This window comes from Nuphar pumila, chromosome 10 (assembly GCF_984573655.1).
Source record: "Nuphar pumila chromosome 10, dmNupPumi1.hap1.1, whole genome shotgun sequence".
NCBI classification, from domain to species: Eukaryota; Viridiplantae; Streptophyta; class Magnoliopsida; order Nymphaeales; family Nymphaeaceae; genus Nuphar; species Nuphar pumila.
This window is the reverse complement of record NC_143258.1, coordinates 36,664,588-36,736,676: the sequence shown is the minus strand read 5'-3', so window position 1 is coordinate 36,736,676 and position 72,089 is coordinate 36,664,588. Positions and strand designations below refer to the sequence as shown.

At 36.4% G+C, this 72,089-nt stretch overlaps 1 protein-coding gene across 2 annotated transcripts; it reads left to right on the top strand.

Moving 5' to 3' along the window:
- Positions 1-25,948: 25,948 nt before the first annotated feature.
- LOC149826664 (nuclear envelope-associated protein 2-like) lies at positions 25,949-60,877 on the top strand. 2 transcript variants are annotated; one of them, XM_090020091.1, is made up of 7 exons: positions 25,949-26,215; positions 26,875-26,991; positions 27,503-27,894; positions 27,980-28,087; positions 41,144-41,605; positions 41,732-41,833; positions 60,457-60,877. In XM_090020091.1, the coding sequence occupies exons 3-7, from the start codon at positions 27,709-27,711 to the stop codon at positions 60,622-60,624; spliced, it is 1,026 nt and encodes a 341-aa protein (XP_089876217.1). In that variant the 5' UTR covers positions 25,949-26,215; positions 26,875-26,991; positions 27,503-27,708; the 3' UTR covers positions 60,625-60,877. The 2 variants fall into 2 exon arrangements, with proteins under 2 accessions (XP_089876217.1, XP_089876218.1); XM_090020092.1 differs by lacking the exon at positions 25,949-26,215 and adding an exon at positions 26,396-26,467.
- The last annotated feature ends 11,212 nt before the right edge of the window (positions 60,878-72,089 follow it).

The window sequence follows — 72,089 nt, the reverse complement described above, 5'->3', positions numbered from 1 at the left end:
GAGAGCGAACAACGAAGGTGAAAATCATGCTTCCCCTGACTCGCATAAGAAGTTGCGCCAAAGCATAAACATCATATTCAACAAGTCAGGAATCAACATTGTAGATTATGATCGAAAATTTAACCTAGCAAAGGGTATCAAAAAAAATCTTGCCTCTAATCGCAGTCATTGAAGGACAAATGGTGTATTAGAATTGGTTGGCAAGAAAAGGTCTAAGAAACAACCAACCCCTAAGCAAAAACAACCAAACTCTTCGCATGAACATGTATGTAATACATTATATTGTTTCTCATATAAATTGTATTACGTGCAGATTAACAATGTCTAACTTATGTAATTTCCAACATGCAGCAATACCCTACAGACGTGCACTACAATGTTGAAACCTTCAATCCTCCTGACCAGTTCCAGTGGAACGATGACATCTGTTTTACAAATCTTTTGGTATGTAATCAATATTAGAAAGTTGTTTGTATTTCTTATTAAATTTAATGTAGTGTCTTATATTATTCTGTTTCATGATAAACTCAGTTCAATTCAAAAGTGAGCAATGAAACATATGAATTGTGTGTAAATTCTTCAGCTACATAATTGTATTTAATTGTAACATAACATTGTATTAACATAATGCAACATAATAAACCTGTGTGATTTATGAATTATGTAATTTGATATAACTTAATAAATCTTTGTGATGATTGACTTGTGTAATTGAAATTGCACTATAAAAATTGCATTGTAAAAATCATTGTAAATAGTGATCATTTCAAGATCGGTCGTTGTAATATGTATCTTTCACATGTATAAATCATTGTCTCATCTAGCCTACAGAGCTACAATTTTGATATCATTGATAAATACCATTGGTAAAATCACTATTGTTCAGTGCTTATACCATTAGTAAAAATCATTGTCTCATGTAGCCTTCACATGTACAAATCATTGTGGGTACGTAACACTTTTTTCCTTTCAGTGCGATTTTTTTTATGAATGCTAAACGTGTGATGACAATTTGTATAATGGGTGCTAATTAATATAGCATTTACCGACTTCCCCTATTTGGTAAATCGCTATCGTTGACATGTTTGTGGTTTACGTTTACTACCTGTGCATGATCGTTGTTAAATTGTTGTAGTTTAATTTTTATACCATTAGTAAATTGCCTTTGTAGTTTCTTATCGCGATTTACTAATGGTATAAAAATGACGTCTATGTTATATAAATTGTTATACCATATAGTGTCCTATGCCGATTTACTTATTATATAAATTGTTATACCATGTAGTGTCATATCGCGATTTACATAATGACGTCTATGTCGACCACAACTGGATGAAAATCATACTGTACATGAGTACAAATCACTGTAAAAGTTAGCCTTTTAAACACAACTTATATGAGTACAATTAGAAGTACAATGTATAGAATTTGTATTTGAATCAAGATAGATGTACATATTTTGTATTTGATTAAACAGGAATGTTGCGCAAAAAGTTGTTCTATAAATAAACTGCATTAAATGTAAAAATTATTGTCTCATCTAGCCTTCACATGTACAAATCGTTGTAAATACAAAACACTTTTTTTCTTCCAACATGTTATATAAATCGTAATACCATAGAGTGTCCTATAGCGATTTACACAATGACGTTTATGTCGAAGACAACGATTTGCCTTTACTAAAAATAACAGTCTAACTTATTGACATGTATAGTAAAAGCGATTTATCATGTAGCCCATAGGTGCGATTTACAACCACATCAATTTATAAAGTGTCCTATGTAAAAGGATGGAAAACACAAATCTTTCCATTCTAGAAGTATATATCAGCATTCATCTTGATATCAGCATTTATCAACATTCCTCTTGAAATCATGGTAATTGTTGAATTTTTATTTCAACCCAGAGAGATTTACATAATTTGTATACGCAGTCTTACAAAATTTGTATACACAGTCCACAAAATCTGTTACAAATCTATGCACATCATATTACTCCTAGAGGGCTCATGTTGTTCATTGCCTTCTAAGTAATCTTGTCGTCTGAGATTTTTTCTCTTTTGTAATTAGAAACTTCATTAATTTTTCACATAGTTCTGTGCGGAATCTAGGTATATTATCTTATAACAAAAAGGTAATGTGAGACCAATATAGAAATTGAGTCCCCAATAATATAGGATAATAAAACATGTTTAAGTATAGAGCATACAACGTCGAAATCAGGTTCGTGTCTATTGTATATGGCTTCAATATACTTCAATAAAAATATGCCACAATCAACGCCATTATTTTGTAAAGGAGCATCGAGTGCACAGTGAAACCTCCACTCACTAATATCGACACCAAGACGTCTTTGAGGAATCCCACCTTTGGTTAATGCAGAAACTAGTAAATTTTGGGCCACCGTATAAGATGCAATACACTTATAGATAGAAACTTACTAAATGCATAATGTCACGTTTTATACCAGTGTAAAGGTCCAATGAGTTGTAGCACCATAGTTATTGTTTTCGTAAATCCATCACGTATAAGACCTAATGCTTACACGATCGCCAAAATGTAGGAATCAATATTTGCAAATCGAAGATAAAATATCTTACAAAAATCAATATAGAAATTCTTATTGATAGCTTAGAAATCGATATTAAGAATCAACATACAAATCGATATTAAGAATCAAAACAATATCTTAAATCGATATAATATCTTACAAATCGATAATAGAAATCGTATTAGGACTGTTATGCCTCATAAACCTTAGACAATAGGTTTCTTCACTTACCTTTTCACTTGACTAAAAATCTCTGCAGTGTTTATCGTTACCCCAACATTATAGTCTATCTAGAAATCCAATGGCGGATGACAGTCGACAGATGAAAATCTGTTAAATGAAACTGTGATAATAGTAAGGTTAAAACAAGAAGCAGCAAGAGTAAATCAAAAAAGAAAATAAACATATAAGAGAACTGATATACCATGAAATAAGCGTTGACGATGCGTCTAGTATTCGTTGTTGCCTTGCTTTGAATGAAATTGCTGAAATCGTATATAGTTTGTTTGCAATAAATATGCATGTGTTAATATAGATGCCCATGACATACGTAAATGTATAACTGATAGTGGTTTCATACGTATGAAATTATTGATAGTGTTTCCTTATGCAAATTCATCTCGCAATTTGTTGATGTATTGTTAGAGCACTTTGCTGAGTTTTCAGGCACTTTTTTTTTGTAGATGTTTCATTGATATTAGCAGAATATTCAATAAACGATCTGTCGCATTATATTATAATTTCTTTCTATAGTACACAAAACAAATTGAATATACGACATAAAAGAGATAAATTTTGAAGATACTCATCATGAGGTTTATAAAATACACCGTTGATTGACTGTCGTTGTCTGTGTATCTGTCGTCGTCTCCTTCCTTGCCATCGATACCCCCTTTGTGATGAAGCAGGTTATATGTTTGGTCCCCGAACACGTTGTTTATAAAAGAAACATTAGTTCGTTTGTTCCTTACTCATGAAGCAAAGTGAAGCAACACCCTCCTGAACTTCTACGATGTGTCATTCATTTATAAAAGAAACGTTATTTCAAATCCCGCTCATTTTCAAAAATTATGCACAAAGTATATAATAAATGAATACATTATATTACGCATAAATTAAAAAATATCGTTTCATTTGCAAATCTCTATAGAAAATAGAATATCATGATAAGATCTTCATAATACAAATCGTTTCATGGCCAAACCATTGGTCATGATGTATTATAACTAAATACTCATATTTTTTATAAATAAATGTGGTTGTAAATCATGTTGATTTATATTTATGAAGTTATCGCGACAACGATATGTCTTTGTTTGTCTTTATGAACGATATCGGTATGTAATATTGTGATTTACTCATATCGATTTGCAATTGTTACTAAAATATTATTTTAATACAAAACTTCAATCGATATCAAGTTATATATCGATTTGTATTTATGAAGTTACCTCAATTTATATCATTGAAGTTACCTCTATTTGTACTTTAATAAGTCTAAACATTGTGTCGATTTGTTTATTGTTTTCTTTTCTGCCTTTTATGAATCAGTCATTGTGTAAATCGAGATAGAACATATCGTTCACATAGACAAAGCTCGTAAAAGTAAATCGCGATATGATAAATTATTTCCACTCTATGTCTGTGGTTGTACAAATCATGATAGAACACTTTCTCTATAAAAAATAAATTGCAGTCTGTTATAGAAAGAATTATATAATTATAGAATGTTACGTTATAACAAAGAATTATAAATGATTGCAAGCCAATCAGTAACAAGCAAATTACGATAGCACGTAGACTTCATACGTATAAATTGTTTTAGCCTTTTATCAATCATGCATTTTATCAATCATTGTGTAAATCGTGATAGAAAGACAAAGCTCGTAAAAGCAAATCATAATTTTCACAGTACACAACGCTAAACGCTTTTTCAATTTTATTTATGAAGGTCAAACATTATAATGATTTATTCAGTGGCACTTGTGTGTTACACTTATTATAAAAAGTCATCGAGTAACATGCCAACTTGTGCCTTCAGATCTAGGTAGCATTTATTGATCCAAGCTAGTTGTGAGATATAGATCTTAGGAAATTGATCCAATTATGCATGGAGGTCTGCTATAAAGTCATCGCGTAACATGCCAACTTCTGCTTTCATATTTAAGTAGCATGTATTGATCCAAGCTAGTGATGAGATATAGATCTTGGGAAATTGATCCAATTATGCCTGGAGATATGCTATAAAGTCATCAAGTAACATGTCAACTTCTGCATTCAGATCCAAGTATCATGTATTGATCCAAGCTAGTGGTGAGATATAGATCTTGGAAAATTGATCCAATTATGCCTAGAGATCTACTATAAAGTTATCGAGTGACATGCCAACTTATGCTTTCAGATCTAGGTAGCATGTATTGATCCAAGCTAGTTGTGAGATATAGAGCTTGAGAAATTGATCTATTTATGCCTGGAGATCTGCTATAAAGTCATCAAGTAACATGCCACCTTCTGATTTCAAATCCAGGTAGCATGTATTGATTCAAGCTAGTTATGAGACATAGATCTTGGAAAATTGATCCAATTATGCCTGGAAATCTGCTATAAAGTCATCGAGTAACATGTCAACTTGTGCTTTCAGATCTATTTAGCATGTATTGATTCAAGCTAGTTGTGAGATATAAAAGTTGCAACAAATATCTTGATTTATGTAATAACGTCTATGTCCACCACAACGATTTCCTTTTGTTACTAAAATATTGTTATAGTATAAAACTTAAATCGATGTGGTTGTAAGTCAATTTGTATTTATAAAGTTACATTGATTTATACTTTACCAATAAATATCATGTCGATTTATTTTTTCTTTCTCTTTTCGCCTTTTATCAGTCATTATGTAAATCGCGATAGGACAAATCGTTTTCGACTTGTACGTAAAAGTCATCAAGTAACATATCAACTTGTGCTTTCAGATCTAGGTAGCATGTATTGATCCAAGCTAGTTGTGAGATATAGATGTTGCAACAAATATCGTGATTTATGCAATGACACCTATGCCACCACAATGATTTGCCTTTGTTACTAAAATATTATTATAGTATAAAACTTAAATCAATGTGGTTATAAGTCGATTTGTATTTATCAAGATATCTCAATTTGTACTTTACCAATAAACATTGTGTCGATTTATTTTTTCTTTCTCTTTTTTGCCTTTCATTAGTCATAGCGATAGGAGAAATCATTTTTGACCTGTACTTTAAAGTCATCAACTAACAAGCCAACTTGTGCTTTCAAATCCAAGTAGCATGTATTGATCAAAGCTAGTTGTGAGATATAGATATTGCAACAAATATTGCGATTTATGCAATGACGTCTATGCCACTACAACGATTTGCCTTTGTTACTAAAATATTGTTATAGTATAAAACTGAAATAGATGTGGTTGTAAGTCGATTTGTACTTTTCCAATAAACATCATGTTGATTTGTTTTTTCTTTCTCTTTTTCACCTTTTATCAGTCATTGTGTAAATTGCGATTGGACAAATCATTTTTGTCTTATACTTTAAAGTCATCAAGTAGCATGCCAACTTGTGCTTTCAGATCCAAGTAGCATGTATTGATCCAAGCTAGTTGTGAGATATAGATGTTGCTACAAATATCATAATTTACGCAATGACGTCTATGTCTGCCACAACGATTTGCCTTTGTGACCAATGGTTTGACTTAGATACAATACATGACCATTATCATCAAAGTTAAAACATCATCATCAAAGAAAACACATATGGTTTGGCTTAAATACTCCATCGCTTTACAGTTACAATACATCATGACTAATGGTTTGACTTAGATATAATACATGACCATCATCATCGAAGTTTACACAGAAGATGGCATCATCATCATCTTGAAGAAAACATAGATGTTTTTATCCTCAAAGTATATATCAGCATTTCACCATACACATATTTAGAATGGATCCAATAGTCAAACATATATCAGCATTTATCAGCATCATGACCAAGGCAACAAAGAGGTAACAAATGTGGCGTATTTGTCATGAAGTATATTGAAGTAGACATAACAGATCTATCATCGGTTATCAGCATCACCCCCCATCTATCATGCAGAGGTAAAGAGAACAAAGAAGAAGAAGAAGAAAAAGAAAAAGATAAGAAAAAAAGAACAACATAAGAAGAAGAATAAAGAAGAAAAAAAAAGAATGACATAAGAAGAAGAACAAAGAAGAAGATGTACATGTGTGTAAAAGCCTAATATATGTAAAACCCTAATATATATCTGTATAAAACCCTATTCTATGTAAAACCCTACCCGACCCGACCCGTTATCCAGGTCTAAAACCGTAATTTATTTAACCTCTTTTCTGCGGCAGCGCAACTTCTTTTTCTTTTTTTTCTCCTCCGCCTTTTTTGTTCTCCTGTGTTCCTTCTATCTGCGCTTGATAGATGGAGTTTGATGTTGATAACCTAGTTGTTTCACGCTATGAGAAAAGATCTATATAATTTTTTATTATAATTATGGTGGTTATCTTCCGTGTATACATCGATATATTCATGACACATACGCCATAGTCATCGTCCCTAAATTGATGCCCGCATGCATAAACGAAGGGCTTTGTTGCCTGTTGGCCATGCGAAGCCTTATATGTGCTCGATCTAAAACAAACGAGGAGACCATGATTGTAGCATATTTGTCGTGAAGTATATCGAAGTTTACGCAGAATATAAAGACCATAATCATCCTCAATCGTTGCTGTCATACCGAAGCAAGCACAAATATTCTGCATGATAGACAGAGGATGATGTTGATGACTATCTATTTGATCTATTCTTACTGTCGGGCTCTCCATCGTTCATAAACCATCATTCGCAGTTAGAAAAATATATGTCTAATCTTCGATATACTTCATGACAAATATGCTACAGTCATGCGGTTCCATCTTCTCTGCTCGCAGAAACATATCAATGATGATGAGATCTCATACATTCTGCAGCTTCGTCAGCTCTGCATCAAAACTTTCTGCACTAGCAAGCTGGATTTCATGTGCACCTGGATTGCATTTGAAGCACATCCCTATTTGGACGTGGGGGTAATGCTAATGATGATGTTTGTTTTCTTTGATGATGATGGTCATCATCCTGTATCTAAGTCAAACTATTGGTCATGATGTATTATAACTAAATACTCATATTTTTTTTAAATGAATGTGGTTGTAAATCACGTCGATTTATATTTATGAATGTCTTTGTTAACGAAATTGATTTGTATTTATGAAGTTATCTCGATTTATACTTTACTAAGTCTAAACATCATGTCAATTTTTTTATTGTTTTTTTTCTACCTTTTATTAATCAATCATTTCATAAATCATAATAGGACATATCGTTCACATAAACAAAACTTGTAAAAGCAAATCGTGATAGGCAAATCATTTCCGCTTTATGTCTTTGGATGTACAAATTGTGATAGAATACTTTCTCTATAAAAAATAAATCACAGTCTGTTATAAAAAGAATTATATAATTATAGAATATTACGTTACAACAAAGAATTATAACTGGTTGCGGGCCAATCGGTATCAAGCAAATCGCGATAGCATATAGTGTTCATACGTACAAATCGTTTCAGCCTTTTATCAATCATTGTGTAAATCACGATAGGAAGACAAAGCTCATAAAAGCAAATCACAATTTCCAGAGTACATAATGTTAAACGCTTCTTCAATTTTTATTTATGAAAGCTAAACATTACAACGATTTTTTTAGTGGAACTATTGTGTTACACTTATTAAAAAAAGAATTATACAAGTATAGAATGTCACGTTACAAAAAAGAATTATAGAATTACAACAAAGAATTATAGAATTACAACAAACAAATTTTGTAATACAAAAACCACATAATGTTTATTCAATGGCACCTAAGGACTTAAATGGACTTTGACATACAAATCGTCTCTTTCTTTTCCTTGGTGGACTCTCTTTCCTCGGTGGCTTCTTGGTTCCCTCAATCTTATTAAAACCACTAGTAATCATCTCTACCAATGTACCATATTATGATGGCATTTGTTTTTCCAAATTCTGCACCTGCTTTCGTAACTCCTTATTCTCTTTCTCCAACATCGCTAACCTTGTAGCAGAGACTACCTTCTTCTTTGTGAGTTGTATTGGCTCCTTGTCGTGTACTGCAATCGAGAGAATCGTCATTGTAGTCGGAGGGACATGATGGATATTATTTCTATGCTGGGGGACAGAAGGGACCTTACTTCCATGTTGCTTCTTCTCAATATCTAGATTCTGACGCATGAGTTCCCAATATTTTTTGAAATAATTAGGGTCATATTGTCGTTCTTTATAATCATATGTTATGGCATGAACACCTCCTTTGTTCTAGCTATCCAATTATTTCCTGAATCGTTCGTGCTAATTTGCGTTCCTAGCCCCATCACTATTCATCTTTCTTCTCACTACCATAGGTTGCTTTGGGGTCGACTATCCAAAGCCAGCTTGTAAGAGAACTCGACTACCATGCTGCAACTCGGCTTCTTCAGATTTGCTAAACAGTCAAATATCGCAGCTAGAGAATCTCGCAGCCTCAACAACAACCTCTTGGTCTTCATACTCCTCATCTCCATACGGTCTCCACTCAACATTTACATTGGAGATTGTAGTTTAGGTATAGACATAATTATTCATGCTAATGAATGCTAAATATTAAAACGATTTACACTAATGAGTGCTTTGTATTAAAATAATTTACATTAATGAATGCAAAATATTAAAATGATTTACAATAATGAATGCTAAATACTAAAGTGATAATGCTTTGTACTAACGAAGATAAAATCCTGCAATGATCATTACTTAAGAATGTAAAACATTACAATGATTTACACTAATGAAGGTTAAATGCTAAAGCGATAACGATTTATACTAAGAAATACAAAATCCTGCAATGATCATTACTTAAGAATGTTAAACATTAGAATGATTTATACTAATGAATGCCAAATGCTAATGCGATAACGATTTGTACTAACGAAAACAAAATCCTGCAGTGATGATTACTTAAGAATGCTAAACATTTCAACGATTTATACTACTAAATGATAAATGCTAAAACGATTGTAAACGATTTTAAACCATTTACCTCATTTAATTGCAAACCATCTAAAATAAACTTAGCATTATCCTCCTTGACATTTATTGTAGCCCACCGATCGATCTTGGGAAAACCACAAATCACAAGGCCACACTGAGGACACAAGGCAATAATATGCTTTCACGTCCAGGCCTACAAAAATAAAATATTAGTAAGACTATAACATTCAACGATCTTAGTCTACAACTACTAAATATGTAATAAATAATTACCTGAACAAATCACCAAAACCCTCTGACGACTTTTGTATCCTTACTCGCACGGTAAAGTTGACTGCACAAGTGTGCGAGCATAGCAGCACCCCATGCATAGTTGTCAACTTCATCTAAGTCTTTCAAGAACTGTAGTCACAGCTAACTTAACATCGAACTAGACAAATTCGAAAATAAAGTAAGTCCAAAAAAATAAAGAATGAAGTCGTGCAACTCTTGGTTAGCTATTTCAGATGCATATGTAGCAGACCGACCTTTCTATTTATTACAGAAAGAAGAAACTTTCATCAATGTGGAATTGCTTATAACAGAAATACATTGACCATAGTCCTCCATCGACATTCCTAGAAGGGTCGTGCAGTTGTCCCTTGCGTTAGAGTTTGAATTTCGTGCTAGGACAATACTTCCATGACACTTAAGACTCATAATCCACGCCACATCTTTTAGGGTCATGGTGATCTCAAAACCATCAAACTGGAATGTGTTCGTCTTATGATTGCACTTATTGACCAGGTGGGTCATGGTGTTCCAGCACGTTCCAAATTAATGTTTGTCTAGAAGGTCGTTGAAGTGCATATTTCGTAATCGGTTCTTCTGATATTCACTCAGCTGTCCATACCATGATAGAACTACATGCCACTAACACCGCCCTTTGAGCTTTTCACTTGGTGCTCTACTCTTCTGACCTCCCTGTAACACAAAATAACATATTATTCATATCAAATCACAATTAGTCGCATTTATACTTCTACACGTCATTGTACATAGTAATCTCTATATATAATAATCGTTGTACACTTGTTATTACTGTAATCATATACGCAATAATCAATATCAAAGTAATTATTGTACGTACTAATCACTATTACGGTAATCGCTATACATAGGTCATAGTAATCGCTATACATAGTAATCATTATCATAGTAATCACTATATATAGTAATCACTATCACAGTAATCGCTATACATAGTAATCACTATATATAATAATACCTATTACAGTAAATCATTACATAATCGTTATATGTATTAATCGTTATTACAGTAATCGTAGTACATAGGTCATAATAACCGTTATACATAATAATTGCTATCACAGTAATCGCTATACATAATAGTATTTATCACAGTAAATCATGACAGACATGGGTGATTTACGTACCTTGGTCACACTTTTCTCCTCTTCATCTCCTTCCTCCCTCCCTCCTCTGCCTTTCTTGTTGCTCCATCATTCACTCATCCTCCTCCCTCCTCTGTCTTTCTTGTTCCTCATTCATTCTTTCTTCCTTTTCTTCTCCTCTGCCTTTCTCGGTGCTCCTTCACTCTGTCGACTCCCTCATATGCTTTTTTACTTCTTCCTTCATTCGCTCTTTTGCCTCCCGCCTCTGTTTTTCTACTTTTTTATTCCTTTCTCTTTCTTTCTTTTCCTCGTCATTTTTCTCCTTCCTTTGCCTTTCATTCTCTTCCTCGTCCTCATTCTCCTTCATTTGCATTTTCTTCTCTTCCTCGTCCACCTTCTCCTTCCTTTGTCTTTCCTTCATTTCCTCGTTCTTCTTACCCTTCCTTTGCTTTTCCTTCTCTTCCTCGTCCTCCTTCTCCTTCATCTGCTTTTCCTTCTCTTCCTCATCTTGATTCTTCTTTCTTTGCCTTTCATCTTCCTTCTTCATCATTTGCCTTTCCTTCTCTTCCTCCTCATTCTTCTTCTTCAATTGTTTTTCCTTCTCTTCCTCGTTCTCCTTATTCTTCCTTTGGCTTTCCCTCTCCTCCTCCTCCTCCTCCTCCTTCTTCATTTGCCTTTTCTTCCTTTGCTTTTCATTTTTCTCCTCCTTCTTCCTTTACTTTTCCTTTTCTTCGTCATCCTCTTTCTTCTTCATCTTTAGTTCTTCCTCATCCTTATTTCTTTGTGTTTCATCTTCACTATCAGGCTTCACATTATACAATTCCAACGATTTGTCCTTGTCTTTATCATTCTCAATCTTCATTATATTTTGGTATATTTCATAACGCTCATATATATCAGACTGGCGGATCACTTCTCTAGTCGTCATCCCTTTGAACGACGGGGTCTTACGAATTTTAAGCATTGCTAACCTGCAAAACACATAAATTTAACCGCATCATTATATGTTACACCTGCCTCCCCAAGTATATATAATTACAAATTATCACATTCGTTACACAATCACCAACATTACAAATCATCATAATATTTGGCTTCATAAGTAAACATCATTGCAAGATTTAGCAAACTTAAGTACAAATCGAGGTAACTTCATAAATACACATTGCTACTGCATCAAACGTATAAATCGTTGTTGCCTCAAACGTACAAATCGCTATTGATTTAAATGTATAAATTGTTCATGCTTCAAACATATAAATCATTGTAGAAAGTACATCCTTTATAAGTACATGTTGTTGTAACGTTTGGGCTTCATAAGTAAACATCATTATACAATTTATCAAACTTAAGTACAAATCGTTGTAACTTCATAAATCATAAATACACTTGCTACTGCTTCAAACGTATAAATTGTTGTTGCATCGAACGTACAAATTGTTACTGCATTAAAAGTATAAATCATTGCTGCATTCAAACCTACAAATTATTGTAAAAATTTAGCCCTCATAAGTACATGTCGTTGTAATGTTTGGCCTTCATAAGAACAAATCGTGCTAACTATTTTTTGACGCCCAAAAGGTAGATAGGTACAAATCAATTTGTTTCAGTATGAAAATTTGTGTTATTTAGCATGAATAGTATAACCAGTTGTAAGATTTAACATTCAGATTTATAAATTGATTTGTTTACATAACGAAACCTTACATGAAACTCACCAAAATGATAAGAGTTTTGGTAATCCGACATTAGAGGAGAAACACCCAGAAGGTAAATGCAGCCGATGGTGGCAATAGTGCTCCTACTGTACAGACGACGGTAAAGTGTACTCCAGCGACAATAGACGATGACAAAGGTTGCTCTAGTGGTAGCAGACGACGTCAAATATTGCTCTGACGATAGCAGACGACGGCAAAGGGTGCTCTGGCGGCAGCAGGCGATGGCAAAGGGTGCTCTATCGACAACAGATGACAGCAAAGGGTGCGTCATCAAAGGGAGCTTCTGTTACAGCAGATGGTGCATCATTTACTGCTTAGCGTGAAAAACGGAACGTTTGGACTTTGAAGAGTTAAGATCATCCTCTCTTTTCTGGATGGAGGATATTTTTATCTTTTTCTCGAACCATCGTTTCATGGCAGAAATGGCGGGAAAGGGTACTTAAGTCTTTGCAGTCGCATCAGACTCTGACGCTAAGTGATGTTGACACACACGAGGATACGAACCCCATGTGCTTATATACATGGCGCTCATTCGGACCCCCGAACATGCACTTGCATGTTCGGGGGTTGGGGGAACATATAACCTGCTTCGCAAGAGTTGCATGCCCTCGATAGCTTTGCAAACGAACATAGTTGCAGGTTTCTTTTTTCGTTTTGTTTAATCTGAACATGCAAATATGTTTGCCATAGATTACTTTATAGAAGGTATGCATTATATTATCTTTCATGCTTCCATTTAAGGATAAATGAGAGAAGGAAATTTTTGATACATTGAGGAGGAACAACTGAGGTTTTGACACGTAAAACCATGCTCTTTGTTCTTGATAAAAGTGTTGGATGTATTTGCAGGGAAAGAGAGAGAACAAATGGAACCCACAAGCGTTTCTGGCCCACAGTTGCTCTCTTCATCTTCTAGCCACTCATCCACTATGCCATCTCTATCATGATATCCCATCTTGGCTATTCATTTGTAGGAGCAAATGCCTTTTTTTTCATGTAACTAACCTTATAGATGTAATCTATATGTTTTTCTTAGTGAAAAACTGTTTTTAAGTCATATTATTAGGGCATTTAAGCAGGTTTTTATGTCATCAAAAGTAAACGGCCTAGCAATACTTTTCCAAGTCATAAAATCATATTTTTTTGGTCGAACAAACATGATTAAAAAACCGATCCTCACTATCTTGGACATGTTGAATCCATCTATTAGAGGTCCGAGTAGTCTGACTAGATCAGAACAGTATGCACCATAGAGATCTAGAAGCATTTGTACCTACTCTGTAGCCAACATTTTCCCAATTAATAGAACGTTATGGCAAACTAAAAGTGCTAACTTAAAATTATATATTAATTTTTTTTATGACAAAATTTCCTGTTGAAACATCCGGTGGAGTCACCAACACTAGGGTTGGCAGTGGACTGGGGAAAAGGGGTTCTGCCTTGCCTCTTTTGGACCGGGAATGGAGGACATGAAATGAGGAATGGATCAGGGTTGAAGCTTAAAATCAAAACCCATGCAGGGATGGACTTACTCTTGCCTCAACGCGTCATCAATCTTTGTTAAAAAATTTATTATTATATCCTTATATATATAACCCTAGCATAAAACTCTTTCTCAAATCTCTCATCTTTCCATCATATCCTTCCTCTAACGTGTTGTGCAAACTCTCATTTCTCTCTTCTCTTTCCTTTAACTATAGAAAGCTGCAGCAACCAAAGGACAAGAAAAATGGAGCTCCGCCCTGCCTCCTCCCACTTGGACCAAGGATGGAGGTTAAAATCAAAACCCATGCAAGAATGAAGAGCAAAATGTTGAAACCAGGCGAGGGTGGAGACCTTGTCGCCCATGCCATTCCTAACCAATACCCAAGCCCTTATGAAAGCAATAACTAAAAGGCACCTGCACACTTGGTGGGAATCGAACTTGGGACGAAGGGCTCAACACCTTCTCCCTAAACCCACTAGCACTCAAAATTTTAATTATTATATAATTACTTCCAAATAAATTGTTTGTTCTAATGCCAACATTGTAGGTTGCAAAGATGATAGCAAGCTTATCTTCCGGTTTTTTTTTTCTTGTGGTATTATTATTTGTTAGACATGTAAAACACCAAGGTGCCACCTTTCCCATCATAACTAATATTTTTAGAAAAAAAATAAAAGAGTATTCTCGTATAATTTTAGAAATTTTCATAGAAATTATTAGTCACATCCTCACCACAAAAAGTAAACAAATGAAAAAAAAATGAAAGGAACCTCAACCAATCTCTATGGCAAAGCTAAAGAAAAAAACAAAAGAGAGAGAGAGAGAGAGTTTAGTCACCAACTCATAGCCATTAGTCACCAATTGCTGGTTCTTCTGGGAGCTAACTTAAGGCTCGGATAGGAAACTAGTACTTGGGATGAGAGTTTATGCATTTGGTAGAGTACTGGGTGTTTGGAAACTGGTAACTAGGATCAGAGTTTATGCATTTGTGAGAGAAAGTGAGACTGTACTAAAGAGAGGGTTTCATAGACTACCAAATCTATAATTTGGCAGTTACCACTTTTCCAAATGCATACTCCCTTTGACAAACAGTTTCCCAACACAGCCTAGGGGTTTATGAGAAATATGCACAAAATGAGGTTAGGGGTGAAGAGTCCTAGTTCCAACAATGGTATGATACACAACTGGGAATACCCAATATAGATAATCTCATAATTATATTGTAAGAATAACTGAGTCGGAATACAATTTCATGCAGTAGTCCAAGTAAAAACAATTGAGATTTAGCATGGCTACGTTCCAGTTACAGGATAAATGAATTAAAAAAGAAAAGAAAAACAATATGGTTGCCTTTGTTTTGATCACATGAGATTCACTTCCTAATACACTTTAGAAAGTGAATCTCATTTCAACAGTACCCCAAAAGTAACCAAACATAAACAATTTTGCATAAAACCCCAAAAGCAAACTCATAAAAATTAAATTAGTACAAAACCCTAAAAATGAAGGTCATATTTTGAAAGTGAATCTCTTTTGAATAGTATTTTCACTTTTCAAAAATACAACCAAACTCATTTGGTTTGCTCCTTTAAAGGTCATGTGACCCTCATTTTACCTTTTTATGTTTGGTTGAGACCCCCATGTGATTCCGAATCATTCTTAACCAAACGTGCCCTTAATTAATGTCGTAATCCTAATCACAAATATTGGCATATTTTTTAAAATCACACAATTGTATAGTGAGATTTTCAAAAAACTGGTATAATTAATCCTGAAAAAATGCAATAGTTTCAAGATATTATCTCTTTTGAAAATATCATGTTTATATTATGATATTACTGCATTATTAATATAACTATCTTTTTTATAAATTCCATATATCTTTAATATTTATTCTATAACTTTATGCATTTTCTTAAATATTTCTCAAATTTAAATATAGTCATATTTTTCTGAAATTTTCTCAAGAAAAACACTTTTTTTAATTTATTGTGAGATTTTCCTTTACCCAGAAAATCCCGATAAGGAGATTGGTGACTTTGGTCTTAATGAAGACAAATTCATCTGTAATGACCATCTTACAAACAAGACCACCAGATGGATTTTTACACCTCCCTTCATCGGAAGGAGTTTTAAATTGCTGTGATAACTCACAGGACTTTCATATTTTCTAAATTCTGGTTATGTTGGTCAAGAAATTGACACTCGATAATTATGCAACGGATGGAAATTTTCCAAATGTAACTGCTTGTTTCTCAGAAGAGAGAGGGAGGGAGTTGGATTCTCAGGCGTCTCTGCATGGTTTTTTCTCATGAGAACAGGATCCACCCCTACGTACCCCCAACCTCTCCCATTTTCCGACGTGATTGGTCCGGCCTAACCCGAATATATGAGTAATGCTAGGTGCTCTGGGAGCACCTACTCCCACCTACTATAAATCATAGTTGTAAGTAGCATCTTTTACAGTATTTTGGATAATGTGTTGGAACATAAAAATATGTTTTTAAGTTATAAAATTTTGGTGTATTTCGAACATTTTTAAAGATTTTAAAAACCATACATGTATGTCATAATCACATTACCCAAAACTTGTTTTTCACTAAATAATGATTGTAGATCATATCCATAGGGTTTGATCAACAAAAAACGTACTCAAATTTTTGAAAATTTGAAACTTTTATTAGGTGGGAGTAGGTGTTTCAGGAGCATTCTATCAAAACTATATATCCCGTCTGGCCCGGCTTGATTAAGTTCATGAACTTCAAAGGGGTCAGAAGAACGCCAAAACTGCTTTGGCATATGGTGTACTGCACGTCTTGGCCTACTACTAAAAGAGTGAGGAGACAAATTTAGAGGCCCCACGAGGCAACCCTAATCGTCTTGTCTCTTATTTCGCGCCACAAAGACTCTCTCTCTCTCTCTCTCTCTCTCTCTCTATATATATATATATATATATATATATATACACTTATTTTTGAACTTTTAGCAATGGTCCAAAAAGTGTCTTTCAATGAAAAAAAAGCTAGTGTGATACACCCTACTCTATAATCTATATATATACATAGAGAGAGAGAGTGTATCATTAGTCACTTTGTGTTCGGTGATACACGGCGTCTCTCTCTCTCTCTATATATATATATATATATATATAATATATATATATATATATATAGAGAGAGAGAGAGAGAGAGAGTAATGCGCTTCTTTTGCCCACCTTCTGCTTCTGCACTAGTCTGTTTTTTTTCTCACATCTAGCACCATAAATGTGATCTATAGGTTTTGTTTAGTCGGAACCAGCTTTTGGACAAAATCAATGGCTACTAAGGTATCACTTCTTTTTGGCATATAAAATCATGTTTTTTTATCAAAAAAACATGATCCAATAATTGATTTTCACTCAATCGAGCACACTAAACACATCTAACGGTACATATCTAGCATAAAACACTTCAAAACTATGGTGTAGAACAAAAAATGTTATATATATATATATAAAGTAATGGGTAGGTGCAGAATGATACATGCTAAATAGCAAGTACTAAATTAGTTTTTCATGGTATTTTAGTTTTATTTTGAAATTCTGACTGAAAATATGTGATCTACGTACTTGATTTTACAGGGATCAGCTCTTAAAGTATTTGATTCCGACATATGGCTGGGTTTTTATAAGGTTCAAAAAATCAATGGTCCAAAATCTTTATAAATTTTTAAAGATCCAAATAATTTTTTTCATCGAAAATACATGGTCTAGGTGTGGATTCATCGCAAATCAATCATGCCCAACACATTTATGGGGTCAAAACTGCAAAAAAAAAAATACTGAAAGGGCAGAAAAACCCATTTAGGACCTATCAATTTTGCACCTAACTATTTATCTCTATGTATATTTATAGTGGTAGCTGCCTACCACTTTTTGAAGAAAATATGAGAGGAGAAAGGGTGGGGAATTAGCACCTAATTTTGGGTTAAAAGCTCTTTTACATACTATTCTAAAAAAAGTTCAACCAAAGAAAGGTTCAAAATCTATAAATAATGGATGACTTTTTTTTTAACAATCTAGTTTTTCATTGATCGAACTTTACATGTTATCATTCATTTAGTGAGTGACCTGTTTTATATTATGATCTTTTTATGTTTAGATATGTTTTTGAAAGCGCTAAAAATTAACTCCCCTCTATGCTTTGTATTGTAAAGTTTTAAATGCATTGTGAGCCATAAAATTTTCATGCTTTGTACCATGAAAACACATTTTTTACTAGATAAATTATAAAGAACAAATATATGAGATTGGATCGATAAGATGCTCAAGGGATGGAGAAGGAAAGCTGTCAGATTATAGTCTGTTGTAGATTTTAGACTTTCCTTTGGTTGGCCCGGCCCCATTCTCTAATATATATATATATATCACAAGATTGACTTAACTTTTTTTTAAAGGCTTGCAACATATTCAAAAGGGCTATCCTACCACTTCACGTTGTCCCAACACTCATTCATGTTGGTGTCTTAACAAGAGGGGCTAGCTTGACAGTTCTCCATGGAGCAGATGAAATGTTTGAAATCATTTGACAGGAAAGCCGTTTTTTTGCATTTATTATGTGGGTCTCACTATATATATTTTCAGTTTTTTTATTGAAGAGTGTGGAACAAACACTCCTTAGAATTATTTTTAGTTTATTTTTATTATCATATAAAAATTAGATGCCCCAATGGAGGATTGACCTAGTAGGGTAGGGCCTTGGCTGCTAGAAGGTTCGATTCCCATAGGTGTCACTCTTGTACAAGCCAACGTGTAGCATCCAACCCGAGGGCCGAGGGCAGGGGTCCTAGCCTCAGAGTCTTATGCTGCTCGCATTGACTATAGGTATGACAGGCCGAGTCAGCGCGACCAGGTCTTATTGCCGAGTGTGTTTTCTTTGGGTTATAAATCCAAAAAAAATATATACAAATTTGATAATGTAAGAAAATTGCAAACTTCATCCTTTTGATCCTTGACATAGTATGTTCACCATCCTAGATTTTTTGTTTCTACATTTATTTGTTAAAAGTTCCCACTAGCACGACCCATGATCGTGGGTCGCTGGGGTGAGGTCCAAAAGAGTGAGAGGGGATCTATAGACGGTTAAGTGCCATGAGTATTTGACAAAGCCAATAACATGACAGCATTTCATGTGGGGCCTGCACTCTGTAACTGTGGACCCCATGCAATGCTGACATGTGATATTGGCTAGTGTCATTTAGCCGCTCCTTGTATCTCAACTCCCGAAGAGTACCCAGAAGAGTTTGGTTCGTGTGCAATCACATAGGCCTATCCTTAAGATGGAGGGTGATCAGGTGCTTAATGCACAAATATTTGTGCAATCATGTTGCACCTGATTTTTTCACTATCCAGAACGGGTCATGATCATATGAAAAATAAGCACATGACACAATTATTTAGGCAAGTATTCATACTTATTTTATGTAAAATTTAGAATAGGCTAAGCATCATAGATGCCGCCAAGTTTTTGTTCTTGGGTTACCGTCCATTTTTTTACATTTATTTGACAAAATTTTTCATTAGGTTATGTGAAATTCTATAATATATATATATAGAGAGAGAGAGAGAAATGGGTAAGTGGAAGATTGATATGTGCTAAATGAGTTTTTCTGCCCTTTCCTTGTTTTTTTAGCAGTTCTGACCCCATAAATGTGTTGGGCATGATCAATTTACGAGGAATCCACACCGAGATCATGTGTTTTTGAGCCTCAAAAATTTACAAAGATTTTGAACCGTTGATTTTTTGAACCTTATAGAAACCCACCCATGTATTGGAATTTAATACTTCAAGAGTTTATCCCTATAAAATCAAGTACATAGATCACATCTATACTGCCAAAATTTAAAAATAAAACAAAAAAATCCATAAAAAATACATTTAGCATGTATCATTTTGCACCTCTCTCTCTCTCTCTCTCTCTCTCTCTCTCTCTCTCTCTCTCTCTCTCTCTCTATATATATATATATATATATATATATATATATATATATATATATATATATATATATATATATATATATATATATATATATATATATTGAAAAAGTTATTCACAAACATTTGATAAAATTTATGTTCTTATGTAAACACCATTGAAGCATAATTGTATTTTTGTATTAGAAACAAGTGCCTTTTGAGCAATCGTAATGTATATAGAATGAGTGTCTTTTTTACATATTTATATGGAAAAATATCACATATTCCTTAGAATTATAAAATTAAATTAATGATGATGAACGCTGAACTTTCAAGACCTCAAAATGCAAAAATATTATCATGTAATTGTTTTAGTATAGATATAGGATATATATGAAGTACTTATTTATTTATGATGGAGGCCACTGGAATATGAGAGCTAGAATTATAAGAACTAGTAAAAACAGAGATTTTCATGTTTTTTTTTGTTAAATCTGACCATACCAATGTGATATACTTGGTTTTATAGGGACGGACTCTTGAATCATCAGATTGCAATGCACAAGCAGAAAATTTAAGGCTTAAAATGCGATGGCTCAAATTTTTTATAAATATTTAAGCATCTAAAAATCATGTTTTCTTTAAAACCAACAGTCCATTCATAGCAAACGAACCACATTGCACACATTTGTTGTGTCTAATTTGCAAAAAAAAGTATCAGAAATGCCTAGTTTACAGTTTACTTCTCATATTCTAGTGGCCTTTAATGCTTAGCTTAAAATAGTTGGTGACTTGGTTTTCTTAATTTAATTTTGATGATTTCTACTGTTTTTTTTTTCCTTTCTAATAAAGAATTAAGATTAACCATTTAATTATCATTATCTCACTAATGTCCTAATTAAATGCATGATTGGCTGTTGATGCATGAAGGCAATGATTCTTAAAACTAATAATCTAAGTAGGATATACACATATTAATGAAACAAGAATTATTTATGTCATATGCATACTTTATAATTTTACATTAGAAGCCAGTTATTTATGACATTGTTTAATCTATCTTGTAACACGTTTTAGGTTTTATATGCTTTTATTTATGTTTTTTTTTTAAACCGCCCACAGGATTAGAGACCTAAGTCACCTAACCATACTGGCTCTGCCTACTGTACTTACTATCACTGTCCTGGCAGCGTAAAACTCCTTGGGCTTACCCCTTGCCTTCAGAGAGTCTCCATGCTTGGGTTTGTGCAAGGAGTGACGATCATGGGACTTGAACCTAGACCGTCTGAGTAGCTGTCTAGTCCCCAACCCACTACAACAAACTCCTTTGGGGCGCTTTTATTTATGTTCGGATGGCAGTGGACCAGGGCGGGGGTGGGGGACAAGGTCTCCACCCCCGCCCTGTTTCAAAATCCGAACCTCCACCCCTGCCTCCATCCCCGTTTAATGTCCTCCATCCCCAGTCCAAATGGGGGTGCGGTGGGGCGGGGCCCGTTTCCCCTTAGTCCATAATCATTCCTTAAAGGATTGGGGACGGGGCGGGACCGGGCTAGGCGGGGATTGGGATGGGGACGGGGCGGGGCGGGGAAAAGCGTAAGTCCATCCCCACATGGGGATAGATTTTAACCTTCATCCCCGCCTCCAGTCCAAACGAGGTGAGGCGTGGAGAGCCCCAATGTCCGCCGGTCCACTGCCATCCCTAAGGAAAACCCTCACCAAGAACCAAGTCACTTAATGGGCCCACCATGAGGCAAAACTTAGGGTTGAGGACATGACCACTCAGCCTTTCGTGCCCATACGTGATAAAGCAACAACTTCCCCCATGTGGTCTGTAGTTATAAAGATATAAAATGAAATGATCTATGTGGTCTGTAGTTATAAAGATATAAAATGAAATGATCTATGCAAATTTTATTCTTGACTTTAAAATTGAAGTTAAAGGCTTCTATGACTCATAAAGTCCCCCATCTACTTGAGATTTACAAGTAACAATGACTATTACTCAACTTACAATGTAGTTATAATGACACTTTGACGTAGTCACCGAATATTAACATTTTATTGACACATTGCTTTTTCTTTAATTACCATCTTTTTATACTTCAACATATATAGTTTATTCATATGATGACATGGATGGATTTGTAGATTTTTATTTTTAAATAATCAAAATGGGAATCACATTTATTTTAAAATAACTCAGATAACCCACTGGGTCCTATATTCACATGAAATGAACACATATATTAACATTAAATATAAGTATTTAGTGTTTTAAAAATTCTATGCAAGTATGGAAAGGTAAGTATATTTATATTTTATTCTTAAAACTTCAAGATGCAGCTGCATATTTTTTTAATTGAATATGATAACTTATTGATTTTATATTCATATGAAATGGGTAAGTACATTTGTGTTTAGAACTTTAGATACAATGTAATTTGAAATAAAACAAATCAAGATGCTTATTGTTTTGAAATTATATATTGGCATGAATGGATAAATATGTATGTATTTGCAATTATGATCTAGTTGGGAAATCATATGTACACGTTGTATATACTCAGTTTTTTGTCATAGACAGTGTTAAACAAGATTTGTTTGCTACTAAATAACACATTAGATTACTTTTTAATGTAAAAATATGATTTCTTGTGTCATGAAATCTTGGTATATTGCGAGCCATTGATTTTTGAAGATCTTGAAAACCCAACTTACATGTAAAAACATAGCTCAAAACCCAATTTCTCTACCGAAAACACAATATAGATGACTTGTATAAAGTTAGATGTACAAAAAGAGTGAAAAAAAAGTGTTTTCTACTAGATTATATGTAGAAAGGACTAGCAAAATTATATATATAATAAATATATCCACGTTTGCAATTGTAGACATAGTAGTTAAACATACATTTTTGAAAACAAATAAAACAAGCCGTTTGGATTAGACGTCCGCATGAAATGCTTTCAACTATTGGTATTTTGTTGTCATTTATTTTTTTTAAAGGCAAGCTAGGGTTAGGTAGACCCCTACCAGATAATCCTTAAGCCCCATGTGACTGAGGGATTCGAACCTGGGCCTTTAGCCTGGCACAGGACCCTGCTTACCACATGGGATACCACCTCGGTTTGTGGTCATCTAATTCTAAAAGAATAACGACCAACTGTGGGCTCAGCTTAGCTGGCAGAAGCAGTTAGTGCACATCACCTTGTGTTGGGAGGTTGCAAGTTCGAATCCCAAATGGTTTCAATGTATAACTGGTAGGGGATCTGTGCCAAGGGTGCTGAGATGAAGGCACCAGATCAAACCCTGCTGGAGCAGTCTATAGATTTTAAAGGTGGTTCACATAAGGCAGGGTGGTTGTAAGTCCCAACCTGGGTTTTTTCTCGCTTTGGCAAGGGTTCCTCGTCAGAAAAAAACTGGTAGGGGCAACAGTTTTTTTCTCCAAAAAAAAAAAGAAAATAATTTAAATGAATAATGTTCAAGCATCATACTTTTTTTCTCCAAAAAAAGTGGAAAAAATTGTATGTAAAAAGGACTTTGAATAAGTTTTTTTTTTTCAAGATAGTTAAGTGTGGCTTTGTTTGATGGCTTGTCCAAGATTTGACTAAACCAACAAAGAAAATGGAACACAACATTAACATTGGTTCTTCTTTTTGTTTCACCTCCAACAAATGTCCTTTGTTTGATAGGGAAGAATAAAGAAGAAAAAATCCTAATCAATGACCTAATTGAGAAGAAACCCTAATCAAGAAGAGAACTTTAATCTATGAAAATCAAACAAAAACCCTTAATCTAAGAAAACCCTCACATATGAAAACCTAAATAAATTTTAATTGATTCAAACCGAAATAAAAGAAGAAAAAAAGAAAAAAGAAAAAGCTCGTATGCGACCTTATATTCGGCAGCCTCGCATCGCCTCACCGGCCTCATCCTGACCCCTTAGCTGAGAGAGAGATGGGGGACCCTTACCCTTGTTTTTTTTCAAACGTGTTATTTGAGTCATTTTTCTTTTTGTAACATGAGGAGAGGTGTTACAAAAAAAAACAAGTTTTTAAGGATGTGGCGAACGCTGTTTCAAGCGTTTACCGCATCCAATGTTTGTTAAAATTACCACCCCCCGTGTACATTTCATCTCATTTCGGGTGAGGGACAATGATTCAAACATACCCTAAATTAGGGGTGGCAAAACCTGACATGACCCGCCAACCCGCCTCTTAGGCGGGTTCGGGTTGGGCTTAAGCCAACCCATTTAATAAACGGGTCGACCCGCCTAACCCGTTTATTAAACGGGTCGGGTTCGGGTTGGGGGTATGCAACCCGGCTGACCCGTTTAATAAACGGGTTAGGCGGGCGGATCAACCCGCCAACCGACCCATCAACCTGACCCGCGAACTTGAGAACCCATTTAGCCGACCCAACCCATTTATTAAATGGGTTGGCGGGTCGTGTCGGGTTACCTGTTTATTAAATGGGCCGGGTTCATGTTTTCCACAGCCCAGTTCCGGTTGAGGTATGCTGACCCGCCAACCCGACACGATTGCCACCCCTACCCTAAATGCATGATTGGACTTGGCTGTAATATAGGGTGGGGTCTCATTATTAATATGCATTCAATTGATATGGTGATGACCGAAGTCGAACTCTTGGGTGCACTTGCATCTCCCTATATTTAAGATTTGGTCCAAAATACAAGTCAGACCTAATATGTAATTAGCAGTTTAGATTAAAAAAAAAGGTATGATATTTAATAGGAAAATTAGATATAAATGTAGATATAAAACACCAAAAGATCTTTTCATCTCAAATTGCGTCCTATCTGAATACACAATCGGATCTTATTTGCAAATCCATACCCGGGGAAACTTGGTGGCGTACAACCTGGAGGGGCCCTGGTCAAAAGGCAAAGTTTCTTGAAGGTGCCGTACACACCAGGAAACATTTAGAAAGTAGGCTTGTCGGCATGGATTGATTATGATAAGACCCTGGTCCAGAACGAATGAAACAGGTCCAATTTAGTTGTTTGGGTTGGGGATCTAAGCAACATATGGACGGATCCAAGTCTGGTTTGTGAAATTCAAACAATACATGGGTGCGACCCGAGTTCCGATTACGGCTCGATAATTTCAATTGATGAAAAAACAAAAATTAAATCCCAATGGTAAGAGTAGTTAGTGAACGTCACCTTGTGTTGGGACATTGCAACTTCGAATCCCAATGGCATATGGTTTTATCACTCTAACCCTAACTTTCTCTGTCTAAAAAAAATTAAATATGTTTCTGGGTCTGAACTCTGGACCATCTAGTGTACGCTACATCGCTACCTATATTCAGACCTGATCTGGTTCCCTCGCCCATGGGCCCCACGCTACCACCAATCAGCGGTGCGAGCGGAGCCAAGTAATTGTCCTCAACGACCCCACCACCACCACCACCACCACCACCACCACCACCATATATAAATATATATATATATATATATATATATATATATATATATATATATATATATATATATATATATAGAGAGAGAGAGAGAGAGAGAGAGAGATGTTTTAAGAAATCTCGACAGCCGTCCATCTTCAGGGCCAGATCTCGGTAAGGCGAAAATTTTGATTTTGCCGCGCTCCAGTAAAACCCGGGCTCGGGTTCCTCGAACCTGAGCCTCGGTAGAGCCCGAACCTAGCCACCGTATTAAATGCACCCTGAATACAATAAACACGGTGTTCGGTCACCCGAGAAAGTCGCCGGCCGACCGTCCGTCCGTCCGGCGACACGCGAGTAAGCGAGAAGGGAGGGAAAGGCAGTTGAACGTTGTATATTTATTTACGTATTTATTTGTTTATTGATTATATTCGTCCTTGGTCTGTATTTAATTGGAGCTGAAGAGACGAAGGAGGAGGGGGGGGAGCGGGGAAGTTGCAGGCCTGACGGAAGCGTTAACGCCGTCGGATGCCCGTTTGTGATGGACGGTCGTCAGAGGAGGAAGCAGGTATACTCTTGGTCTGTATTTTATTGGCAACTCACGCCGTTACGTGTTGCGTCTTCCTTGTAAATTTTTTGATGTTACCCAAGCAAAAAAAAAAAAAAAGGAGAGAAAGAAAGAGAGAGATTTCTTCGTTGACTCACCCCCAGTGTAGAGAGAAAAGAAAGAGAAGGGTGGGGATTATTTGGGTTTTGGTGCTGTCGAGTTGATTACTGTTTGGGGGAGCGCTACCGATTTCGAGATTTTGTGTGCTATCTGGTGAGTAGCGTCGAACTTCACCTCATCTTATTCTTTGGGTCTTTGCGGGTTGGAAGAGGGCGTTGCTGTGGAGAAGGAAACCACTGATTGGGAACGAGTATGGTTGTTTATTATTATTTTTTCTCTTTTTGTGATGTAATTTTGTTGCATGCGTGGGTGCTTATTTGAGGTGATTCTGAACTCCTTTCTTTTCTTTTGGGGATTTTACTTTTGAGAAGGATGGTGTGCTATGCAAATATCTATCTAGCCCTTCTTTTTATTTTTTTCCACCCCCCTACTTTTTGGGGTTTTGAAAATTTTTTATTGAAAAGCACAAATTCACTGAGTTTTTGAAATTTGTTTGAAACGATGGTTTTGGTTAATATATGAAACGAAAAAAAGAAAAATCACAGGATTTTTTATTGCAGATCTCTCTTTCATCGTTTTATTGACGCTATCTGATCGAATTATACGGATTATAGATCCACTTGGAGAAGGTTAAGACAAGAGCGGTAGTGTGGTGATAATTGTTTGCGATTTTAAAGGTATTCAGGCATTCTTTTTCCACGCCTTTTGATCGTTGTTTATTATTTTGAGGACGACAGAGTCTCCTTTTATGGGAAATCATAAGGGTTTAATAGTAATAGTATCAATATTGGTTGATGCTGTCGTCGTTGGGAGTCATAGATCTTTGTTGGTTGATGCACTTTTGTGATGTATGTCGTGCTGCCGCTCGTGTCCCCAGTTCTGCCCGAGGATTTGCTTTTTCTTGGGCTCGTTTTAGGCATTCATTTTAGCATGTTGGTCTCTTGGAATGCGCTTCTAACTTCTCCTTTCTGTTGGGACATGAATACGTCTTGATTTTCTTTACCCAAGTCTTGGTGGGTATTACTGAAAATGGCTGGAAAAAGGGAGTTCCCTTTTCTGGAGTCAATAAAGCTCTCATAGGTCATTGTCTTTTGTTATTTAGGAGAAGATGTGGTCGTTACTTTTGAGTTTCTTTAGCCCCAAAAGCTTGGTTTTGACTGTATACTCATGCCTCACGTTTTATTGCAGAAGAGGATCCTCTTTTAGGTGGACGTTTAGCGGGTTTCGATTATCTGAAAAACCTTTGTTCGTGACTTTTTCTTTTCCCTCCATAATTAGTGGTATCGAAAATCTTCTGTTGTGGAAGCTGTGAACCGTCCAGTAGATGTTGATACAACTATTAGAGGAAGAACACATTGACTCTATTGAGAGTCTATTGCCTTAGATAATTATAGATGGGTGGTGTAGCAAAAACACATGGGCGTGAGATGGACCCTCTCTTGAAGGATCTCCATGAAAAGAAACAGAGTTTTAGACGAATGGCTTGCGATGTTGTATCTCTCGCTGCTGAACTGAAAGCTGTTCGCAGTCGGATGACATCTCAAGAAGAATCATTTGCTCGAGAGGCACATACAAGAGAGGTACCACCACTTTTCTGGTTTCTGGTGTTGTCTCTTTTTTAGGAATACAGTTGGTGTTTGATGGAGTGATCTTTTTGCCCCCCAGATTGCAGAAAAAAAAGCTAGAAATATGGAAGAGGAAATTCATCTGCTGCAGAAAAGCATAGAGGAGAGGAATGAACAATTGAAAACTTCTGCATCTACCTCAGAAAAGGTGAGGTTGAATGGCTGGCTGATTCTTTCATATTGGATAGTATTCGAAGCACATGGTTCTTTACATGTTAGCTTACATGACAGAGGGAAACTATATAACTTATTCACCTTTTTAGATTATTTATTATTGTATGCTTCCCTTTAGGAGGCCAAGCTTTTGACATGCGATGCCATTCAATGTAGTTTGTCCATGACGAGGCATATATTTCCAATGCCGTTAAGAGTTTGGACCTTTTGGTCTAGGCCACATCACAATTATACAATCTTTGTTGCTTATGGTTTCCTCTTTTTTGTTGTTTCCCCTTTGAAATTATGCCGAGGATACTCAACAGTATTGTAGTGTCATGCGGAGCCCTTACCATTGTCTCTGCCAAAGCCAACTTGATAGTTCTATTTGTTACTAGTTGTGAAATTCGCAGTTCATCACTGTGGAGAACTAATGCAATGCAAGGTTAGGCTTGCTTCATCTATCACATGGAGTAAGAGTGATTTCATGCATAAATTCAGAGTTGCTTTTGTCGATCGCATGAGTTAGACTCTGAGAGTAGCACTATGAAATAAGATTGAACGTCCTTCAAGTGCTTTTTCCGCGTTAGGTTTGGTTTCGTTAATGAGATGGTCAGATCCTAAATGAAGAAAAAAGATTGACATAACAAGTATCTTGGAAGCTGAAGTCAATCTTGTTGGTATTTGATTTAATTCAATGAGAAAAGTAACTTCTTGTGCATGTTTCTCATTATTTTGTGAACAAGTTGATGCATAGTCATTGGAGTGGATTTCTCTATAATCTTAGTCAAGGTTGTAAGTATCGTAACGTTACCCGTATGGGTCGGGCCCAAAGTAACACCGTATCATATCGTAAATTTCTAATAAAAAAATTCTCCAAAATCCTAAAAAAGTAAAAAAAAAAATTATAAAAAAATCATATCACATGAAACAATGATGAATTACACAAAATACAACCATAAAATTACATATAAAGCATTTATGTCTCTATGAGCTGCATAAGACATCATCAAACATCAATTATCTCACAAGAAAAATGCAAAATATTAAATATTTTGCAATTAAGAACATGCCATAAGACTCATACTTTCATATTACATAATAAAAAAATATTATGGCAATAGTTGCACTCAATTTTCAATCGGTTTTCACTCATTACTTGAGTACCCCATTGCCATGCCAGGTCATTTGATTCCATCTTTGTTGTAGGAGTGTGGAGCTTGATTTCTACCTTCATATAAATCTTTAATTTTTGCGGATCCAACTTCACGTTAAGTTGGCAGGGGGTTATAGGGAGCACCCTCAAGACAAATTTTTTTTAGAGAGTAGTTTTATAATTTTACTCATAATAAAGATTTTTTACATTAACCCATTTTCTTGAGTGAAAAAATAGTGAAAATGCACTTTTTTTACCTTAACCCACTTCTATGGGTAAGAAAACAATGAAAATGCACTTCTAACGGCCTCTAGACAAACGGAGAAGTCTGCCTTCAAAAGGTATTTAAAACCCAAAATGAAAAAAGAAAATTTTGGCTCTTTTAAAGTGTGCCGAAAGTGTATCATAGTATCATACGATACACCCGATACGGATACGATAACATTCGCATCACGATACGAGTTTGTATCGTATCCTATGTCACATGGGTGCGGGCGCGGGTGCGGGGATTCGACACTTCCAAAAAACCCGGGTGCGGGGGTGCGGTAGGGGCAAAAATGTAATATATATATATATATATATATATATATATATATATATATATATATATAGAATAATGCTATGGTGCTCCTGGAGTTCCTACTCCCACATACTAGAAATCATGGTTGTAGGTTGTATCTTCTCAATTAAACCTTATGGATGTACTCTACATAGTTTATTTGATAGAAATTATGCTTTGGATCATGTTTTTTGGCCATAAAAATAGGATGTTTTAAGTCATAAAATTTTGATACATTGTGAGCCATAGATTTTTAAAGGTCTTAAAAAACATATATGCATGCTATAATCATATGATCCAAAACTTGTTTTCTACTGAATAATGCTTATAGATCATATCTATAGGGTTTGATCAACAAAAAAAGTTTAAGAAATTTGAAAACCTAAAGCTTTTATTAAGTGGGAGTAGGTACTTCAAGAGCACCTTCATCATTGCCTATATATATATATATATATATATATATATATATATATATATATATATAGAGAGAGAGAGAGAGAGAGAGAGAGAGAGAGAGAGAGAGAGAGAGAGAGAGAGAGAGAGAGAGAGAGAGAGAGAGAGAGAGAGAACTTGAAATATGAGAACTAATGTGTGAACCACAATTTTCATGAAGTTTTTATTCTTTTCTCTTGAATCTAACCGTAAGGATGTGATTTACATACTTGGTTTCGAAAGAACACACTCTTGAATCATCCAATTTTGATGCATAAATGAGAATTTTTTAAGGCTTTAAAATCAATGGCTCATATTCTTCATAAATATTCAAGGATTCAAAAATCATAATTTTTTCATCGAAAATACACTATCCAATGATTGATTCTTAGTAAATTCATCATGCCACCAAGCACATCCACATGGTTGAATTTGCAAATAAAAGTGTTGGAAATACCCATATTTTCAGTTCTCATGTTTGAGTTAAATGAGAATTTTTAAGGCTTTAAAATCAATGGCTCATATTCTTCATAAATATTCAAAGATTCAAAAATCATATTTTTTTAATCGAAAATACACGATCCAATGGTTGATTCTTAGCAAATTCATCATGCGAATCACATCCACATGGTTGGATTTGCAAAAGAAGTGTTGGAAATACCCATATTTTCAGTTCTCATATTTTGGTTCTCATGTTTCACTTCTCATATTATGGTGATTCATATATATATATATATATATATATATATATATATATATATATATATATATATATATATAGAGAGAGAGAGAGAGAGAGAGAGAGAGAGAGAGAGAGAGAGAGAGAGAGAGAGAGAGAGAGAGATGCTCACACCTTAGGTGCAAAATAATACGTGCTAAATGTGTTTTTCTGCCCTTCCAGAGTTTTTTTCACAGTTCAGACCCAATACAAAGATTTTGGACCGTTGATTTTTTGAACCTTATAAAAATCCACCCATGTGTCGGAATTGAATGCTTCAAGAGCCTATCCCTATAAAATCAAGTACATAGATCACATCTGTATGATCATAATTTTAAAATAATATAAGAAAGGCTGAAAAATCCATTTAGCACGTTCATTTCGCACCTACCGTGTGAGCAGCTACCAATATATATATGTATAGTAGAGCGTAGGTGCTTGAACATTAGGTGCTTGTGTACATGCTTGATAGGTTTTTCTGCTCTTTCAATGTTTTTTCACAGTTTTGGCCCCATAAATGTGTTGGGCATGGTCTATTTATGAGGAATCCACACCTGGATCATGTGTTTTCAATAAAAAAATGATATTTGGAGCCTAAAAAATTTACAAAGACTTTGGACCATTGATTTTTCGAACCTTATAAAAACCCAACCATGTGTCGGAATCGAACACTTCAAGAGCTGATCCCTATAAAATCAAGTACATACATCACATATGTACAGTCAAAATTTAAAAGTAAAACAAAAAAACCGTAAAAACCCATCAAGCACGTATCACAAGCACCTAATGTTCAATCTCTTACGCTCTACTATATATGCTCATATACAGAAATGGGTAGGTGCCTGATGCTTTTTGTGCTGACCGCGCCTACTGAGCTTGGATAAGGGTTTCCATGCTGCTTTTAAAAAATCTGACACTATAGATGTGTTTTGCATGATCGATTTGCTAGAAAATCACACTTAGATCATGTTTTTTTTTGAGGAAAAAATGTTTTTTAAACATTGAATATTTCTTATAATTGTAGACTGTTGATTTTTGAATCTTATAAAAACCTAACTTGGTGTTGGAATCAAACGATCCAAAAGTCGATTCCCACAAAATCAAGTATCTAGATCACAACTGTATGGTTAGATTTTAGAAAAATTAGAAATAAAATTTTCAAAGCTCGGTAGGCATGTGGTAGGCACAAAAAAGGTTCAGGCACCTAACCATCACTTTAAAAATATATGAGGTAATGTTTGCTACACTCATGGGCAAGGAAACCCCTAGTGAAAAAATTTAATGTTTGCAACACTCGTGGGCAAGGAAACCTCTAGTGAAAAAATGTAATGGTTGCAACACTCGTGGGCAAGGAAACCCCTAGTGAAAAATTTGATGTTTGCTTACCTCATGGGTAAGCAACCCTTAGTGAAAAATCTAATATTTTATTTTCTTTTGTCTTTTTTGCACATCTTACTCTTTGGTTGTGATCTATATATTTAGTAGAAACTAGCCTTTGGAATTTGGATCATGTTTTTCTTATCTATATGTCAAATTTTATGAGGGTTGAAAAATCAATGGCCTATGATGCACCACATTTTCAAACTTCAAAAAAATATATATTTTCTCTCGAAAATATGATCAAAAGGTTGATTCTTACTATTTTGACCATGTTGAACGCATCCATGAGGTCAGATTTGGTCAAAACAACTTTCCCCCGTAAGTGGTAACTAAGTGGTTCTTTACCGACGAGGGTATCAAATGCTATCCCTTTATATTTATATATATATAATGTTTTATGTTCAATGTTATGCAATTTTATAAATTTTGCAATATGTTACATTGAATTACATACTTTATTCATAGTTACAATCATATGTTTGTCACTAAATTTAACTATTTATTGTCTTATTTGTGTTTTTCTTGATGTTTTATTTTTTTGGTCTCTCCTAGAGTGTGACTAGTCATGCTTAGTCCCCGACTATTCCTTTTAGGGGTATTACGTTTAGGCTCTGACTAGTGCTTTTGACAAGTAAGTTCCACACATATCTACTTTCATATTTTTAAATTATTAGGTTTTAATTATATATGATTAACATTATATATAACATAGACATGGAGTTTTATTTGTACATGAACCTATTTCCTTGTTGATTTTCACTAGAATGTAGTATACCTTTTCTAATTACTACTGTTTGCTATTTTAGATGTCTGATGTTGCTTTCACGTCGACATTGTGATTCCTTTATCAATGTAATAATTTTATAATGAAGTTTTCTTATGACAGTTATTTTTTTGAAAAATTATGATTGTTAATTACTTGCTTTGGATGGTTATAGATCATAATAGTTAATTTGTTGTCTTGCTTTATATGTTAGTTTAGCAAAAAATGTGAATTTATATATAAAAAGTAACATTTACATAACCCTTAACAATTCACACTTTTATATCACCTTTTATACATGAACAATTAATAAATGCATAAACTTACCAAAATCACTAAACATTTCTTTAATGCATGAGTAATTTTTATCTTTTTCATTATCATTTCTTTCTTAGATGATGCATGCAATGCTCTATCTACATGCATAATTCAAAATTGTTTCTCTATCATAATTACCTATGGTACTACACAGTCCTAACCGGAGTAGAAGACAATGACCTTGGGTGTATATTCAAACAATTTGTGACTTATTAACTTGGTCTTGCACATCTCTTTGGGTCCTAGGGTAGGGCGATCCAATGTCGAGAGAGTCTCCTACCCTCCAACCTGATATATCAGTATTCGTTCAGCTCAAATACATACATAGCACCCTACGACTTAAGTGGTAGCCTAGTCTCCTCTTTCTGTGACTGGAGAAAGCAACCTTTCGTGCTATAAATAAATCCCACAGAGCGTAGAGTACCACTTACACTCTCCTTGTAAGTCACAAGAGAATTTAGTTCGTATTTCACTTTTTATTTAGTCATTTCTCTTGCCATTCATGCCTTATCATAGTTATTCACTCAAGGAGTTAGTAGCCACTAATTTGGTATTCATAAGTTCAATTAGGCCTCATTTAAATTCACATAATTGCAATCTACATATGCATTTTCATGTTCAGATAGGTCAAACAATAATTTCTTATACATGAAATAAACATAGCATCAATACGTAAGTCACTTTATGTATGCATTACAACATTCATTCAATCATGCATTCAGTGCACATAAGTATATCACCATGCTTCACATATATCATGTCATGTTGAATGTAAGCATTATCATCAAATTGCATATCATCACATCATTCAAGCATATCATAACATTAGTTACATAACTTACCTAATTATTACATATATGATAATGTTTATGATGTTTTTGGTAAAATTTCCACTATATATAGCTATTTTACTCGTATTAAATACAAAATAGAAGTTTTAGCAAAACCTTGCTCAATCATGAGTCAAGGCCAAGCCGCCATGCAAGTTGAGTATGAAGTCATTGGGTTTTTGAATTATGGGATACACACATAGATAGAAAAATACACAGCTATACTACACTTTACAAAATGAATTACATATGAAGTTGTAGACTGCCAATTACAAACAATAAGCATACAACATGTCAGACATATATAATTAACTGACAATAGTAATATAATTTATAGTTAACAACTTAACATTGAACACTTTTTATAACTCCTCAGAAGATTTTAACCCTTAAAATTACGTGAAAATTTTAAACTTTTCTTTTATATTTAAAATCATCAGTGAAAACATTTTCAAACACGGGTTCAAAACCTCACGTGGGTTACATTTCATTTCACTCAAAATGATTATACTGAATACAAAAGAGGATATCATGACACAATTAACATACTTTTATTCAAAAGAATGATGTATCATTTAAAATATTACAAAACCAATATAATGCCATGTCTAAATTCAATGCTTGGAAAAAGAAAATGATTGGCTTGTCAATAGCACTGCAGCATCCGATATCCGCTCCTAATCGTATTTTTTGCATACAATTATCTGCCCATAAAAAGGGTCAGATTTATGACAATATAGTAGGTACATACACCAATTTTAAGTAACTCATAATATTAGAACATATTCAAATGACAATTTAGGTCTACTTATGCAACTTTGATGTCACAGTTCATCCATAACTAAGACTAGCGCTATTCACAGAAAGTTAAGACCGAAACATCGACAAGAACATACCTAATTGTTTCATATTGTAAGGACAAGTTTTCATCTTGAACTATGTGATTCAGAGGTCTTGTTTCAATATTTATCCACCCTGGTACGTGGGGTGGTAGAACATTGCATACAACTTAAACATTCAGGGGTATATTATTCTTAAGTATTTTTACTTGAGTACCTAATAGACCAGACCCAAAACGGGCGGTTCGTGACCGAGCGAAGTCACTGCTAAGACAAAATAAAAAATAGGATGCATCCTGGACTACTGTAGTAGCTAGGGATCTATTACCTAGGACACGTGGATAGCCCAAGCCTCCGAAGACCTACGAGTGAATTGAGATCGTTGAGATACCTTGCTCCCAAAAATCAGAACAGAATCACTCAAGGTTGTACCATCTGCCTTATCCAAGGTAGAGATCCAAACAAAATGGATCAAAAGGGTTATCTTTATTATAGGGATTATTATTTTATGTGTCTTATACTTGGTAGGTCAGAATGAGGTTCACTAACTCTAGTACCCGTTTTTAGGGTGATAACCAAAGTCTTATGTATTTGACTCAATCAGTAATTGCTCTATATACGTGAGCACTTTGCCAGTGAGGTAGATAAAAAACTTAGGTTTGTATGTAGGCATGTTTTACTTATCAGAAAATGCTTTATTTTGTACTTCAAGGGTTCATATTGACCTTCAGAATATACAAGTGTGCTTTGACGTCTTACCGTACAATATGAGTTATAAGTCATACTCAGAATGTACAAACATGTCTTGACGTCTTACAATACAATGACAATCATAAACCATACTTAGAATATACAAGTGTGTCTTGACATCTTACAGTATAATGAGAGTCATAAGCCATGTTGAGAATATACAAGCGTGTCTTAACGCCTTATAGTACAATGACAGTCATAAGCCATACTCAGAATGTACAAGCGTGCCTTGAAGCCTCACGGTACAATGTCAATCATAAGCCTTGCTCAGAATGTACAAGCGTGTCTTGATGTCTTACAATACAATGACATTCATAAGCCATGTTGAGAATGTACAAGCATGTCTTGACGTTTTAGCCATGCGCAGAATGCACAAGCGTGTCTTGACGTCTTATAGTACAATAGCAGTCATAAGACTTGCTTAGAATGTACAAGTGTGTCTTGACGTCTTACAATACAATTACAGTTATAAGCCATGCTTAGAAATGTACAAGCGTGTTTTGACATCTTAAAGTACAATGACAGTCAAACACCCTTGTGCTCTTACGACACCAAAAAGGTTCCTTGGCCTCTTCCGAGACGTACATGTTTATTTCATACAAAATATTATTCTATGGTGGAATAACTCATTGCCTCTAAGATTTTGCAAAACCCTAGATCTATCATCGAGCTATAATTGCAAGTTTCTATGCATGCTTATCATACATAAGTACATTTGCACTTTTACGAATGCCTACACATGTCATTTATGTGAGTGCACATCATTCATACGCGAATCCAATAATTTCATACCCAAAGCTATGCATGCGAATATTATTTCGCATACAGAACGAAGCATGCGAATATCGTGATGCATGTGACTTAAACATCATTTTGTACGTAAAGCGATGCATGCAAATATTATTTGGCATGCAGAATGGTGTATGCGAATATCATGATGCATGCGACTTACATATCATTTTGTACGTAAAGCGATGCATGAATATAACTGTTACATGCAAAACTAGGGTTTCACAAAAAATGAGGCATGCGATAAATAATTACTTTATGTGTAGCGAACATATGCGAAACCAGGATTTTTACAGAAAATAATGCATGTGATAAACAATTACTTTATGCATAGCGAAACACATGCAATATCAAAATGTTGCCAAAAAGTGATGCATGTGAATAAAATATTATTTTATGTATGACGAATATATGCAATATCACAAATATCATTGAAAAGAGATATACAAAATATCGTTGAAAAGCGATATCAAAAGTATCATTGAAAAGCGATATAAAAAATATCATCGAAAAACAATATCAAAAGTATCAGCGAAAAGTGATATCAAAATATCGTTGAAAAATGATATAAAAAATATCGTCAAAAGGCAATATAAAAAATATCGTCGAAAAGCAATATAAAAAATTTCTTCGAAAAACAATATAAAAAATATCGTCAAAAAGCTATATATAAAAAATATTGTCGAAAAGTAATGCATGTGAATAAAATATTGTTTTATGAAACACATGCGATATGAAAAAATATATTTCTCATGCCATGAGGCGTGCGAACAAAATATGATTTACATGCGATATTAACATATGAATTACTCGAAATACGAGCCATGTGAGATACAACACCACAAACCGGGCTGAGGCAGTGTCGGCTCACACAGAACCAAACCGGGTTGATGCGGGTGTAGCTCGGGTCAGCTCAAGGGTCTCAAACTGGGCTTGTGGTCGATCTGAGTAGAGCTCGGTTTGGGTGCGGCGAATCAAGATGGGGGCCTAGTTGGTTGCAGTTAGGCGGGGTTGTGGGGAGCTGGGTTCAGCGAATAAACTAGGTGGGTTGAGGGTTGGTTGGGGTCAGCCAAAAAGGACAAAGAGAGGGAGGCTCGTCCTCAGGTGGGCTGGGTGTGCAAACCAGCCAACCCGATAGGGAAGGGGTCGGCTGGGTGTAGGCCGACCAACCACTCCGGGAGCTCGGCGGACCCTGGTCAGGCGGGTGAGCTTGCTGGAAGGCCTGGGCTGAGGTGACCTAAGCTGGGAGGTGCGAGCAGGTTGGGCCAGGGGGCCAGGTAAAGCGGCTGGTCAGGGTGCTGAAACAGGAAGGTGGTATGACTGACAGGAAGTGGGCAAGACAGCAAAGAGGTGGAGCCTGGTGGTAGGTTAATAGCAGCACCACCAGTGGTGCTGGTGGCGTTAGGTACACCTGAGGAGGAAAGGTGGGGTGCGGGTGACAGGGAGCAGCGTGGAGGTGTGGCAGGTGGTGTGCAGCACAACCTGTGGTGGTGGTGTTGCTGGTTTTAGCAGGGAGGCTGCAGTACGGTGGTGGTTGCAGGTGGTGGTGGGACCACCATGGGAGCAACAAGGAAAAAGAAGAAAGAAAATTGAAGAAGGTGGGAGGGAGAGGAGAGTGTGATAGAAAGATGGGAGATCTAAGGGGGGAGACACCCTTTAAATAGAGAGGGGAGGGGGCTTTGGTGCTGCCAAATGGCAGCACCAGGCCATTCATGTGGTGGCCTCCAATAACAAGTGTAAAGAAAGACTTTACACTTGTTAACTTTTGCGAAAACCTTGGGCCGATGCAAGGTGCGATTTGGGTGAGGGATTGTGGGTCTTGGGTTGGATCTCTTGTGGTCCAACGCTGGTCCAATTGTTTATTCAGTTCAGTTAGCTGTGCTGGTTTTGTTTGCCTTTTAGTTATTTTAACTAAATTTAACTTAGTGTAATTAAGTTTCATGAAATACCAATTAAATCTTAATTTACTCATAATGCCTGAATAATGAGTAAAAAAGGACAATCATGCCCTAAGGAAGGTTGATTGTGCTAGTCAATGAAAATTTGGACAATTATGATCCTTGGTCATAGATATCTCACGATATTTATAAAATGACTATTTTACCCTTGATCTTGTAGGGTGAATTTTGAGAGAAATCACTTGTGATCTTTTCAAAATGTCGATACAAATGAAACCACGTGTTCGAAGATCATAAAAATAGTCTTTTAAAATTATGATTTTACCTTTGGTGTTGTTGGGCATGTTTTGAGTTCGTACGAACTTCGATTTTGATGAAATCACTTTTGTTTTCTTTGAAGTTTCGATGTAAATAACATAATTTGAGTCTTTAAATATATTCAAAAATTACAGTTTTCCATTACTCAAGAATATGATATTTATATCTTATAATGTTCATAAGTTACTGTTTTGCCATTACTTCAAATTAGGTTCGATCCAAACTCCATTTTAATTTAGATCGGGACCACCCAATGGATCTTATAAAAAATAGATCTTGATCCTTAGTTAAATAATTTAGTAGTTCCTTCGATAATCGGTTTTCTCTGAAATTATTAATCAATTTTCATAAAATCAATCAATCTAATAACTTTAATAAATATCAGAATATTATCGATCAATAATTCAATAATAACAACTAATGACAATTAATTTCATTAGTTATGCCAAAATAGTTTATTTATAATCCCCAAAAAATTTGTGGGTATTACACTTTGATCTTGACTATTGACTACACACTTTGTCACATAGGTACAGGTGTGGGTGCGGCGATGCGACACTTTAAAAAAACTTTGTTGCGGGGGTGCGTATATATATATATATATATCTTTGACAGACTTGGGTTTGTATACCTAGACTGATTCAAACCTAGCTTTACTTTGACCCAGGTCTGAATCAGTCTAAGTCAAAGCAAACCCAACACACTCTGATTCAATTAAGACCTAGGTCTGCTTTGACACAAGACTGAATCTGACTTGGGTCAAAATAGGTTCACGTACGACTCAGATCTGGGTTGGTTTGACCCATGTTTGAATCAGACTTGAATCTAAACAGATCCAGGTCAATCAGATCTGGATAAGACCCAGACTTTCTCAGTTAACACCTGGCTGCTTGCTTGTGCCGGGTGTTGTAAGACTATGAAAAAAAAGAGGAATAGCATTGGTCTTTTCTTTCTCTGTACAAACAACAATAGTAGCTCATTTACCGCAAGATAAAGGAAGACCAACTCAATCAACATTTATACCTTAGACCGTGTCATTGGACAAAGGCTCTGATCATCTCTAATTCTCCTCCCAACGGATTGTAAGGGGGTGTTGTTTAAATCCCCGGTATGGTGAATGAGAGCTGGTAGCTGTTGCCTATTTTTTAGGGTGATTGACCCATGCAAATTTTAATAATACCCTCCCCGCAGTCCAAAACCGAAGAGGGAGGGGGGCAAAAAAGTAATTGCATGGGTCAAGCAACCAACCCTAAAAATATCTCTGTTGCTAGCTTTTTCTTTCTCTTTTTTGCTTCTTCCTAGATAGGGGGATCTGCATACAACGGAGGAGAGAAAAAGAGGAGAACGAGGGAGAGAGCCTTAGTGTGGATGACAACAAAGGAGGAGGGTGCGGAAAAAGAGAAGCATAATGGAACAGGAGAGAGAGAGAGACCGGAATGGTGGGGTCGCTAAAAGGGACACAGGTGGAGAAGGGTGCAATGGAGGAGGGGCTGAGCCCTTGCCCCTCTTTTATTCTTAACCTTTGAAAGACTAAAATCAAGATATGTACCCCCCCCCCCCCCCCCCCCTTAAACACAAACCCCCTCAATTTTTTAATGGACCAAAATGGACTCGGTCAAAGTTGACTGAGTCCATTTTGGACAAAGATAACCCTGGGTGCAGGTTGACCGCACCTAGGGTCACATTGACTGCACCGGGTGTCGCACCTGCATCGCATCGACGCTAGTTTTGGCAGCCTCTTTTGTGAGTCCATGTGACAGACTACACATTGACTGGATCATAAAATGGGTACAATGGGTCAAGTATGAAACACAGCAGATGCGTACCTGCAGTACATCAGTTCCCAAGTACTTGTGAGAGTATAACACTGCTATATTTTTGTGGGAGGGTGTCACAAAGAATAAATTCATTGTTAAAAAAACTTCTTCTATTTTATCTGCTTTAGGGACTTGCATTTCGAGGCAATCTGCATTCAGAAAGTAGTTTATTTTTTTCATTATTCATATGTAATACTAGCTCACGGTGCTTATTTTGAGCTGTTATCTTAACATAGTGTTGTTTAGGTTCTCATTTGAATGCAGTTTATTGATATGTATTAGCTGATGTGATTTCCAAAATAATCCTCTTATTTTGTGTATTTTACTGGGTAATTTTTGACCTGGACTAATACACTTAGTCCCCTCATATTCTTAGGTTCATTTGACCAGGTTTCCTATGATTTAGTAGTTTTCCTTACTATTCACAACTAGCATATTCTTTTTGTATGTTTTACTAATTCTAACTTTATCTAATGAAAAACAGCACCTTAAGGAGCTGGACAATTTGAGATCACAACTTTCGATGACCCAAGCAACTGCAGATGCCAGTTCAGCATCTGCACAATCAGCACAACTCCAGTTTTCGACCCTGTTGAAAGAATTAGATTATAAAAACGATTCCTTGAAAGGCCATGAGGATAGAGTTAACAAGCTTGGGGAACAGTTAGATCACTTGCAAAAACAGCTCCAGGAAAGGGAGGTTTCCCAGAAGCAGCTGAAAGATGAAGTCTTTAGAATTGAGCAAGAGATAAAACATGCAATTGCCAAATCTGCAGCTACAAAGGATACTGAACTGATGAAGATCTTGGATGAGATTTCCCCAAAGAATTTTCAGAACATTTCCAAGCATCTAAATACAAAAGATGAAGAAATCGCTAGGCTTCGAGATGAGATCAGGATCTTGTCAGCTCACTGGAAGCTGAAAACACAGGAGCTGGAATCACAGGTATGTTCATGATAGATCTTTTGTGAAATTTAATTCCCTTTGTCATGCAATATGAGCCTTGAGTTCTAAGGTTCTGGCCTTTCAACATTTGCTTTCTAATTCTAGTGAATATGTTTTCTGCAACAGTTAGAGAAACAACAGAGAGCTGATCAGGAGCTGAAGAAAAGGGTCTTAAAACTAGAATTTTGTTTGCAAGAAGCTCGTTCCCACACTCGAAAGATTCAAAGGGTATACCTCTTCTTCTTCTTCTGCCCTTTTTTTCCTCATGCATTCTTCTCTTATGGATCATTCACTAATTTGAGTTTATGCATGTGTTATCTCATGTGTCTGTTTCATTCTGTAGTCCAATATACTGCTCACAAGATGTTATTTGGTCCATTTATTCTAGAATAGGCTGCTATTGTGTCCTTATGAGAATCTTTCTTTAAGATTTATCTATTTATTTTTTACATTGGCTTTGAATCTCGCCCTTTTAAATATGGCCTAGTTCAGTATTTGACTTTATACCAAGTTTCAGGAAATTGGCATGCCACGATTTCTATTGTTCTATATGCTACAAGCTTGTGCACACTAGTCGGAAGACCCCTGAAAGGACTAGTCGGGACCAAAAAAAATAAAACATCAAGAAAAACATAGATATTACAATAAATATCTAAATTTAGTAACAAACATATGGTTGTAATTATGAATGAAGTGTGTATTTCAATGTAACATATCAAAATTCATAAAATTGCATAACATTGAACATAAAACATTGTGTGTGTGTGTATATATATATATATATATATATATATATATATATATATATATATATATATATATATATATATATATATAAGGTTAGCATTTTCTACCCTCGTCGGTAAGGAGCCCCCTAGTTACCACTCATAGAGGGAAGTTGTTTTGACCAAATCTGACCTCATGGATGTGTTCAGCATGGTTAAATTAGTAGGAATCGACCCTTGATTCATGGTTTTTGAGCGTAAAAATATGATTTTTTGAGGTTTGAAAATTTGGTGCATCATATGCCATTGATTTTTCAACCCTCAAAAAATCTGACATATGGATCAGTAAAACATGATCCAAAGGTTAGTTTCTACCTATGTCACATGGGTGCGGGTGCGGGCGCAGGTGGGGGGATTCGACACTTCCAAAAAACCCGGGTGCGGGGGTGCGGCAGGGGCAAAAATGTAAATATATATATATATATATATATATATATAAATATATATATATAAAAGGGGGTCGGGGGTTCCCCCCACGCGGGTTTTTTCAAATTTCATTTTATATACAGCTGCACGCAGGAGAACAGTGAATACTATTAGTAATAGCCAGCAAGGCTACCACCATCATTATCATTTATTATGGAGAGAGAAAATCCTTTACTAAAGCAAGGCTACCACCATCATTATCATTTATTATGGAGAGAGGATTAAGATTGAAAAGTCAGCTGCTGTCAGCAGCAGCAACTGTCAGCTGTTGTCAGCTGCTATCAGCAGCTGTACAGCTGTTTTTTTTTTCAAATTTCGCAGCCCATATCATTTATTATGGAGAGAGGATTAAGATTGAAAAGTCAGCTGCTGTCAGCAGCAGCAGCTGTCAGCTGTTGTCAGCTGCTGCACAGCTGATTTTTTTTTTTTAAAAATTTCGCAGTCCATTTCATAGGGCAATTTTAAAAAAAAAAATCCAAAAAAAATGGACCTAAATGATCCTGGGTGCGGTCAACGCACCCAGGATCGGGTTGACCGCACCCGGTGCCGCACCAGCACCCGCGTCGAGTCGCGTCGACGCGGGTGCGGCACCCTGCTAGCCGAGCCCCTGTGACATTGGTTTCTACTAAATATATAGATCACATCTGAAGGGTCATATGTGCAAAAAAAAAGAGAAAAATAAAATATTACATTTTTCACTAGGGGGTTCTTTATCCACAAGGGTAGCAAACATTAAAATTTTTCGCTAAGTATTTCCTGTTAATTATTGAATCACCAGGATCTATTGCAGTGAATAGAGGAACATACGATGGGAAGGGTTGATATCAACTGTATACCCACAACAACAATCGTTAGCTATCGATCTGATTTCATTAACATATATTTGGGTTTACAATAATTTAGGGTACTAAACTACCCTGCAACAGAAAATAGAAATTACAACAAAGCCATTATTAAGTGGTTGACGCATAACACACACGGGTCTGGATCTGGCTCCAATAAAAACCAGTCCAATAACCGATTCTGTTTTTCACCCCCCTTCAAGTTGTGCATGGTCTTGTACCATGAACAACTTGTTTTTGAGCGTCCAAAACCTGTCTTTAGTTAATCCTTTAGTGAATAGATCTGCTACTTGATCTTCAGTTCTCACAAATTCAGTTTCAATCTCCTTTTCTTCAACCTTCTGCCGCACGAAATGTTGATCTATCTCAATATGCTTGGTTCGACTGTGGTGGATTGGATTAAAAGACATGTTGATAACACTTTGATTATCACATAGCAAAGATGCTCGTGAAATTTCTTCCCATACTTCTGTTAATACGTGCCTGACCCATGTAACTTCTGCAGTGGCTGCCATAGATCGGTACTCCGTCTCAGTGCTTGACCTAGCTATAACTTTCTGTTTCTTACTACTCAAGGAGATCAAATTTTGTCCAATGAAAACACAATACCCCAAGACAAATCTTTACTCATCTGGATCCCCGACCCAATCCACATCACTGTAGACAACAATTTTGTGCATGCTTTGTCCTGTCGGCCTTTGCCTGTAGCGAAGTCCATCACCATGTGTCCCCTTTAAATATCTAAGGATTCTTTTGACTGCCTCCATGTGTCCAGTGTGTGGTTCATGCATGAATCGAGACACCTGGTTGATTGAGTAGACAATGTTAGGTCGGGTGAATGTAAGATACTGTAATATCCCAACTAGACTCCGATATCTGGTAGGGTCATCGTATAAATCTCCATCTTGGACGCTCAATTTTTGATGAAGAATGCTCAGAGTGGCTGAAGGCTTACAGTCCTTCATACCTGCTTTGCTCAGGACATCCACTATGTATTTGTGCTGGGTGAGTGCCAACTCATCTCTTCTATCAACTTCCACCCCAAGAAAATATCGCAAGTCTCCAAGGTCTTTCATTTTAAATCTTTGACTTAACAGTTGTTTCACCTTTGCAATGTGATCCTCTGAGTTACCTGTAATAACAATATCATCCACATATATAACCATTAAAGTAACTACATCTTCACTTTTGAATATAAACAAGGAATGGTCTAGAAGAGATCGACAAAAACCATGTTTCTGTATCTCAGACGAAAAACTGTTAAACCAAGAGCGGGACACCTGATTTAGCCCGTAGAGGGCTCTCCTCAATCTGCCGACGTAGTTCTTAGGATCCCCTTCTGCATATCCAGGAGGTTGTTCTATGTAGACCTTCTCCTTTAAGTCGCCATGCAGGAAGGCATTTTTTACGTCGAGCTGATTGAGCTTCCATCCATGTTCAACTGCTAGGGAAATAATAATTCTAATGGTCTCCATTCTCACAACTGGGCTGAAGGTCTCGTCATAATCTTGACTTGGCGCCTGTAAAACCTGCGTTTAAAAAAACAAAAAAAAATCGGACCCGGGCCGGGTCGGGTCCGGACCCGAGCCCATCGCCGTTAGGGTTTTAAAAAAAAAACCCAACACAGGAGGTCTTCCTCCTGTGCGCCACCCCCCCCCCCCCCCCCCCCCCCCATCGCGCCTTCGGCCGATAGGGAAACCCATCGGGGTTTCCCCTTTTGTCGCCCCTCCCCGAGCTCTTTAAGAGCATTGCGGGAGGGGGGGATCGATGCCCCGCCCCGCTTCTCGTTCCCTGCAGGCGGCAACCCCGATCGACGCCTCCTCCTTTCCTGCGCACGCCGCCGACCGCCAGCCACCTCACCTCCTCTCCTTCCAGGTACGCCCTCTGCACCTCCCTTTTCACCTCCCCCTCCTCCCTCTTCGCTCCTCTCTCTGTCACCTCGCCGGAAGGCACGACAGAGGGACCATTGGCCCTGTGTCACCCCCTCGCCCCGATCTCTCTCTCTCTCTTCGGCAGGGGTTTGTCCCCCTGCCATCATCCTTTCGCCGGACGGCAGGGGCTCGGCCCCTGCCGATTCGCTGTCATTGGCAGGGGATCGACCCCTGCCGATTCACTGTCGTCAGCAGGGGTGCGACCCCTGCCGTTTCAGTGCCGTCGGCAGGGGTGTGACCCCTGCCGCTTCAGTACTGTTGGCAGGGGCTAGCCCCCTGCCGCTTTGCTGCCGTCGGTAGGGGCTAGCCCCCTGCTGATTCGTTGCTATCGGTAGGGGCTAGCACCCTGCCGATTCGTTGCTATCGGTAGGGGCTAGCCCCTTGTCGATTCGTTGCTATCGGTAGCTAGCCCTCTGCCTATTCGTTGCTGTCGGTAGGGGCTAGCCCCCTGCCGATTCGCTGCCGTCGGCAGGGGTGCGACCCCTGCCGCTTCGCTGCCGTCGACAGGGGTGCGACCCCTGCCGCTTCGCTGCCGTCGGCAGGGGTGCGATCCCTGCCGCTTCGTCGCTGTCGGCAGGGGCTAGCCCCTGCCGTTTCACTGCTGTTGGCAGGGGTGTGACCCCGGCCGCTTCAGTGGTTTCTGCGGGGGGGCTCGCCCCCTGCCGCCTCGCTATGTTTGACAATGGCTCTTTCTCTGCCGCCCCATTGTCGTCAGCAGTCGGGGGATCACTCCGTGCCGCCTAATCCTACCCTTGCCTCGTTGCACCATTAATTAGATTAACATAATTAAATGTTTCACACTCTTGCAGAGTTCGCAACGAGTCCAGTTCGCGCTCCGCGGCCCGACCTCTGCACGACATCCCAAGGTAGGGTAAAGTCGCACAAAGGGCAATTGATGAACGTATTTAAGTTGAAATAATTAAGATGCCCATGCTAGATATGCTTAGATTTATATTGCTTCTGCGTTGCATATTTTCTTGTCTGCATATTTATGAGTCGATGTATGATTTTACTCTTTGAGTATTAATTTGTGTATTTGCTCATGTGGTTGAAGGTGGTTTCGTACTTTTTGCAATACTTATGCCCTTAATTGCTTGCATATATGCTTGCCTGTTCGTTCCTATGGGTCGTTGTACAATTTCATTCTTCGATCATTATTTTGCATAGGTTGGTTATGAGTTGAGGTGTGGTTTCGTATTTCTTGAAATACATATGCCCTTGTTTGCTTGCATCCATTTTTGCCTGCACGTTTCCTTTGAGTGAGGTACGACTTTGTGTCTCGTGTATTACTCATGACCTTATGTGTTTGCCTATCTAAGTGGTCAAGGTATGGTTTTGGTACCTCGTGTGTTACTTATGTGTTTTCGCTCGATGTGTGGCATTGCAAGTCGAGAGTCGCTTGTTGTCATGTTATAATCTGCATATGCTCACACCTATGCTAAATATGTACTTACATAAATGTAGTCTTGCGTCTATCCTGATTTCACTTGTTTTCAAAACACTAGAAGTTGTGCTTTGCATTTTAGTTCTCTAAAAACGAGTTTCCTTCCGCGAACTTGGTGCTCTTCAAAATGCACAACTTTTGCAAAGTATGATTAAGTCTCGCAGGATTGCGAAGTAACATTTGGCCCCTCCCAAGTCCACACACTTGGGAGAAATGTTTTATAACCTTGATTCAAGTTGCGGCTCAATTTGAATAACCCCGATTAGGGGCAGGAGCCTATGATTGAGTGAGATTCTGTTGAAGGACCCATTCTTCATTTATTAAACTTAGTGTCGCGTGTCGTGCGAATCATGTCGATACTAAGATAAATTTTTGATGTAAGATTGATAGTGTTGTGTCTTGTGTGAATGACTTAATGTGGCATTATGGCTTTTAAGGATAAAGCGTGCCAAATGAGCACTCCTATATTTTTTTGAATTGTTATGAAGTTGTGTGCTGGGTATTCCTTTTGAGAAGCCCACAGACCTCCCTGGTTCAGTATAGCGTACGTTTAGACATGCACAACATGTTAAGTACTTTGTTGATCGGACGAGAGATCCGAGATGACCTTGCATCATGACATATGAAAAATGTTGAATTGAATTCAAGACTTATCTTGTCAGGATATGTTGTATTAATCCTTTGGCAGATAATATCTGTTGGGGTTTCTTTTGTGGAACCATATCCCTTTCATCGTAGTCGTACTTATGACATGTACGACCGTACTTTTTGACAAGTACGTCTTCTTACGTTGCGATGATTGGATGAGTAGGTTGTGGCAACCTCGATGAGTGCAAATAACAAAATGTTGTGATCACCTAAATAAGTGATGTTTTCGCCTTCACCGGCAAGATACTCGAGTGGGTCGAAAGACCAGAGTATATAGAATGAGTCTTCAGTTAACTACCCCTGATGTACTCATTCGAATCGCTGACTCCTGTCAGGAGAGAGGACAGAAATGTACAAAACTTCGATGGACAGACCATTAATGGCAGTTACGAGCAAAAGACTCGGCTTCCCCAGTCATCGGAGTTAGGGGAATGGGACTACCATAATTATCCTAGGTGGTAGCTCTCCATGTTTGGGATGCATCCATTGTTTATGCTGCTTTGGAGATTTCTCTCTTGATCACCGACCGCCCCCTTAGGTGCGGACTCAGTCAGCTATCCGGGTTATCATAAAATACATAGCATAATAAACCCCCGGATCAGTCTAGGCTGTTTCTAGAGTCGTGCCTTGTGCGTACCCGCTTGGCCAGTTAATATCGAAACATAATTTAAATCCGATCACACAATGTGTTCAGTTATGCACGTATGAAAGTTATAGGGTACAACAGGTTCAATACTTATGGAATTGTGTGTGTGGTTGATGAAGCATTGTATTTTGCTAGTTAACTTTCTTGCGCAGTGTTTTGCTTGTAATAGTTAGCTTACTTGTGCTAGTAAAATGCTAGTAATAATTTTAGCATTATGCTCATGATAGTTTGATCTATGACTCTGCTGAAATTAAATTGCTATATAATTGTCTGTCTATTTGATATATTAAATTAGTCTGCTTAATTATGTTCAATTTTGTCATATCTTTGCACCTACCAGTTTTTAGTGAAACTGACCCATTTTATGGGCAAGTTTTGGATAGGTAATACAGTCTGCGATGGCACGATGACGTGATGAGATCAAGATAGGGCTCTTTCCCTGACGTTTCGCTCCTGAGGACATGTTGGTAAATTTGGTATAAAGTGTGTTTCAAAATTTCTCTTTTATTAAACCGTGAGTTAATAAAACTGTTTTAGTAAGCTTCTTCTTGGTTTCAACAAATGAATTCTCAATTATTGAAACTCTGTTTCTAAACCATTTGATTTCAATGGTTGTGCGGGATTTTACAAAAGGAAAGTTTACGCTGTAATGTGCTCAAGATCCATTGACTTGTGGTTTTAAAAATATCATTTTCCGCTGAAGTATTATTTAAACTCTGATTATTGTATGATTTCAAAGCTTTCTAAACTTTTCTAAAAAGTTACAAGTCCTGGATTTTTACCAGCATCACCAGTCACATGGGTTGCCGCACCTGAGTCAACGTACCAAGTCCCCTGGTCACTCTGCTTTAGATTCAATCCTGCCAATGCAGATAACAGTAACTCTTTGATTTTATCATTAGCCTGTGCACTACCAGAATCTCTCGTGACATTTGCCTGTGGAGACTTTCCTTTATTCTGAGGATTAAACCAATAATTTGCCTTAATATATCCTCTTTTATTATAAAGATAACAAGTGGGTATTGTCTTTTGCCCTTGCACATTTGGCAATATATTTGGTGTAGGCAGCAGTCCACATCCACCTTGTCCTCCTCTTCCACGAAACCCAAAACCTCCTCATCCTCGCCCATATGACATTCCTGTAGCAAGGACCTCCTAAGTATTTGTGTGAGACTGTGGTTCCTCAAAAAAACCCTTTAGAGTCATTTCATATTGAATCAACTTGGCACACAACTCTTCAAAAGTAGGAAGGACAGACAAGCATAGTTGAGAAGTAACAATCATGTTGTAATTAGGCCCTAGCCCACTCAGAGTCTACTGGACCATATCTGTGCCACTTACCTTGCACCCCACAATGGCAAGCTGGTCTATGATAGTCTTCATCTTATTCAAATACTCCATGATGGTCATATTGTCCTTTCTGAGCAACTGAAACTCTCGCTTCAGAAAAAACATTCTCACCTGCGAGACCTGAGAATATGTCTAAACTAATCTATTCCAAAGTTGGTTGGCTGAACAATCATCAGGTATGGCTACGAGTACCTCCTTCGACAGAGTTGAAGTGATGTAGGCCACAACTGACTGATCTTTCTTTTCCCAAGTCTCAAACTCTGGATTTTTGACATACACAGTTGAGGTCGCCCCATTGTCATCCTTTCTTTCACGTGCAACAAATTCTGGCGGGACTGGAGTAGTTCCATCTAGATGGCCAAGGTGACCATGACTTCTTATAAAAGGAATAATCTGTCTCTTCCACGTCAAGAAATTTGAGGTGTTTAATTTTTCAGGAACAAGTTGATTAAGAAAGCTTGAGGAAAGACCCGAATTAGATGGGAAGAACGAAGAAGAATCCATAACACAAGAATAAAGAAACTATAAGACGCACACAATTCAAGACTGAGGTATGAATAAGATCAATCACGAGGTGTAAGCCGCACCTTCCTTCACCTTTTTTTTTAGCTAGGATCTATTAGATTGGTATACAGGAAATAAGGAGAGAGAGAGAGAGAGAGAGAGAGAGAGAGAGAGAGAGAGAGAGAGAGAGAGAGAGAGAGAGAGGTCACAATGGCTGGGGCGGCACTCACAGCTCGACCACCGAAACCCTAAACATTAAAAGGTAAAAACATGTACAACGATATTACAAAAATACCATTAATGAGGTTATATGGCATGTGTTCATACAATATGTGTATGGATCTGGATCCAGATCCATACACATATATCCATACTGTATTCTAACACCCTCCCTCAAGTTGTACGTGATTTTGGAGCATGTACAACTTGCTCTTCAATAGCCAAAATTGACGTCCTGTTAATCCTTTGGTAAACAGGTCTGCCACTTGATCTTCTGTTCGAACATGACGTAGTTCTATCTCCTTCATCTCGACTTTCTGTCGTATGAAATGTTGATCAATCTCAATGTGCTTCGTTCTGCTATGCTGGACAGGATTACATGCAATGTTTATTGCGCTTTGATTGTCACATAAAAGAAATGATCGAATAATTGTCTCCCCAAGATCACTCAATAAGTGTCTAATCCATGTGGCTTCTGCCGTGCCTGCAACCATCGATCTGTATTCAGCCTCTGTACTCGATCGTGCCACTGCCTTTTGTTTTCTGCTGCTCGAGGATACTAAATTGTGCCCAATATAAACACAATATCTAGAGACAGATCGTCTCTCATCTGGATCCCCTGCCCAATCTGCGTCTGTATAAGTGATGAGTTCATGTCCTCTATGCAGATTATCGTTCTTGCGATAAACAAGTCCGTCTCCTATAGTTCCTTTTAAATAGCGTAGAATGCGCTTCACAAGCTTCCATATGACCCTCCGTTGGAGCATGCATAAACTGGGATACCTGATTGACAGCATAAACTATATCAGGTCTGGTAAAGGTCAAGTACTGTAACATCCCCACGAGACTTCTATACGTTGTAGGGTTGACACAAAGATGACCATCTTCAGAGCTCAGCCTTTGATGTAATACACTAGGAGTGCTGACTGGTTTGCAATTCGTCATCCCGGCTTTTTCCAGAAGGTCAAGAGTGTATTTTTGTTGCATGAGTGTCAACGTGTCTTGTTGTCTGTCAACTTCCACACCAAGAAAGTACCGCAACTCCCCTAAATCTTTCATCTTGAAAGTTTTCATTAAAAACTGTTTCACGTCTTCCATATGACTATCTGAGCTCCCAGTGATCACAATGTCATCAACATATATAAGAAGAAGTATAACAATGTCCGCCTTTTGGTAAATAAAGAGTGAGTGATCCAGAGAGCATCTTCTAAAACCATAACTCTGAAACTGCATAGAGAAACTTTCAAACCAGGAACGGGACGCCTGTTTCAACCCATACAGAGATTTCCTTAGTTTGCACACCCAGGCAATAGGATCCTTCTCGGCATAACCAGGTGGTTGCTTCATACACACTTCTTCCTTTAAAGTTCCATGCAAAAAAGCATTTTTAACATCCATCTGTCTAAGGCTCCAACCTTTATCAACTGCTAGGGATATGATGATACGAATAGTACCCATTTTGACTACGAGACTAAAAGTTTCGTCGTAGTCTTCACCATATTGTTGTGTGAATCCTCGAGCAACAAGTCGCGCCTTATATCTGTCAATACTTCCTTCAGGCTTATATTTTATTTTATAAACCCATTTTGAGCCAACTACATTCTTTCCTTCTGGCCGAGGGACTATTTCCCAAGTCTGGCATTCATTAAGAGCTTCCATTTCTTCATTCATAGCTTCAGTCCAATGACGGGATTGAAGAGCTTGATTAAAACAAGTGGGTTCATCCTGTTTTGTGAGCTGAGACATAAACAACTGGAAATCAAGGGAGAAGGTCTCATAACTCACCCATCGTTGAATAGGATGCTTAATGCGTGACGGCCTTCGAGCCGAAGCATTGGCGATGCTTTCCTTCACATTCCTCGGCTCTGTATTTTTGTCCCGTCTAGTGTATATCTGCCCAGAGAAGCGTTCTACTGGGGGTGGCTCAGCTGGAGACTCAACTGGAGATAATTCAACATGCATTTGTGAGTCATTCAACTCCCTACTCAAGCCGAAGGAAGGACAATTTGTCTGACATGTTTCTCCTGTATTAGCAAAAAGATCTACGCTCATCCATGGATCATATACTTCTAATTCTCGAGAATCCATGGATCATATACTTCTAATTCTCGAGATGGTAACACTGCAGAGTCATTGACTTGAAAATTTCCTTCATCAAAAACAACATTCCTGGAGGTCCTAATACGTTTTGTAGTAGGATCATAGCATCGATAACCTTTGTATACCCAACAAATCTGCACTTGACAGCCTTGTCCTGAAACTTATTTCGCAGAGATGAATCAACATGTACATAACATACACAACCAAAAACACACAGCTCATCATAAGAGGGATGTTGCTCGAATAAAGTATAATAGGGAGATTTCCGATCCAAAAGTGCCATAGGAAGACGATTTATGATATGAACAGATGTGTGAAAAACTTCTGTCCAGAGACTAACGGGCATATTGCTGTCATGTAGCATGCTCATTGCGCTCTCTACAATATGCCTGTGTTTCCTCTCCGCAACCCCATTTTGTTGAGGAGTATGAGGGCAAGAAACCTGTCGACTTATTCCTTTATCCCGAAGAAAGGCAATAAACTCGTTCGATGAATACTCTCCTCCACCATCACATTGTAAATGCACAATATCACAAGCAAACTTTGTTTTGACCATCGAATGGAATTCCCGAAATATTTGAAAAACTTCATGCTTGTGTTTTAAGAAATATATCCAAGTATAACGGGAATAAGAATCAATAAAGATAACATAGTAGCGACTGCCAGAAAGAGAAGGAATAGGTGCGGGTCCCCAAACATCAGAACAAATAATCTCAAATGGCTTTGAAGCTCTTTTATTTATAATATGAAAAGGAAGAACATGACTTTTGCAGAGTTCGCATGAAGAACATTTATTATTATTATCAAAAAATGAACATAAACTAGACTCTGAAAGGAGACCATCAGATACAAGGTTTTCAACGAAACCCCGACTACAATGTCCCAAACGACTATGCCAAATATTTGACTTATTACAATGAGATGAATTAAAAACTTTCAATGAAGGGAAAAACAAAGACTCTGAAGGTGAAGACACTGAAGAATGCTTGGACGACTTCAACTGGAGAACTGGGACTGAAGACGAAGACACTGAAGGAATCTCCTTGAAGACGTACATGTTTCCTTGTCGCTCCCCCTTAGCGAACGTCTCCTTCGTTCGTAGATCCTTAACATAAACAGAAGAGGGAGTAAATTCGACGGAAGAATTCATATCGTCAACAAGTTTAGCTACAGAAACAATGTTCTTTTTAATATTAGGAGCAAGAAGGACATTGGACAAGTGAAGTGAGGACTTTGACATAGGGATATGTGCACTGCCAGTATGACTAATGGAGTGATAAGTTCCATCTCCCGTAACTATACTACCTTTTTCAAAATAAGGCAATAAGTGAGATAACTTACCTGCATTACCCGTAACATGTGTGGCGGCACCTGAATCAACATACCACTCGCCTTGTTCATTTTGCTTGATCGTCATCTGTGACAATGCTGATAACAAAAGTTGTTGCACATCTGTTGATGGCCCTTTTGTGTCCATAGGAGTAGCTGATTTATGCTCAATTTTGTTTATTTTTCCTCTATTCTGTAGATTAAACCAACAATCAGCTTTCACATGTCCTCTTTTGTTGCATAAGAAACAAGTGGGCACTCTCCTCTGATTTCCTATATTAAAAACCCCTGAAATATTAGGTGTAGGCAAAATACCACGTCCTCCCTGTCCAAAACGTCCGCGGCCTCTGCCTCCTTGATGCCCTCCATTCCCTCGTCCAAAACCTACAGAAGTGTCCATGGCCAAAACTGAATGAGGACGAGCAGATTCATTTCCTTCTGCCCGTTGTTTCATAATCATCTCATGCTGGAGAAGCTTCGCTTGAAGATCGTCAAAAGTGGGCAATTGCGGAAGGCATGATAAAGCCGTGGTAAGCATGTCAAAATCAGGACCCAATCCATTGAGAAGTTGTTGAACTTTATCTTTATCTGCAATAGCACTTCCAATTACCGCCAATTGATCGGTAATACTCTTCAAGCAGCCTATGTATTCCATGACTGTCATGGAGCCTTTCTTCAAACTTTGAAATTCATTTTTTAAGTACATAACTCGGGCTTATGATATCTGAGAATATGTCTGAGACAACTTACTCTATAGATCCGCCGCAGTGCAATCATTTGAAAGAGTAACCAACACTTCTTGAGAGAGTGTTGACGTAATATAAGCAACCAAAGACTGATCCCGCTTCCTCCAAGCTGTATACTCTGGATTCTTAATAGAAATGGTAATTGTGTCACCATTCTCATCTTTGGTTTCCTGCAAAATAAGTCATGATGGTATAGGAACTAAACCATCCAGATGTTCATCGAGATCCTGACTCCGTATAAAAGGAAGGATTTGCCTCTTCCAAGTCAAAAAATTAGAATGAGTAAGTTTTTCTGTAACGAGCTGACTCAAGAAATTTGCAGAGGGACCAGATGACGAATGGAAATCTATATCAATGGGACAATGAATAAGCAAACAAAACGAATGGAAAAAAACAAACAGGTTTGAGATCACTTAATCAAGCAGGAGAACCTCAACAAGACATGTACCTGTGCTACTGATATCTGGAAATAACCACCTTTTTTTTTGCAGTTCAGAATCGAGATTGTAAACAGTTACAATCTGCCTGTAGGAGTTGCACAGGGGACACTAAAATAGCAATAAAGGAAGAATTTCTGGAATCAATAAAAAATAAAATGAATGAAACTGACAGACGTTGCACAGGGGACACTAAAATAGCAATAAAGAAAAAAATTTCTGGAATCAAAGAAGTTCTGGAAATCAAAGAATGAATAAAAAGAATAAATAAATTTCTGGAATCAAAGACGATTAACAAATGAAGAAGATAAATGATTAACAGAGAAGATGAAGAAGATAAATCATTAACAGAGAAGAAAAGATGGATGAGCACGCTGAAAGGAAAAAGGGGAAAAGGAAAGTACCAACTTTCAGAAGATGAGATTTCAGATTTAGAAGATGAGATTTCAGATAAAAAAGAAGATGATCACGCTGGGACCTGTCCACGCTGGGGTTGCTGTTCACGCTGACGAACCACGAGATGATCACGCTGGAACTTCTTCACGCTGGGGTTGCTGTTCACGCTGACGAACCACGAGATGATCACGTTGGAAGTTCTTCACGCACAGGATTAACCTGTGTGCTCTGATACCATATTAGATTGGTATACAGGAAATAAGGAGAGAGAGAGAGAGAAAGAGAGAGAGGGAGAGAGAAGTCACAATGGCTGGGGCGGCACTCACAGCTCGACCACCGAAACCCTAAACATTAAAAGGTAAAAACATGTACAACGATATTACAAAAATGCCATTAATGAGGTTATATGGCATGTGTTCATACAATATGCGTATGGATCTGGATCCAGATCCATACGCATATATCCATACTGTATTCTAACAGGATCTAGGGTCAATAGTTGGTAAGGAGATCAGATCTGAAACCAGCTGCAACAATCACGTTCAGACCCTACAATCAACCAATATTTTCTGTTCCCTTTTTTTTTTGCAAAGAACATATTTTCTCCTGCTGTAGATATATACTTCAGTCTTGAATAGCGTGCAAAACAGATATAGAAATGCAGTACACAGCAGAAAATAAATTTCACCAGAAACTCAAGCACGTGTATGGGGAATACTAGGCTGAAATCGGCTTATACTTTGAAAAGGAGTGGGAGATAAGATATTTAGATTTGTTACTTACAGATCTGATCCTCAAGAGATGAACAACAACAACAATGATAGATTTGAGAGAGAGAGGAGAACATTAACTCTAAAAAAACAGAGAGATAAGATGACAGGAAACAAAGACAATATTCAGATTTAATGTTCAGCAGAGAGAGACAAAAGAGCATTAACTAGAAATCGATGATCTGATTTTACTAGATCACAAATGTGTTATCCAAAAAAAAAAACTGATTTCACGCAAAAATAAATCTCAGCAGCTACCAGAAGGAGATTCAGATTGGAAGAGTAGAACAAATTTTGTTTAGAGACAGATTCGGTAAAAGAGAAGTAAAAGAGAAGAGAAGGAGGAGATGGAAAACAAATCTATGGAAAATGCATCTTGACTTGGAGATCAGACGTATCTCTGGTCATACCTTTTGGAGACTTCTTCAAATCCAACAATGGCCTTGCTCTGATACCATGTTAATTCTTGAATCATCAAGATCTATTGCAGTGAATAGAGGAAGAAACGATGGGAAGGGCTGATATCAACTGTATACCCACAGCTGCAATCGTTAGCTGCCGATCTGATTTCATTAACATATATTTGGGTTTACAATAATTTAGGGTAGTAAACTGCCCTACAATAGAAAACAGAAATTACAACAAAGCCATTATTAAGTGGCTGACACATAACACACACGGGTTTGGATCTGGCTCCAATAAAAAACAGTCCAATAACACTTACTCAAGAGCTATGTAACACAGACTCTTCTAACAAGGCACCACACCCACGTCACACCTGCACCCATGTGGGTGCGACACTTGGACACATATTCCTTTGTGTCAGGTAAAGTCAATACATAAATGCACACGCATACACATTGTGTTAACTTAAATCTGTTTATATATATATACCATCCCCGCACTCAAGTTTTTTTAAACTGCCGCATCATTGTATCCGCACCCACACCTATGTGACATAGCTCACGGGTAATCTTCTTCTTTGTGTTGCCATTAACCACACCTTTCATGAGCGTACCAAACACATTGAGACTGACTGCCATTGTGTTCGTGCTGAATTCTTAAAAGAAACGATTGAATTGCCATATGTCACCTTAGAGTTTCAACTTGCAAACTTCTTCACCAAGGCTCTTGTTGCTCCTCATTTTTTGTTTCTTAATAAATTTTCGGTATTTGCATCGTAAGTTTGATGAGGGGTGTTAAAATATATGTATATATAGTATATGTTTACTTTTTTTTTTAAATTTTCTGTTATTGTCCGGGGTATTTTGGTCTTTTCTCCTTGTAATAGAATTTGTCCTCTAGGGTCATTTTTTTATTTATTTATTTTATTCTTTGTCCTTTTTCCAAAAGACTAAGGGCTCTTTGGGCATTCTCCCAAAGAGTCGTTGGGGCTCCCCAATGTTGGGAGCTCCCAATAGCCTCTCTCCTAGTGGCTGTTTTGTGTATAAATAGGGGTTAAGTGCCTCTTGTATTTTAAATGCTTGTGTTAAGCATTTGTTCAATAAATCTTATAATTTGTTATATTGTTGTGTTCTTGTTATTGCCAATATTGGCTTGTGTATTGTCCCTTTAGTGGACTTGTGCTTGTGCACTTCTTGTGTTTGCAATCTTGTAAGCCCATAGTGGCTTTTTGTTATATTTTCGCATATTTCGTTACAGAATCATCATCGTCGTCATTGTGATTGTTATTATAACGGAGCATTATTGTTAGCTTATTATTAACTTTTCATAATATTATCATGATATTGTTATGAAAATATATCCAAGATGAAATTATGATATTGTAACAACATTATCAAGTTTCCTATAAAGGGCAATAATTTACTTATGACCTTTTACCCGCTAAAAACCTTTTCTAATATATTTCACTAAATATTGCATAATTTAAAATTATCACGTATATTTGTGACTATGCTCTCTAATTTTTTGCTTGGATCTTTAGGTACGTCTAAATCTTAATCATGTCTAATGTTATGTGCTTTTGGGTCTTCAATTGTATAATTATCGGTAGTGAATTCTAGTGCTTAAATTGGTTATATTTTTTTCTTTCATTTTTTTAAAACTATACTAAACATTGTAACTCTCTTCATATTAGTGAAGCTTTGCTGATGAAGTTGGTTTTCAAGGTGTCCAATATACAGGATAAAACTACGATAGCTATCTGTTGTCTTTAGTTGGATGCAATAAAAAAGAAGCGAATGGGGAAATGTCATTGGCAAGAAGCATCCGCTTTGCAAAAAATTGCGAGGAACTTTTAGAAAAATAAAATACAGACAAATTGTAATGGGTCATGATTACTGATAGATGCCATCATTTTTATCATGGTTATTGTTTTCACTGCTTCTGCTGTTATTATCGTTGTTGTTGTTGTTATCATTTTGTAAACAAATTCAAAACATTATTAATGTTGGAGTTCAGCCTTGACCTTGTCTATTGCTAATGTAAAGGTTAAACAAGCAGGAGTCTTTGATGAACATGAAATGGAAAAATACTATCACCCTGACACTCATTTCACTATCACCCTGACACTCATTTCACTAACACTTAATCTTCACTTCAGGGACACTAGTGTTTAGCTCTTATTCAAGAAATTATATCCAAGTTACACCAAGTGATTATAGGTCCTCAAAAATGAAAATTTCTTGGCATGAGGCTTTGAGCTTTCAAACAATGCATTTCTGAAGGGTAACTATTCTGCTTTTAAAATGACACAGGAAGCAGGAGGAATTTATACAAAGTCTGCTCTCATTTTGCATCTTACAACATTTTGTTCACGCTTCTATTTTGCTTTTTTACATTGGTTCCTAGTGCTTCTGTTATGATTCAGACCCGGTTTCTTATTACTTTTGTTTAGGGGTGTCATCGGGTCGGGTTTACCCGATCCGGCCTGAACCAAACCTTATAGGGTCTGGGTATGGTGATAAATTAGAAGACCCGATTAAGACCCAGGTCCGGACCCGAAGGTCTGATTAATACATGGACCCGGGTATAGTTTGTGAAATTTTATACCAGACCTGGACCAGACCCAAGTTCCGATTAAGACGCACAAATTTTCAATGTAAAAGTGATAAAAAATATGGTTTTACTGGGTATGGTCCGGGTTTGGTTCATGCAGTTCTTATCGGGTCTGAGTATGGTTTTTCTTATAGTGGACCCGATACCATACCCAAAAATCAGGCTCAAGTCTGGTTCAACCTGGGTCCAAACCCAACCCGACCCGTTTACTTTCGCTTGATGCTTCCCATATGCTTCCAAGGGAAAGGGGGAAAATGGAGACCGCTTTATGTGCTACAACTACAACACAATCTCGACCACTAGACTAGATCCAATCCAAAGGCCGATTTTCGAAATTCAGATTCTCATAAATGCTTGCTTAGTCATCAACAATTATTGGACGAGTTACCCCGTTTGTATTACTCACTTATAACATCATTTATGAGGGTGTGCATGTTAGAATTATATCCATGCTGTTGCATTAAATATAATCCAATGGTCCAGATGTTGTCATTAGATGTCTCTCTTCCAAGTCTTAAATCAAATCATTGTGAAAACCTCATTAAACACCTTGTTTCCTAATAATCAATTGCTTTTGTATGCTTTATGTAAATGTATTAAAGACTCAAGTAGAAAAATTCGGATTTTTCATGTGTTCAAGTTTACAGATAACATAATGTTTTTATTAAGGACCATATTTAATGACTACAGAACTTAGGCAAATGCCTCACTGTGCTATTTACTTTTGATAGGCAAGCTGGGGTGATTGTACAACCTAACCATCCAGTTATTTCATTTAAAGCCATTTAACTTAGTATTAATTTTCTTACCCTGAACCTTTTCTTACAAGCTAATGGTTGTTGACACTACATGTTTTTGAATGAAGATCTAAAAGAAAGGATCAAGATCATTATAAAAAGATGGAGTTCATACAAAGTGTTGTCGTTTCTGATATATGTTTTAATTTTGTCCATGAATATCGTGGCACCTAGGCTTCACTATGACATGGGTGAACAGTAATCATATCATAAAGTCATATGATGTGTTCATCCTTTTAAAAGCTTCAGTTTTGTTGTTAATTATTTATTTGATAACCTGAGCTGTATCCTGTTTGATTGGGAAGGGTTGTTGGACTATCTGTCAATTATTACAAAGAATTAGCTGCCTTCTATCATATTTTTTAACATCTTTGTTTATCAATTATCACATTAGTTACATTGATCATGTTCTGTTACTTGCATTTGCTTGGTAAATGATGATTCCTCTTTGTCTGCATGCCAGATGGGAGAAAGAAGAGACAAAGCTTTGAAAGAACTGAAGCAGCAGCTGGCTACAAAGCAACAGAAAGTGGTTGACAGTGGTGATAAGCAGAATTTCTGGGAAAGCTCTGGGTTCAAGATTGTGGTTTCCATGACAATGGTAGTTTTGGTGGTCTTTGCCAAGCGATAGGATTCCCTGCCTTTGTACCCTTTTTCATCCTTTCAATTGCATATGTGATAAGTTATCTGTTTCAATTAGGAGAGATCTGTATATCCAAGTTCCTCTCTTTTGTATGTAAAGCTATCACTGAAGTACGACCGACCAACTGTTATAGCTTAGACAGTTAGAGTAGCCTAACATTTTCTAGGAACAATGACACTGAGAGCACCCTTATATTATGCATGCTCATGCTTACATCTAATGAAGCTTAATTTTTGCTATAGTTTCTGTTTCACTTGGTTGCAATTGTTGAGCTGTGTACATGTTTGTTAATTTGCCTTATATTACTCCATTTACCCGATAACCCTCATTCGTGTTAACTGCAATCAATATAGACTTGTTCGGGAACTCAAGCTCAGAAGATTCCATCCACCATTCACATATTCTACCGTTCCTTTCGTCGACATGTCTTGGCACTATAAAAATGTCCACGTTTTTCATCCACTGCAGTAAGTAGTCTCTCTCTCTATATTGAATTATGATACCTTGTACGTGCCACCACTCTGTATCACATCAGATCAGAATAAATTTGCATCTCTTTCCTTGAACTTATCACCGATGGCTGTAGTAAGCAACTTGATCTTGGGGAGATACTTAAGGGGAGGGGTTCTACCTAACCAACTTGAAAGTTATAGTGACTGCTTTTTCTTATTTACGTAATTATATGACATCTTTTATACTGCATGGAACTCAAACAGCATATTTATCCGTCCTGATGTGAGAAGAGCAGATGTTAGATGTGCTTCATAATGACATTACTAATGGCAAACTACACAAGAACATGCACACCAACCTGTACCAGAAACTACATCTGATTGGGTTGCTTGTGCTCAGCAAAGTGGTTCTGGAGCTACAACACGTTCATGTTTGACTAATGAGAAATGAGATTTAAATTAATGGTAGTGTCTAAGGTTGATGGTTGGTTACCTTGCTGATCGATAGATCATAGTCAGCTGTATCGTTAAAGGTAATTTCTCCGAGAGATTTTCAAAAATTGATAAATCTCGAGAATATCTCGGTAATATATAAAAAATTAAATAAAAATTCTAAAAAATAGAAAAATGAAAGAAACAGTCTCTTCTTCCTTTCCTTCCTTCCTTTTCTTTCCTTCTTCCCCTCCTTTCCTTCCTTCCCAATGTTGTGAAAACGTTGAGGCGTAGCGTAGCACTCCACCAAAAACTAAAGCGAGGCGTAAAGTGTGAGCCTCATTTTTTTTAACTTAAAAAAACATTTAAAAATATCTACAAATACAAACAAATAAAAGAACCTCGAGGAGCTGTCTTCTAAAAAAAACTGAATCCAAAAAGGTTTTGGGTAAGCTGCTTGATTAATCTTTGATACATTTCACCAAACTTTGATGAGTCTACTAAGCTAAAGCCGAACCTCGAGGAGCTGTCTTCTAAAAAAAAACTGCAAACAATGAGCTCATATATAGTCATCACACAAATTTCCATTATATCCTAACATGGTTTAACAAAAAAATTAATGAAGATATATAATTACCAATACAAAGTAAACATATTAAACATTCTTTAATCCAGTCCTGCTTCCTTTTTCTTCTAGTGCCTTAATTGTATCATAAAAGAAATCAACCTGTTTTTCAAGTATTCATACCACAATCGCTAACGTGAAATGCAAAAATGGGAAACAGTCCATGAATCAAAAGCAGAAGAGATGGATCTAAATTATGGATCTAAATTTTGGGAAGTCTAAAGAAGCAAAAAGCAAAAAGAAGACATCAGATCTCACTTGGAAAGAAAAATAGTAAAAGGTTTGAGGAGAAGAAAAAAATAACAGGAAAAAAAGAAAAGGGAAGAATAAGAAAATAAATAGAAGGAAAAAAAGAAAAAAGAAGAAGAAGGAAATAAAGAGGGTGGAAGGCGAGAGGTCAGAGGAGGAGAAGAAAAAATAATAGGAAAATAAAGAAAAAGAAGAAAAAAAGGAAAAGGGGAAAAAAGAGAGAAAGAAGATGACAGAGAAAAAAGAGGAAAATAAGAAGAATAAAAGAAGAAAATAAGAACAAAAGGAAAAAGAGAGAAAACTAAGGGAAAAATGATAAAAAATATTGCGATCAGAGAGAGAGAGAGAGAGAGAGAGAGAGAGAGAGAGAGAGAGAGAGAGAGAGAGAGAGAGAGAGAGAGAGGTCGTCCTACCTGGTTGGGGTCGTGCCTTCTCTTCTTCTCCTTGCTACAGCTGAGACCCGAGAGAGAACAAAGAGATATGAGAGAGAGAGGGGGACGAGAGTAGGGAGAGAGCGAGAGACAAGTGACGAGAGGGAGAGGTAGAGTAAGAGAGAGCAAGAGCAGGGAGAGAGCGAGAAGGGGAAAAGAGACAGGCCCTGACCCTAATTAGGGTCGGTGCGTCTGTCTTTTTCCCCTTCTTTGGGTCAAATGGGGCCTTTGACCCCGGGACCTTACAAATAGAGGCACGCTTTGCCCTGAGGCATACACCTTGGGGCAAGAACCCTTTTTTTAAATGCCTCAAGTCCAAAGACCCCTCGCCTTGAGGCAAGGCATGCCTTTTGCACTTTAATGACACTGTTTCTTCCTTTCTTCCCTTTCTTCTTTCCCTTCCTTTCCTTCTTCCCCTCCCTTCCTTTCTTTCTTCTTTCCTTTCCTTCCTTCCTTCCATTATTTCTGTGGTGATATTTATCTCTACTATTGCGAGAAATATAATGTGCTGATATATTGAAAATATCGTGTTATATTCCCAATATTATTGGCTACCTTGAAATAGCCTATAATATTGTGATATTTTCAATATATTGGCAACATCGGTGACACTGGGATAGATACATGACATGACCTTGAACCTGATGAATTTTGTAAAATCAGCAACTATCAGAAAAGTAGGGAGTGTAATTAAATTTGTAAGGAATTGTATGTTTAAGTATTTTCTTCCGTCACCAACATAATTTGTTTCTTGGAAAACCAGATGCCCTTTTTGTTGATATGGATCTAAAGCAAGGTTGCCAAACTAGGAAGCAGAAGCAGGAAACGATATGGTAAGCGAGAAGCGAGGCATTTTAAAATTTATACGAAGCGGGAAGCGGAGTTTCAATTTAAAAGCAAAATGTGAATAAAAAATGAAGCAATATGGAATCAAACAAGAAACAAATAAAAACTAAAATAAAATTGATCATTCTTATATTTCATGATTTTTCTGTAAAAGAGTTAAATTTTTTGTTAAAATCTAACAATGATGGTTACCAATTTAAAGAAAGTACATGGAAAGTGAGTGAAAGCGTGAGAGAAAATACATGAAAAAGATGAAAAGAAACGTGAGAAAAGTATATAGTATGCATAGACCATGTGTATGAGAAGCAAAAAAAGAAGCGTGGGGGAATCGAGCTTCCCATGAAGTTTCGGAAGTGAGGAGTATCGCTCTTCCGAAGCGAGTTTCTGGGAAGCGAGCTTCCCACCTACCTTAGAAGCTTCCGGTAACTCTGATCTAAAGTTATTATTTGGATTCTTGGAAGGCTTTTCTGACAGAAATTTAACCTTCAAAATGAACTTTCAAGTATCCCTTTACTAATTAAGGAGACAACTTTTAACCTTTCTGTATCGTTGCATGCTGTATTGGGGGAAAATAATTATTCATGATGGCAGAGTATTGTGCTTTTTGAACTTACATGGATCAGTATTTATGATTCTGGCAGTTCCTCGAAAACTGCAGCTGGTTGCAACTGTTTTTTTGTAGTAGCTGTTGAATGCATATGATGCACCACTCACGAGTGTTTTGTTGTAACACATGTTGGATTGCGGAGCAATCTGCCTGTTCGATGCCACATACATAATCCAATGCAACCTGCAGAGTTGCATTCAAGAAACCTTTCTTTGCTATGTACCGACTCCTCCCTGAAATGATCTCAGTGACATTGTTACTGGAGGTGTAACTGTTACCACTGGAACAGTCACTGGTGCTGTTTCAGAAGTTATGACTGGGTCACTCGGGGTGACTGGAATTGCTGGTTGTTACAGGCATTGTCACTGGGTTGATGGTGCTGGGTTGGTAAGAGGACTAGTTGGGATTGTGGAGGGCACAGTCACAGGATTAGTTGCTGGATTGATTCTGGCACAGTTACAGGTTTCATTTCAGGATTGGGGAATTATGACACTGGGTTGTTACTGGCTCTGGAGGATTGAAAACACGGGGGGTGGGGGGGGCTGATATCTGTGCAGATAGCAATTTGTTCATGATCTGCGTTCAGTTCTTGCTGCTCAAAATCAAAGAAATCTCTGCAAACAATTCAAGAACCTTTGAGATGATGTGCTTCTGATTCTCCATGGTTGCACCATCATTTTAGAGAGTCGAGCAAGATCCATGGGGCTTGGGACAGCACCAAATTGATCAGCAGAGGGTGATCATCATAAGGCCACGTCATATTGTGTCATCTCAACAAAGTGTTGAGTTATCAGTCTTCCAGACTCGGCTCATCATCAATGCGAGTATCCAGTATGATGAATGGACCTGATCTCATATGATCAAATGATTGTGATTTCTTTGTGAAATTATTCTGTGGTTCTTCAAATGTGTGTTTTCCAGAAATGAAATGAAATGAAACAGGCACTATCATGTGACTATCAAGTTCGAGAACAGCTATTGCCGATTGGATAGAATTTGGGGTGGATGGGCGAATGGAAAAATATATTTGTGATGCCACAGGTTCATTCAACACTCTGAAACTACTGGTCATGCACCAGGGAATACCTAGTATTTGTCTTTGACCATGAAATAGTTGAATGTTTTGATCTTTAAAACAGTTTCCATATATCTATCTGCCATATAGCACAGTGATATCCATTCCACATGGTGAGCTTGCAACACTTTGGTTTCAGCTACTATTTTCAATGGGAAATTGCTCGAGTAACACTGGTTTCAACTACTATTTTCTATGGAAAATTGTTCATGAGTAGCGTGCTCCCTGTCCTATGCATGACTGACATATCACGTGATCTCTATGGGCGATGAAGACGTACTTGCAGCATCATGTGGGAAGCTAACTTGAGATTCCTGAAATTCAAGAGTGATTAGAAGTGAAATGTCATAAATCTACAGGTTCTCACTAAAATTATGTCTCGACTCAAGATGGTTTAATCCAAAGCGCTTGTCAACTGCATGTATCATAATTTTCCAACATTTGCTTGTTTTAGTTGCTATTGAAGCTGTACTTTTAGATATCAGACGCCAATTCATGCCAAGTTATTAGGCCCCAATAAACAGATTGTTGCGTGGAACAAAATACGCACTTTGGTCTTGGTTGGTCAACCTGGTGTGCGCGAATTTTGTTGGTTGGTCAATCTGGTGCCCACGAACGAATACAGTTTATTTGAATAGGTGTAGGCCTAGATCTTGCATGATGCCTCCATTTTGTTCACAATGTGAACTTTGGTGATAATCATTCACCGATTGGCTACCAGGAGGGAGGCAGACTATATGATTCTAAAAACAATGCCATAAATATTGTTCTTGGGAAAATCTGGGCCTGCAAATCTTTTTTGAAGGGCAAAAATAATGATAAAGACATTTTTATAACATTAAATATCGGGATAAAATCATGATAATTTCAACGTATTCATTACTTTGTAAACGTTTTTTTTTTTTCTCTTCTGGGAAATGTAGAAGCCTTTGAAGAATTTTCAAATATCACTGATGTTTGCGACATGGCCTCCACAGAAGTACCTGTTTGCAAGTGTTGAAGCACCACCTTCAGACTATACTGCGCCTCAAAGCAGTGAAAGCAAAGCAAACCATCTGACTAATAATGAACACAAAACCAAGTCTTTTGAAAAACCTGCATCAACTTTTATGGTGGAGTGAGTTGAGCAGTACTGACCTGAACAATAGAACGCAATGAGCAGAAAGGAGGGAGTAGTACCAAATGATGCGTTTGGCCATTTGAACTGTCTGGTTGGTCTTTCATGCTTTAGGGATGCCCTGATGATCCTTTTGTATGTTTTCTGAAGGTAACAGTGTTTGTAGAGTCCATTAACAGGCAGAAATCAGAGTGAGTCCTGGAAGAAAATGAACACCTCAATTCCTCAGGCTTAAAACTTGAGCAGGGGTGGAAAAGGAAAGTTGTGGGAATCCATTTTCTTTTCAGTGAAGATTCCACCGAGAAGAGCCTGACTGTGTTCAAGTAATTTTCCTTTTGACGGGAGTAAAGTGAAAGCAAAAGGTGATGAGACAGTTAAAGGCCACCATGATCAAAACAGCCGTCCAGACAAAAAAAGTGGTTACTGATTCCCTGCAGGTTTGGGCGCTTGTCAGCCCTCTTTCTAAATCGGGTCTAAAAATTAGACCCGGACTTGATCCCATTGATTCAAGTCCGGGTCTGGGTATGGCTGGGAATTGCAAATTCACAGGGTTCGGTTACTAACAGTTATGGCTATAAATGGGTCAAGTCTTAAATAGACCAATTCTTTAATCAAACCAGAACGAATATGACACTCAAAACCAAAACACCAACATGCAATACATATGAATGAAAAATAAATATAACAAACACAAGACTTTTTGAATATGTATCTTCATTAATAATGAACCGTGAAATACATATGCTAAGAAAAAATATTACACAAAATACCTCACTAGACAAATACACTAGCACATGACTCATGTGCTTAAACTAACCATCACTCTCTCACTTAAGCACATACCTTCACGTATTTATAGGAGAAAAGAAGGCAACGGCTTGATAAAGTAAACCCTAGGTTGACTTAATATATAATGTATATTATATAAATAACTTTATATACATATTATATATTATATATACATGCATATATAATAATACAAAAAAAGTACAAGGTATATTTATCTTAACATCCTCGTCAAACTTACAGTAAGTTTGCAAATACAAAAGGAATCTCATTAAACAAGATATCATCATGTTCTTCCATAATACAAATTCTTGAAGGGGTTTCTAGATCTTCCTTCATATGTTTGAAAGGTCTCTAAAATAATCAATAACACCAATACTTTGAGAACATGTAAAATAGAGCAAAATAACAATTCAACTATATATATATATATATATATATTATGGAGAGAGGATAGCCAAACACACAAACATACAATATATAGAAAATATTTAGCAAGGCAATTTAATATTTTTTAAAATAATTCAAAATAAGAATTAATTTTAAAAAATCATTAATTTCAAACACGATAATCATTGAAAGACTCGCATCAATAGATATTTTTTAAGAAATCAAAGTTCTTAAATCATAATGGCATATTATAAAAAAAGAGATGTATGTATAAAATATCTCAAAGATGAGCTCATAAATAATTAATTACTTAAAACATTGATGAAAACATGCATCTATCATGAAATTTTCATTAATACGTAAAAAGGCATGGATTTTCAAACAACATCAATACCATAAAGAAATAACTCACAAAAAAAGTAAATTACTCATAGATAGATTTTCTTTCAAGAACAAATCATTTTTACACAGTAAAATATATAATAAATGATTCAAGTCATTCAATAAAGATTTAAGAAAATATAGATAAATATGGATCAATTAACTATTTTAGAAACAATATTAACCACACAACAAATACATATATGAATGAACCATGCAATAGTTTAGAATCAATAAAAAAGTCACTTATGGACTAATTTTAAGAGATAACAATGAAAATCTTTCAAGAAATATGAAGAGATTTATAATCCTATAAATATCAAGAAATGATATTTTTACAAAAATCATTATATATGCAAGACAACTGGTCATGAAACAAATTTAGAGTATCTTAATCATGAAATTAATGCATATTCAATGCGAAAATGCATGAAAATATTTTAATAGCTATTTCCCATACAAGGACAAATAATTAGTGAAATTTAAAAATTTTATGAAGAGATTTAAAAATCCCACATAACATAATTAATGATATTTGCAAATCTCAACAATAGTTTGACCACCACAAGCAATCACCTCATTAGTCTTCCAAACCTTAAAATTCAAGTGTATCAAGGACTAAAACAAAAGCATAACGACACTAATGGGCTAAAAAAAATACATACAAAAAGTGTGAATAACTAACATCTTTTGTCTACATAAAATGACACTTAAAACAAGTGCATCAATGACAAGAACAAGAGCATAACCAAATGATGTACATAACTTACCACATTGAAAATAATATTTCTTGTCTACATATAATGACACTCAAAATAAGTGTATCAACTACCATAACAAGAGTATAATCACAATGCCACTTATGAGTTAAACAAACACACAAAGTATAAGTAAACATCTCTTGTTTACATACAATAACACTCAAAATAAGTGTATCAACTACTAAAATAAGGGTATAATCATGATGCTACTTATGGGCTAAATGAATACATAAAAGTGTGAATAGGCATCTTTTGTCTATATAAAATGACACTTAGATAAGAGGCATAATAGGAGAAAACACAAGATGTAAGAGAACTTGTGATGAAAATAAACTAATGCCATTAAGAATATCAATAATAACAATGTTAACAATATTTCAAAACTCTATGATTTTGAAAACATAATTACCATCATAGAAAAAACAAGATATCAAGCATCCAATACTATAACAATGGCTAAACAAACAAATAAGTAGTAAAACATTATCATAAAATATGAGGTCAATCACCTTCCAGTTAGATACATGCCTATACTGGCAAGATGACATGAGATGCACACACAACCCACCCTAATGACTAACTCAAATTATTGACAATAATGAGTTTAAAGGCCAATCAACCATCAAACAGACTAAGGTGAATGATAACACACCACTCATAACCTATGAAAATCTAGACTAATAAGATGATATGAGGTACACACATAACTCACCTCAACGGAAAACCCTGACACAATAATAACAAGGCCAAAGAAAATGATTTATCAAGATTTGTGATGGACTAAACAAATGCCATAACATGGCAACAAAGAACTCATAAAAATAAATTTTAAATAATGTGAGTTCGAATACAGTAAATGACTTAAAAATTATTATTTTAAATAAGTTTCAATAACGATTTTTAAGATATTATGTAATCACATGCAAACATGGTATCAATTGACAATGTATCATAAATCTTGTGCAAGCAAAGACAACCAAGATTATATAAAAAATACTAGAGAATGACTAATAAGCTAGCTTACCCTAGATCATAAGTCCACTATGAAACAAAAAAAATATATAATCAAGCAAAAGTACGAACACAAAGATTCCAAGCACCACCAATCACTAAGAAGCACAAAAGCCCAATACATAAAAATGTAATAACTTTTTATAAGAAAAAATATATAACAAAGAGGCATATACACATATAGGGACTCATTAAGAGCAGATCATGGATGTTTACAAAGAGATCATATAAAATATGTAAAAGAATGTATTCAAGTACATGGTAATAAAACTTGCTCATGCAATCCAATATAAGTTGATATAATAATCACAAAGGGTACTCATGGCATATACCCAAGAATATAAATCTGGAGATAATATTCCTTCAAATATAATAATCACTCCTTAATTTCATAAATTTAAACCATCGAAGATCATACTCAATTAATCATTAATCATTTACAACAATAAAATGGTTTTAAATATAGCAACAACTTAAAGTTAAACATTGATGTCACATAATCATAATAGCGCAATCTCATGTGAGCCTATAAAACATTCATGATATTTTTAAACAATTTATAGCTTCTACGACTCAATGAGTAAATCATTCAAAAGTTTAAAACATAATTTTTGACATAAAAAATTCACATAATATATTAAGAATCATGCTTTTGAACTTAAAAATTCTTGTGTAAACACATTCACACGATGATGGAGAGCATACAATATTAAGGAGTACAAGAATATATTCATAATATCATGCATATCACAAGCTACGATTAATCAAAACATCATTATATTAAAAAAATTACAAGATTCATATGAATACACTCATTAAGCATCATACAAGAGATGACATGAATTTAGTATTTTGCAAAACATAAAAAAAACATATAAGATTTTAAGAAACCATATACTTTTTGCAAAATACACTTATCTATAATTTTATATTTATCAAATCATATGTCAAGATACAATAATTTTTATAAATTTTACTTTCAATGGATTTATAAAAAACATATTCATTTGAAAACAATTCTATTTTAAAAACATGTGCCATAAAGTTACAATATACACATCAGAATGAGAGAGCGTTGAATCAAAGCCATTTAACAAGTCAAAATTTTTTGACTCCAAATCCATGGTGCCTTTGCTTTGATACCATGTCGTGAAAGTGGTGAAAAACCCAAGGTAATCAAAACCCAAATTCAAATACCAACATGCAATACATATGAATAAAAAATAAATACAACAAACACATGACTTTATGAATATGTATCTTCATTAATAATGAACCTTGAAATACATAAGCCAAAAGAAAAATATTACACAAAATACCTCACTACACAAATAAACTCACACTCGCAAGCCTAAACTACTCATCAATCTCACTTTACAAATGACACACATTCACATATTTATAGGAGAGAAGAGAGAGAAAAGCGAGTAAAGAAGGAACCCTTCTAACCGTTGGAGAGGGTCCAACGGCTAGAAATCTAGCCATTGGAGTAGCCTCTAATGGCTAGATAAAGTCAACCCTAGGTTGACTTAAACTACCCATCACTCTCACTTTACAAAGCACACACATTTACATATTTATAGGAGGAAAGAGGGAAAAAAGATAGTAAAGAAGAAACCATTCTAACCATTAGAGAGGGTCCAACTGCTAGAAATCTAGCCATTGGAGTAGCCTCCAATGGCTAGATAAAGTCAACCCTAGGTTGACTTTATATATATATATAATATATAAAAATACATATAGGTATATACATATATAATAATATAAAAAAGGTAAAAAGGCACATTTATCTTAACAGGCTTGAGTCCGCATCCTGGTATGGTTAAAAATTGTGGAACAACATGAGTTAATTTGTTTGGCTACAAAATGGGTCAGGTCCAAGTGAGTCAGGTCTTGATTTGATTTAGGCTTGAATTTGGGTATAACTAGAATTTAGACTTGTAGGGGTTAATGAGTTCAGGTATAAATAAATTGGGTATGTCATAAGCCCATTTTAAATTGAGTTGGCGACTCCTTGTACAAAATTATATATCAACAAGCTTTGCTATAAACATTTGTAATTTGAAAAGCTTATGATATGCCAAAATTTAAAGATAAACAGAACATTATTTGAAAACTAATCGATTATATCAGTTTAAAATGAGAAATACATTAATACTGCATCATATTTTAAATGAATCAAAATCAGCGTTTAAGTAATTTTTTAGCTTTTTAGTGCTAAGTTGTTATCATAAAAGAAGCCTATTTGATTAATTCCAATTATTTTTAATTTATCATAATTGGTATGCAT

Bases quoted from the DNA above. Each gene is read 5' to 3' on its own strand.
- LOC149826664 (XM_090020091.1), top strand. From the start codon at position 27,709: ATGGGTGGTGTAGCAAAAACACATGGGCGTGAGATGGACCCTCTCTTG. The intron at 27,895-27,979 runs GTACCACCACTT...TTTGCCCCCCAG, and splicing joins GAGAGGCACATACAAGAGAG to ATTGCAGAAAAAAAAGCTAG. The intron at 28,088-41,143 runs GTGAGGTTGAAT...AATGAAAAACAG, and splicing joins CTGCATCTACCTCAGAAAAG to CACCTTAAGGAGCTGGACAA.